The 72,089-nt window shown below is 40.1% G+C and overlaps 2 gene segments (V, D, J or C); both read right to left on the minus strand.

Annotated features, from left to right (window-relative positions):
- Positions 1 to 10,670, minus strand: part of LOC138079698 (T cell receptor gamma constant 1-like) — a 19,541-nt gene extending 8,871 nt beyond the window's left edge. The window contains 3 exon segments of the C gene segment in view: positions 1,086 to 1,135; positions 10,180 to 10,474; positions 10,631 to 10,670. Of these exon segments, the coding sequence occupies positions 1,086 to 1,135; positions 10,180 to 10,474; positions 10,631 to 10,670 (385 nt within the window).
- Positions 10,671 to 20,249: 9,579 nt separating this feature from the next.
- LOC138080101 (T cell receptor gamma constant 2-like) lies at positions 20,250 to 41,590 on the minus strand. The segment is given in 8 exon segments: positions 20,250 to 20,392; positions 22,537 to 22,587; positions 24,353 to 24,400; positions 24,683 to 24,757; positions 28,470 to 28,799; positions 34,665 to 34,720; positions 41,100 to 41,394; positions 41,551 to 41,590. Coding segments are annotated over 8 exon segments (1,038 nt in total).
- Between the last annotated feature and the right edge of the window lie 30,499 nt (positions 41,591 to 72,089).

Here is a 72,089-nt window from a genome sequence, read left to right on the forward strand (position 1 = left end):
TTTTTAATTCATGAGATTTCTATCTATGTTTAATTGACTTCACTTCTTGATCATTTTCCTTATAAATTAAAGCTTTTTTCTGATACATATGAGCATGAAGCCCAAGCTTCCTGGTTATATGTTTTAGAGCCAATAAATGTTGTTGTTAGAAATGATATCAATTAAATTAAAGGATTAAGATTTAAAGCACATAGAGCAACAGACATATAAAAAATAAACATATTTTAATCTCCTTTTTTCTTGCCATGTAAACCAAAGTCTGCTAAAGAGAGACAGATAGCTTCAAATTCATTTTTATGTGTGTGAGGGAGCCATAAGATAACTTTCCATTTGTTAATTGTATAGCTGCATCCTCTGAAGAATTTCAATTCATCAATAGTTTGGCCACCAACACTCTCCCTCTTGGATGCAATTTTCCCTTTACATTTGAATAGAGTAAACACCTATCCAACACGTATGATGTGTTAGCCAACAAAACGTACGGTGCTCAGTCGTGTCCAGCTCTTTGCAACCCCATGGACTGTAGCCTGCCTGGCTCCTCTGTGCACGGGCTTATCTAGACAGGAATACTAAATACTTCATCACACTGTCTCATTTAATTCTCGTACAACCCCTGCTGGATAATACTGTTATGCTATTTTACAGATTAGGAGACTGAGTCCAGAGAAGAACTTCCGTGTTCACATCCATAGTTAGTGGTGGATCGAAGTTCTCGGTCAGCCTGACTCCAAAGCCCAGTTTCTTTGGAAATACCCCTTCAGCATCAGGAAAGGAGACATGTTAACTCATAAAACTTACCTGTAATGACAAACTTCAACCCTGGGCCAAATACTTTCATGACGATTATGTACATTATACATGAGCCCTTTCTAGAAGTCCACACAGACACGAAGCCAAATTCTTTTATAATATTTGTACAGTGTTGTCTATGCTCTCCTTTACTATGTGAATTTGTTGTAAAATCTCTCCTAAATCTCTACATCTAATTCCCATCCACATTCCCATTTTTGGTAAATATCATTCCTATTATTATTTCTTACCTTCCCTCTATTACTTTGAAAAAAATTATATACTCGGATACCTACCTGTGACAATGAGTTTTGCTCCAACATTGAAGTTTTTTAAGTAATTATTCCTCAATGATTCAAGTCATATCAAAAACTTTAGACTAATTAGCTTCTCTGATTTCTCCAAATTCTAGTAAAGCAATAAACTAACGCCTTGGGTACCTTATTTATTTGAAAATGAGAGTGCTACTGTGAAGTCAAGTGAACATTCTTGTTAGTGTTTTGGTGAGCTCAAAATGAAATAAAATTTGAAAAGTCATTTGAATAATAATTATATAGAGGTAAGAGACTGTAAATATTACTATATGATCATTGATATTATTAGTAGTATTTTTATTTGTGATAATTGTGTGGTTCAACATGACATTTTAATATCATGGGAGCAAATCTGCCTATCTGATGGGAATTCAGGATCTGGGGTTTACAAATAGATCCATAGCAACTGATGACTTGTTTGCATTCCTCTGCATTGTGATATGTCTGGGATTCTCCAAGCCTGTATCACAGCCTTTCACACACCCAGTTAATAGGCAGTCATTTGTTCTGTCATACTTGCTGCATTTCCAGGGTGAACAAGATCAAAGGGAACAGGCTAAAAAAGCCTAATGTATGCAGCCAGTGTATGGAACTTCACTTCTGCTGTCCACAACAAATGGCCTTTTCCCCAACAACAGCACAATCTATGGGTATCTCAAGATTTTACCAGAAATTTCAGCTTCAAAAAATCTATCCAGTTCATGCCCAAAGTTCAACTTGCAGCTCCAGGTATGGGCCTTATGACAAATGACCACAAAAATGGCAGGATGCCTGGTATTCAAATTCTCCTTTGTTAAGTTGGATCGCTTCATTGCCTGCCTCATCTTATCAGCTGAGGGTCACCATTCATGAATGACATTACATTTTGGTGTCCATTGCATTGATGCATTGGGAGTATAAACATGTTTGTTTGAAGACCATTTCTTCCATTTTTTAAACTGGATATTGAAGGCAATGTCCCCTTTTTACTTCCTTTTCCTACTAAAGACTTCCACATTGAAGTTCTTTTTTCTAATTTTGTGGTGGGTAAACATTTTGCAACTTTGGTGTGCTTAGTCGGTTAATATAGGGTATCTATTCCACTACATTTTTTTTTCTTGCTTTCTTATTTCTTGTTTTTAATTCACTTCTTTTGGATTGAGATAGAACCGACACATATTCTGAATGTTTAATAAATGCACATTCATGTGACTTACATGATCTTTGTGAGGGAAAGAGACGTCATTTCAGTGCTCTGATTGAAAGCAAGAGCATTGTTTTCACATGTGAGTAGCAATACAAAGTATGAGCTATCACTAATAGTTACAGAATCCAGGTCAGGCTACAGAAGGGTACACATTCAGGATGTAAAGACATGACTTAATGTTTCAAATATCACGTAATGATCCAGTCCTCTAAGTTTGACAAGTCTCTACTGGATCCCAAACTCTGCCACAGTAGCTAGTCATGTGACTTAAGGCAAGTAACTAAACTTCTCTAAGCCTTAGTTTCTTTATCTTTAAAATGGGAATGAAAGGATTACTGGTGAGGAAAGTATAAGGCATTGAAACTACGTATCACGGTGCCTATCCTTCAGTAAATATTGACTAATATTAAAATTCTCTTAATGGCATGGTTTGAGGCCATTTCATCAAAATCTTCCATCAAACAAAAGATATGTTTTTTATAAGCAATAACTATTACACCAAGCTCAGCGATCCAAGATGCCCTCCTTCTGCAGCCATGGACCGTAGAAGACAGGTCTCAGTTAAGCCGGAGTCTAGAATGCCTTTCCTCTAGAACAGAAGCTGCTTGGTGTTGAGCCTGGCTCTGTGTCTTGCTCACCCGTCGTCTGTCTGTAGCTCCCAGCACAGAAACGGTCCTCAATAAATATTTGCTGAGAGAATGAAAGAGCAAAGGAGAACGCCCAGCCACGAAGACACTTTCGTGAACTTTGGAGCTGAAATGGCTCATTGAGCTCACAAACTGGTCCATGTCCAGACAATTTCACAAGAGATGAGATAGTTTAAGTTTCAAATAATCTCAGCCTCTTCTAAGAAGCTAGAGTAATAGGAAGTGAGATTTATCAATCTTGTATAATCATTTACTGTAAGAATTTTCTTCCACTGCTCTCAGGGATGAGATGAAAATCAGTAATATTGGTTTTGCAGGAGATTCACGAGTACAGTATTTTATCTCAAAATACAGAGAAGAGATAGTAAGAAAAGTGTTTCTCACTGAATAGACTGCCCACAAGAAAAGGAAGGTGAACTAATAACTCATACCAATGTGATGATATAATATGCTATTTATGTTAGAATATAGAAAGATAAACGAAGCAATAAGACAGACATGGTCTTCAGAATTTCACTGTCGAGCCTGAGTCTATTTTGTGTGTGTTTTCTAGAACCCAAATTTCAACTGCTTACAAGCAGGAACAAGAATAATCCATTTACAAGGTGATTTAGTTTCCATATACAGTGACCAATTGCTGTAAAACTACGGTTTAGATGCTGAGACCAAGAACGTGGCAGCCAGATCAGGGAGATCCCAAGTTGTTTCTACAAAGCATCTATCAGTATTTTATGACTACAGTAAGAATAGAAAAATGATACTTACCGGGAGGAGTTACTATGATGTTAGCTCCTTCTCCAAATATCTTCTTCCAGCCCGAGCTGTCACAATGATAAAAGCTCCTACAATAATCCAGCCTTTTTCTACCTTTATAAAGTGACTAGAAGTCAAAAAACTTCATACTGGCAGTTTGATCTGAGTTCTTTTGGAAGTCCTTGGATATAGGTTTCACAGCAGCCAATGTTTTATAAGTTTCCTCAATTTGTTGTTATTATTCAGTCACTTGGATGTGTCTGACTCCTTTGCAACCCCTTGGACTGCAGCCTGCCATGGGATTTCCCGGGGAAGAATACTGGAGTGGGTTGCCATTTCCTTCTCCAGGGAATCTTCCTGACTCAGGGATCCACTGGGGAAGCCACTTTCCTCAGATAAATGGACCCAAATATCTGCTTTCCAAGGAGTAGTAATCACTGAAAATGTTGATGAAAGATGAAAAGTATAAAAACAGCAAAAGAAGACATCACTGACACCAAGTGGTTAGCCACCTGGTTTTCTAAATTTCCAGGAATGGTATTCAAAGAATGAAGACTTTTTGTTTATTTGCAGGTGTTCAGTTCTGTTGAAACTGCTCAGAGTTTGCATCAGTTGAAAGGCAATTCTCTTTTCACAAAGACCAGGGCTGTTTAGTGATTTGGGAATGTATTGCTAAAAGGAGGAAAACCTTCAGTAACTGAAAATGCAAATACCCCATCAGCCATCACACGTGTACTTGAGAAATGTGAACAAAGCTCTCCATTCATTGGGCAGCACAATTCTTTACCAAGGGAAAGGGAAATGAGAAAATAAGTGCTATGATGACTTATTTAATATTAATTTTCCTAGGATAAAGGAAGAAATTTGCAGAATTCTCTCTCTATTGAAATAATACTGTCTTTAAATGAAAACTTGAAACAATATCCATTTCTCTGATTGTCAAAAGAAGTCTCTTGGCTATTCTGTAATTTCAAGCCACTCATCTTGGGGCAGGGGGAAAGAAATTGCTGGGAGCAGCTGAGCACTCCTCTGAGCACGGATGAGCTGTCCATCTGCCAGGACCAGACAGGACAGCCTCTTATTGTCTCCATGTCTACTCCAGAGGCACTTGTTCATGGTCTCAGTCCCGTGAGCAATCAGTTCCTCTGCCCCAAGGATGAAAGTAAGAGGGTCATGTTGGGCAACTGTCCATTCACAGGAGCTCAGCTCGCAGTCCCAACACAATGGGAGGGGATGAGAGATTCAGATGCCAATTACATTTAGATAGATTTTTTTTTAATTGAGAGTTCATGGGAATTTCCTGGCAGTACAGTGGTTAGGACTCTGCACTTTTACTGCTTTCACTGGGCTCAATCTCTGGTTGGGGAAATAAGACCTCATGATCCACAGAATGTCCACCAAAAAAACGGAGAATTCTATTTGTTAGTACTTGGGGCTGTCGTGTACCCTTTGCATCTATTGTAGTCATGAATGATGTCCCCTCAGCTCCTTTCTGAAAACTTGTCCTGTGATTTTCCTTATTCCAAGACCATGAGCAGAATTATTGGGAGCTTTAGGAATTGCTTGTTTTTCAAAATGCATGAAAGATTTAAGCAATAAAATGCAAAAGAATCACTGAAGAGTTATATAATTAATGCTTTATTAAATATAAGAACAGTAAGAAGAAAGAGTAAAAGGTTTTACTAAAGGGCATAAAGTCAAACCTGCATAAATGGAGAGACATATCATATTCATGAAGGAAAAGCTCAATGTCGTAAACATGCAAATTCTTCTTAAAATCATGTGCATAAATAGACTAATTCCAATGAGACTTAAGGTAACATTTTATTTTTTTGTTCCCTGTTGTAAAGATTGGGGCTGAGTTAGTTATATTTGTTTTAAATTGATATAAAAATGAAATATGAAATAATTTAAAAATTTTTATTAAAATAATGATTTTAAATAACTAATTTGGCATAGCAGCTCTTAACCCTTATTGTAAAGTTACTGACATAACACAATAATGGAGTAAGAATACTGAGACAGGAATAAAATGCAAATCCTCCAAGCATATGTTAATATAAAAATATAATTAAGGCATTTTTAATTATAAGGAAATTATAGATTGTCTTAAAATTAGTTAGGAACTATTAATTATCTGTTGGAAGAAAAAATAACTCTATCAAATAGCATAAAAGTTAGGTTTGTATTAAAAGGCATCTAAAAGTGTGAGTTACAAAGAACAATGAATGAAGGTCACTCAGTCGGGTCCGACTCTTGCGACCCCATGGACTGTAGCACACGAGTTTCCTCTGTCCATTGGATTCTCCAGGCAAGAATACTGGAGTGGGTTGCCATTTCCTTCTCCGGGGGATCTTCCCGACCTAGGAAGCAAACCCGAGTCTCCTGCATTGCAGGCAGATTCTTTACCGACTGAGCTATGAGCAGGGGACTAACTGAGTCCTGCGGCAGAAAATCTTGGAATGTGAAGCGGACAGGAGACACCTTTACTTAATGTTTAATTTTTAAGAAGGAGAAATTTGGAGAATGTTTTCTCTTTATTTTTAATTGAAGTGTAGTTGATTTACAATTTGTGCCAATCTCTGCTGTATAGCAAAGTGACTCGGTTTTACACAGATGTATGTTCTTTTTTTCAACATTGTTTTCCATTATGATTCACCCCAGGATATTAGATGTAGTTCCTTGTGCAATACAGTAGGCTCTTGTGGTTTATCCATTCTGAATGTAACAGTCTACACCTGCCAACTCCACATGCCTAGTCCATCCCTCTTCTCTTCCTCCCTGTTGGCAACCACAAGTCTGATCTCTATGAGTCTGTTTCTGTTTCACAGATAGATTTATCTGTGTCATAGTTTAGATTCCACATATAAGTAGTATCATATGCTATTTGTCTTCCTTTTTCTGACTTGCTTCACTGAATATGATAATCTCTAGCTGTATCCACGTGGCTGCAAACAGCAGTGTTTTGTTCTCTTTATGGCTGAGTAGTATTCCATTGTAGACACGACCCACTTCTTCCCTCTCCACTCATCCATCAGTGGATATTCAGGCTGTCCCCATGTTCTGGTTGTTGTGAACAGTGCTGCTGTGAACAGAGGGGTGCATGTACCTATCCAAATGACTGCTTTGTCCTGGCATATGCCCTGGAGCGGGGTTGCTAGGTCATAGGTAATTCTATTTTTAATTTTCTGAGAGACCTCCATGTTGTTTTCCACAGTGCTGTACTAATTTACATTCCCACTGACAGTGTATGAAGACTCCCTTTTCTTCACACCCTTTCCAGCATTTGTAATTTGTAGACATTTTAGTGATAGCCATTCTGGCTGGTGTGAAGTTGCACCTTGTGGTAGATCTGATTTGCATTTCTCTAATAATTAGTGATGTTGGGCATCTTTTCACGTGCCTACTGGCCATCTGTATGTCTTCTTTGGGGAAATGACTATTATGGTGTTCAGCTCACTTTGCCTCTGGGTTGTTTGTTTTTTGTTTTTGTTGTATGATCTGTTCACATATTTTGGAAATTAAGCCCTTGTTGGTCACATCATTTATAAATAGTTTCTCCAATTCTATTGGTTGTCTTTTTTTTCTGTTTTTTTTTTTTTTTTTGATGTGAAAAAGCTTATAAGTTTGACTAAGTCCCATTTGTTTATTTTTGTTTTTATTTCTATTGCCTTCGGAGCTTGACCTAAGAAAATATTGGTATGAGTTGTGTCAGAGAATGTTTTGCCTGTGCTTTCTTCTAGGAAAGTTATGGTCATGTTTTATGTTTAAATCTTTAAGCCATTATGAGTTTCCTTTTGTGTATGGTGTGAGGGTGTGTTCTAACTTCATTGATTTATGATCATCTGTCCAGCTTTCCCAGCACCACTTGCTGAAGAGACTTTTTCCCCCTGTTTTTATATTCTTGCTGGAGAATTTGTACTTTTTACAACATTTCTAGGAATGTATCCATTTCTTCTAGGCAGTCTATTTTCTTGCCATGTATGGAGTAATTATTTGTAGAAATGAGTTATTGCCGTTTGCATTTTGGTTGTATCAGCTGTTAACTTCTGCTAATTTCATGTCTAATTTTGTATCTTTGAGTTCTCTCTCTCTCTTTTTTTTCCTGATGAGTTTGCTAAAGGTTCACCAATTTGTTTGTCTTTTCAAATAACCAGCTCTTGGTGTGTTTATATTTTCCATGATGTTTTTAGTCTCTGTTTTGCTTTGCTCTGATTTTTATTCTCTGTCATTTACCTTTGGTTTCATTTGTTCTTTTTCCTAGTTCTTTTAGGTGTAAGATTAGGCTGTTTGTTTGAGGTTTTTCTTGTCTCTTGAGGTGGGCTTGTATCACTATAAATTTCTCTCTTAGAACACTTTTGCTGTATACCACAGATTTTTTTTATGGTGTTTCCCCATTTTCATTGTCTTGAAGTATTTTTTATTTCCTCTGATTTCTTCAATCACACCTGGGTTGTGTATGGCATACTGCTTATCCACCATGTGTTTTTGTTTCTTGAACATACACAGTGTCTCTACTTCTAGCTGTGTCCTTAGAGAAACTGACCTGTATAAACAGAGACAGAGAATGGAAACTGAAGGAGAGATCATAAGGGTTCTGTGAGTACATGGAAAAGTAGTTATTTCACAGTGCCAAGAAAAACTCTGATATAATAATGCATTAGTCAGTAATTGGGGGAGAAATTGGATCTCCACATTAAGATTCCTACCTTACACCCATACACAAACTAAAGTGGATCAAGGAATCAAATGCACAGAACAGTCTTAACGCCATTGGAAAAGTATAAATGAAAATATATTTATGCTTCAGGCTTTCCCAAAGCTGCAAATGGTTACAGTATGTGGTGGCTGATATAGCAGAGCAAGCTAAAGGCAGTGCGTTTACTATCCAGTTCCTTGCTGTTTGCAGTCACTGAACTAAGCAGGATCTGAAGCTTTGACTTGTGGTGTGAGGCTGTGTTTTGTTTTGTTTTGATTTGATTGCGATATTCTGATGGAGAAATGTGATGAGCTGGCGAGCAGCAGCACCCAGGACACAACAAGACAGATGGGGCTCTGGGTTGGGGATAAGACCATGAACACTCTCCTAGTAGGCACTCCTGTGCTAGTGCAGCAAGGCCTACAAATCAGTTTGAAGAAGAGTCAGTAGGAGCCTATCAAATAATGCACATTTCAGCCTTCATTCCATGATTCTGATTCACTGTGTTGAGTGACACCCAGAACATGCACTTTTATTCCAATTCAGGTTCTTCTGATGCAGGTGGTACATGGACCACAGTTTGAGAAACACTGTTCTAGAAGCTCAGACACTGGTACAAATTTGGAGGAACCAATACACAAGAGACTATATACACGTGAGCTGACATTTCTGTATTTGAATATTAATTTTGCTTCCTTAAACCTAGCCCAATAAGGCAGCCACAATCCTTGGCTATATGACTTTTCAATTGAAATATATACCATTCATAGATTGTTCACCTAAAGTGTTCTTTAATTTTAATGATTGAGAAAATTATGATCTGATAAGTCTCATTCTAGTTTGGCACTTGGCCTTGTTAATGATAGGGAGTGGGGGTAGAAAGAAGCTCTGGCTTTACTTGTTTAAGACAGTTCTGGCTGTGGGCTGAACTTCAACAGAGGGTATAAGTAGAATACAACAACGGGGCTTCTCTCGTAGCTCAGTTGGTAAAGAATCTACCTGCAATAATGCAGGAGACCTGGGTTTAATTCCTGGGTCTGGAAGATCCCCTGGAGAAGAAAATGGCAACCCACTCCAATATTCTTGCTTGGAGAATTCTTGCTGTGGACAGAGGAACCTAGCAAGCTACAGTCCGAGCGGTCCCAAGAGTTGGACACGACTTAGCCACTAAACCACCAACTACCACCATCTAAAACAATCACTTTCCCTACACTTTCACTAGGTCAGCCATGCCCTCGTTGATTATGTAAGATAAAGATCAGTTTTTCCAAAAGATAAATTGGATACCAGCTTGAGGTTCAAGAAGTCCGAGTTTTCATTCCATCATTTCTCATTCTTCATGCTCCTGGATAATAAAGATGCTCTATTCCCAGCCATTTTCTCTGGATAATCATCAGGTGAATGGTTCAGTATTATCTAGCCTTTCCATTTTCCTCTCCCAAATATCTCCCCTCACAGATAATCCTAGGTTCTCTGTCTGTCTTAAAGAGAAAATCATATGAGTCTACCATCTTCTGGGAGAGCTGAGAATATGCTGCCTGCCAGACTGCTTGCCTACAGACTGGAGATGGAGGCCTGTTTTTAGGAAAAACTATGACTATTGTGGGGAGGTAGAAGGTGGCGATAGAATTTAAAGCTTGATTCATAGGCATTGAGTTCAGGGTTTTTCTTTGTTTAGAGTAAAAAGAAATTGGGCAGGGGGGAGTGAAGCAGCTGCTGATATCAGGGCTGTGATTTTCAGCCACAAGCAAAATTTCCAGTGCAGTGTACAGGAAGTCTGAACCAACGTGCTTATCCCAGATAGCACAGTAGTATATGCCGGAATCACTTGCTTGCAGATTTAGGATTGCAAATGTATAGCTCCTCCCTGTGCCCTTATAGACATGGTATTTTGTTCCACTGATTCCTGATTCAAACACAGGCTTTGAGTTATAGCTGTCGTAGTATAAAAGGCGTCGGGGGGCCATCCCCTCCTCATGTTTGTACAAGTGGATATAGGTGGCCCCTTGTGTAAGATCACAAGGGAACGAAGCAGTCTCCCCAGTCTTTCTAGTGATTAACATCAAGTTGGAAGATACCTGCATGACTGCAATGGAAAAAGAAACAAAAAATGATGAGGAAGAGAAGCACTAATTTCTTAGTCTGACCCTCTTCCCCACAGTCCCCCCTTCCCCCGCTCCCCCCCACACACATTGCCACAAAATAGAGAAAAATTCCAGGAGCATCCAGGCAAGACACTTACCGGGAGCCAAGACAGCCAGAAGCAGTGCTGGGGCCCGCATCCTGCCCCAGCAGTCAGCTAGACTGGATTCTGAGCAGATGTGACAGGCAGAGAAGTCAGGGAGGATCTCTCTTAAAGACGACCAGGCTGATTCCAGAGCGGGTGGGTGCTGGGGGAGGCCTGGGGAGGAGCCCCGCCTCTCTGCACCAACCCTTTCTTGAGGGCCCCCCTGTGGCAGGCTTGGAGCTGCCATCTCCCACACAGGAGAGGAGGGGCCTGAGCACTGAGAACTCAGAACTGCAAGCAGATGGATCAAATGCGAACTGAGGGGAGGAGAGCCATGGGCCAAGCTTGCCTGTTGCCTATGGAGTGAGCAGTCCTGAGCGGGGCCAAGTTCCCTGCAGTTCAGCATTGCAGTGTTTATGCTGCTGCCACGGTCTTGTCCGGTGACATCTTTATATTCCTTCCCTGAGCTACCTTTCCTTTTACCCCTGTAAGCAACTTGGAGGCAACAGAGAACCCAATAAGAACGGAACCTGCTTTATTATAAGAAAGTAAGATTGATTATGTCGGTCTACATTTGACGGTCCTTAAAACTAAATGGATGTGTGTTCGTGTGTGTGCGTGTGTTATAAATTATTGGAGAGAGGATTCATGTTCATCCTCAAGTAAAAGGCTGCCTCATACTGAGTGTCCAGATTTCATGAAAAAAGAAGGAGCTTCACAATAGTTGGAACAGACAAACTAAAAACGTAGATTTTTCCTGAAATTCAGGGACATGCAAATCAAAACTACAATGAGATATTACCTCACCCATGTCAGAATGGCTATTATTGACAAGGCTAGAAATAATGTGTTGACGATGGGCAGAAAATAGAACCCCTGTGCACTGTTGGTGGGGATGTAATTGGTGCAGTCGCTATGAAAACCGGTATGGAGTTTCCTCAAAAAGTTAAAAATGAAACTACCACCTGACCCAGCAGTTCCACTTCTGAGGGTTTATCCATAGAAAACAAAACACTAAGAGATGCCTGCACCCCTGTGTTCACTGCTTTCAACAGCCAAGGCCCGGGAACAAGGCAAGTGCCCATCAGGAGAAGAATCAAGTACCTGTGGTGTGTGAGTGTATACTCACACATATACATGCATGTAACAGCATTATGTGGCCCCTAATTATGTCATGGGCTTAGACAGCTCTCCCAGCTGCTGCCCAGTTCTGCCTCTTGACCAGTTCTTTCTCCACCTCCCTCTGTTTCTCCACCTCCCTCTGTTTCTCCAGCTCCCTATGTTTCTCCATCTCTGTGCACAGATCTTCTCTATCTCCTATTGCTACCCCACACTCTATTTCATTCCAGCTCTGACTTTCTCCCCTCTCGTTCTCCTTATCTCCCCTCTGTTTTACAATTCCCATCCTCATCTTTATTTCTGTTACTTTCTGTCTCTCTTCTCGCTTATCTCTACCTCCTGTCTTTCCTTTTCTATTTCTCCATTTATATTTCTTATTGATTTGACTTCTCTCTCTCTCCCTCTCTTTCCATTTTCTCTCATGATCATCCTAACTATTTTATATTTTCTGCGATTCCAACATCTGCGATCTCTCAGGATAGGCATCTGGTAACTGACTATTCTATATTACCATGTTGTGATGTTCCTGGTTCTATAAGGTAAGGAATTTGGGATTATATCCTGCACATTTGGAATATCATGTTATGGACTTTAGGCAGTGTTTAATACTATGGAGTGTGCTGAGTTTTTTTGTTAGCCGGGAATTGACCCAGTTGTGGAATGCTCTCGACGGGCAGGTCCAGATCGCGCAATTTTCAAAGACTTTGCAGTGCTATTCACACCACATTGTGTGTACCACTCTGAGTAGTTTAAAATCAAAATTTAAAGAATATGGTTGTGATTATATAGCCATATTTTTATAATGTGGATTTTAAAACATTTTCCTTATAGGTATACATTGGTGAAGAATGAAAACTACATCAGAGTCCCACATTTCTGAATAAGGATGACTTAGTTCATCTTTGTTTCTTGGAGCCAGAATGTCTCCATGTCAGGCATGATTTAATGACAAATCCTGACTTCTGAGGGCAGCAAGGGCAGCAGTCGCGGGAGGTGGTACTGTCCTTGTCTCCACTGGCAGGGAAGACTGAGGGGGAGTGACTGGTCCAGGGTCCCACAGCTGGCAGGGGCAGAGCCAGGACTCAGGCGCCCCGTCTGTACCAGCATCCACTCTGGTCCGCACAGGCAGGTCGTCTCTGGAGTGTGTTGGAGCTTCTGAGATGACAGGTGTGGTCCAGTCACGGCAGTCGGGCTCCCTGTGCCTCCAGGTCAGGGCACAGTGTTCAGTCCCTTCAAATCATCAAAGGAAGCATTTCAGCCTCACAGATAGGAGCAAAAAACAGTGAATTGCAAAAGCCGTAACGCTGCTTAATTATTTAACCCCAGAAGGGAAAGAGTAGATCTTAAAACTTCATGTTATAAGAAAAAAAGATTCTGTATCTACATTCAGTGTGGGATGTTGACTTAGTGTGGTGACCATTTCGAAATATGAACAAATACTGAATCGTTGTGTTGTGTACCTGAGCCTAATGCAATATTTTATGCCAATTTTATTTTTTAAAGTACATGTAATTAAAAAAAGAAAGGAAAAGCGGTGGACTGAATGGAGTAGATGGGGGCACTGGTATAGGGACACAGAGATGGCAGAGGCAGCCATAGTCACGGCAAACCGAGGCCCTGCCTGCATCAGTTATCCAACACGCTTCGTCCTCTCTTCCCCCAGCAGTGTTCAGACATGCAGCAAAAACGTGGGTGTGTGAATAGCAGATCCTTTTCTAATATACTGTATAATAAATTCTTGAGTGACCTCAACCATGGTCTCTTCAGTGTCACAGCTCATGTTTGTCACATAAGCTCATGTTTGGTACATGAGCTTTGTTATAAAAACTCAGAGTAAAATGTAGCTTTTTGCCTTCTCATGTTCAGTTCAGTTCAGTTCAGTCGCTCAATCGTGTCCAACTCTTTGCGACCCCATGAATCGCAGCATGCCAGGCCTCCCTGTCCATCACCAACTCCCGGAGTTCACTCAGACTCACGTCCATCGTGTCCGTGATGCCATCCAGCCATCTCATCCTCTGTTGTCCCCTTCTCCTCCTGCCCCCAATCCCTCCCAGCATCAGAGTCTTTTCCAATGAGTCAACTCTTCGCATGAGGTGGCCAAAGTACTGGAGTTTCAGCTTTAGCATCATTTCTTCCAAAGAAATCCCAGGGCTGATCTCCTTCAGAATGGACTGGTTGGATCTCCTTGCAGTCCAAGGGACTCTCAAGAGTCTTCTCCAACACCACAGTTCAAAAGCATCCATTCTTCGGCACTCAGCCTTCTTCACAGTCCAACTCTCACATCCATACATGTCCACAGGAAAAACCATAGACTTGACCAGATGGCCCTTAGTCGGCAAAGTAATGTCTCTGCTTTTGAATATGCTATCTAGGTTGGTCATAACTTTTCTTCCAAGGAGTGAGCATGTTTTAATTTCATGGCTGCCGTCACCATCTGCAGTGATTTTGGAGCCCCCAAAAATTAAGTCTGACACTGTTTCTACTGTTTCCCATCTATTTCCCATGAAGTGATGGGCCCAGATGCCATGATCTTCATTTTCTGAATGTTGAGTTTTAGGCCAACTTTTTCACTCTCCTCTTTCACTTTCATCAAGAGGCTTTTGAGTTCCTCTTCACTTTCTGCCATAAGGGTGGTGTCATCTGCATATCTGAGGTTATTGATATTTCTCCTGGCAATCTTGATTCCAGCTTGTGCCCTTTCATGTTACACCTCCAATATTTGATGTCTTCTGTCTTTTTCTGCATGAAAAGACTCTTCATTGAAAGTCATCAGATGGGGTCTCCTACTTTGAAAGTTGAAATGAAGACACCCTGCTGATGTTACTGAATGGTTAATAAAGAATTTATTTATTGTGTTATCTCACAGACATGGTATCATATTCACATACATTAAAGTGTTGCCTGCCCATGGCTTGTACGATAGTGTCCTGACGTAAATGAAAGTCATTCGGTCATGTTGAACTCTTTGTGACCCCATGGACTGTAGCCTGACAGGCTTCTCTGGCCATGGAATTTTCCAGGCAAGAATATTAGAGTGGATAGCCATTCCCTTCTCCAGAGAATCTTCCCAACCCAGGGATAGAACCCAGGTCTCTCTCATTTAGGTGGATTCTTTCATTTGAGCCAGCAGGGAAACCTTGCATTCCCTATATTCAGTGAGACTGAGTCTGATCTCTTAATGCAAAGTTACAGAAAAGTCTTGTGTTGTCTTTCTAATCAAAAGACCTCTTAATACATTGGAATGGCATTACATTGTAAGCAAAATCTCTATTTTGATTTGCAGAATGGAATTCTTGTTTCATGTCTCAGATTTCTTTAGTATTTTTTCTACATCTGACATTTCTCTTCTATTTTTTACCTCATGAACATGGAATATATGTACAATTGTAGAAGGTAATAAAACTGAATATATCAAAATGATTAGCTTCATTTTTCTTGTTTTGCATTATGTATTTGCCCTAAAGTGTTAGAATTACAACAGGAAAACAAGATGAGTTGTGAATACATATAAAAAAATACCATTTTGTATTATGTATCATGAAATAATTGTTTTCTCTTGACATATCACCTAAAATTGTCTGAGTTATCTTATTTTGAACCAACTCTATGAAATCATTCTCCCTTGTGTTTAGCTAGTTTGAATTAAAATGCACTCAATTATATTATGAGTTGTTTTGTTAAACAGGAACATTCAACTCAATGCTTCATAGGAAGACAGTGTTATCTGTCAGTTTCCTTTCACTATTCATTGTCATTCAAGAAAAATCGAACTGTGTCTGATGGAAATGGTGCTGGTTTGGGTGGAAACTGGCCACCCAAATCTAATCGGCTCCATCTGTGCTTGGTCTAAGAATGGGCCACAGAATAGAGGTACAGTGGAGACTCCTGGGAGCCTGGGGCCTCACCAAGGGAGCTTCTTATAAGGAAAGAGGCGGAGAGGGAGCTCCAGAGTCCAGCCATGGACTAAAAGCTCAAGCCTTCAGTGGTGTCATCACAATGAGAATATCCTGTGTCAGGAGTGGACCTGCGTCTACACCACAACCATAGCTGGGGCCTGAGTTGGACATCAGTGTGTGACTTTAATCTGAGAAGAAGCTCTCCCCCGATGCTCGGGCTGGACGAGAAGGATGTGGCCTGTCCTCCTAGCAGGGCAAAGACCCCAGATGTTGGCTCTCAGATTTTTCTTTAAAAGGATCCATTAGAGAAAATAGAAAAATATGCAATCATTTATTTTTATCACTCATACTATGAATTGAACATTATTTTATGCCTATGCTTTTTATAGAAATGCACAGACACACATAGAAATGAGGGTCATACTTGTTAATATAGTTACCTAATAGAAAATATGGTTAAACAAGAGACAAGAGGAATAAGGATGTGACTTGAATGTGCGGTGAGGTCAGACTGCGAGCTGAAGCCTTGACCTTAGCCATGGAGCCCTGCTTCCCTGTGGGGCTGGAGGGATGGACTGCAGGGCCTGGACTCCTACTCTGGACCTGCTGGGTTGGGGAGAGCTGCTCTTCACGCTCATGTTGCTGAGCAACCCTCTGCTATTCACTCATCACACAGTTATCTGATGTTAGTGCCCCTAGTCAGCCTTGCTTGGGTTGACTCTGAAGTCATTTTGCCCTTTTGGTGGGACATAGATGTCTCAGTGTATTGAGATTCCATTGCACAGATGAGGTCAGGGCCTCCATATCTCTCTTCTTATGAGGAAGAAAGCATCTCACATGTGTCCACACAGCTTGGTTCAGGGATCGGGTCTTGTGGCACACCATCTGCACTGAGAAAATGAATCAAGATGTGGCAGCCTCAGTAAGTCACAGATGAGGGAAGACCGCGGGTGGCTGGTGGAACATCAGGGATGACCTTAGTGCTGCAAGGAGTCCTGTCTGCTCTTTCCTTCAGGGTCAAGGGCGTGGTCGAAGGTGCAGCATCTGAACATTCTGGGCATAAGTTTCCCAGCTCATCTAGGAGCTAACTGGAGGAACTCTATACTTAAATGGGCTTCCCTGGTGGCTCAGCAGTAAAGAATCTGCCTGCAATGCAGGAGACAAAGGAGACTTGGGTTTGACCCCTGGGTCAGGAAGATCCCCTGGAGGAGGGCATGGCAACCCACTCCAGTATTCTTGCCTGGAGAGTCCCCATGGACAGAGGAGCCTGGCAGGCTGCAGTCCATAGGGTCGCAGAGTCAGACACGCCTGAAGCAACTGAGTATGCTCTTGCACATACTTCCGTAATGGGGAACCATGACCCACAGCCTAGTGTGTTTGATAACAATTACATGCCTGTGTAGAGAGATCTTTTCTTCCATTAGCTGTGACCTTTTGAAAGTGAGCAAAGTTGGTTGTGGTTTAACTGTGCTTATATATTTTTGACACCTCAGCTACCCCTAATACAGTCTCAACCAGTAGGGCCTGTTTGACTTTAAACAGTTTCCACAAATCAACCAAAATGTGGTTTTGAGCATGTGAACAAAACGGAAGCCTGAGAGAATGAAACCCCATCAGCCACACCAGCGCCCTCCTGCTGCCACTCAGGCTGCCACCCCAGCCCCACTGCCCTCCCCTCTCCACCCCTCCCAGGCGAGCACAGCCCAGGGCGAGAGGGGCAGGAAGTTGGAGACCACAGGAGACGCTGTCCAGTATGGTCCTGGCTGGGAATCAGCTGCACAACCCTTTTCAGAGATTTGCAAATTTCCCCTTGTTAAAATTTTTATTGCTTCCTTTTTAAAATTTAATCTTTATTTTATAGTAGCGTATAGTTGATTTATAATGCTGTGTTAGTTTCAGGTGTACAGCAAAGTGATCCAGTCATGCATATACATATATCCCTTCTTCTTCAGGTTCTTTTCGCATATAAGTTATCACAGAACATTGAGCAGAGTTCTTGGTGCTATGCCGTAGGTCCTTGTTGATCATCTGTTTTATATTTAGCAGTTTGTATATGTTAATCCTCAACTCCTAATATATCCCTCCCCCAACTTTTCCCCTTAGGTAACCATAAAACTGTTTTCTAAGTCTGTGAATCCATTATTTTTTTAATATAAGTTTATTTGTATAATTTTTTTTTACATTCCATATATAAGTGTTGTCATACGATATTTGTCTTTCTCTGGCTGATTTACCTCTCTGGGTATGATAATCTCCAGATCCATCCAGGTTGCAATAAAACTACCGTATAATCCAGCAATCCCACTCATGGTTGTATATCTGGAGAAAACCATAATCTGAAAAGATACTTGCACCCTAAAGAGGCAGGTTTCCCCTCTTGGCTTCTGTACTTACTACATTATTCTTCCCAGTGAATAAATATTTCCAAATCTCTAAGATGAGGGCAATGTATTTTACCTAAAGAGGACTGGTCAAATTAATGGGAACGAAGGGCTCAATCTAAGGGCTTCCCTCATAGCTCAGTCGGTAAAGAATCTGCCTGCAATGCAGGAGACCAAGGTTCGATTCCTGGGGTGGGAAGATTGCCTGAAGAAGGAAATAGCAACCCACTCCAGTATTCTTGCCTGGAGAATCCCATGGACAGAGGAGCCCGGCAGGCTATGGTCCATGGCGTCGCAATAGTTGGACAAGACTTAGCAACTAAACCACCATTGTTTATCTGGTTGGTCTCTTTTTGTTTTCAAATGGGAACCTTTGTTTAATTTCCTAAGAACTTGTTTCATACACACTGAAGCCGATTATACACAAAGAAACAAACAAAAAGTTTTTCCAATTTTAAATAAGACAGTGTTTCAGTTCTAATACATAAAAAATTTCCTTTAAAAGGATTCATTAGAGAAAATAGAAAATGTACACTAACTTATTTTTTCTTCCTTCTACTGTGAATTTAACTGTTTGTTTTATGTCTATACTTACAGAAATACACAGAAAAACATAAAATGAGTGTCCTGTTTATTAATATTATTACTCAATAGGAAAAACGGTTGAAAGACATGAACAGACATTTCAGCAGAATAGAAAAAGAAGCTGTAAAACCACACACATAGAATAAGGCAGGATTTCCACCATGATGACATCCAAGGAAGTGGATATGTTGAGACCAGAGTAGGAAGCTTGTATACACCCGTGGTGGATTCATGTCAATGTATGGCAAAACCAATACAGTATTGTAAAGTAAAATAAAGTAAAAATTAAAAAAAAAAGAAAAGAAAAAACAGATGCAACCACAAATTCTTAAGAAAATTCTCTCTGAATCCTTGGAGGAAGCCTTTAGGAAAGAGCAGCGTGTGTTTTGTCCTGCTGTAGTTTGTTTTTTCCCAGCAGAAAGTGAATCAAGGGAAAGCCATGTGATACTAGATTACAAAATGTGAGCTCCAGGTTCAGAAAAAACCTGAAGGACTCGTATTTACAAAACAGCGATCGGGAACAGACACATTAACCTCTCCAGCCTATCCACTGAGAACTTTAACTGTTGCTTCTTCCAGGGGTTCTTCAGTGATTAATGGGATTACCTGATGAACAGGAGAAACGGAGTCTCTGTTCCATCTACATCGAATTTCTTTGCAGGGAAGTAAGCTTAGCAATGAATCTCAGTGCATTTGTGTACGTGTGGAATCTGTCCCGACAGTAGATACTAATGTTGTTGAGAACTTGCCTGGACCAGGCCTCATGGACTCAGGTAATCGTCACACTCCAGGAGACCGGGCTCTGTAACTTCATTAGACCAATGAGGAAATGATGACACAGAAAGCTCAAAGAGCTGTCTGAGATCACACAAGTGCTAACACAGACCCAGGGTTCAAACCCAGGCCCTCGGGGGTCAGAGTCTGCATGCTTCATCCTCCGCCCGACGCTCCCCTGGTGTTGGTGCGGGTCTCATCAGAGTTAACACGAGGACCTGGAGTCAGGCCTGTGAGACCCTAGCACAGATGTGAGCACACACAGTGCAAGGCATGCTGGGTGTTATATTGTCACTATCCGAAAGCCCCAAACCAACGATTCTGCGTCTGGTGACTCTGAAAGAGAAGGAACACGGGCACCTTTGTTTGGCTCCTCTTGGACCGGCTCCACCGGTCGTCTTGGAGCCAGTGCCCCGGAGAAAGCACCATAACTACCACCATGTCAGTGAAAGACCTAGAAACGCGGTGTTGACCACTATTACAATCAGCACTGAATTTGGTAGCTTGATTGTCATGCTGTTTCTCACCTTAGTTAGATTTCATGAAATTAAAGTACACAGACAAAAGGGGGCTTGTGATTCTTTCGTATTTATTGTGCATGTTATGAAAATCTAAGTACAGAATTCAAGTAGCAAAGCTGGCTTCTCCAGGGTGTGTGACAGGGAGGGTCAGGGTTGTGGTCTGGGTGGAGGTGCTGAGGGAGGAGACAGGGAGCTGCCCACAGTGTGTGCTCAGGAGTTGAAAGGACTTGAGGGTGGGACAATTATGACATCAGAGATAAATACACATCTGAACTGAGATAACCCAAACCAAAAAGCAAGGAGAGAATTTCTGGGACTGTAGATGGCGAGGAAAGTTGACCTCTTGGTAGCAACCCCATCACGAGATCTTCCGGTCACAGCAGACGCCTGTTCTCCTAAACACACAGGAAATGATGACAACAAAGTAGACAGTGCTCAGGAGGAGGAGTAAGAGGTAGGTGTAATAGGCAGAGGTGGTCGTGAGCTGCAGCTGCAGGGCACCTAGGAGAAGTCATTCTCGTTAGTTTCAAGGGTTCTTTTGAGAGGAGAGGACATATTCACGGAAGTGGTCACAATGATTTATTGCTGGTGATCTGCAGAGAAGTGTCACCCCTGTACCACCAAACCCGAAGAAAATGGGTGCGACTACCGTGAGCACCGCTCCCACCAGAGCAACTCAGCATCTAGCTGACAATTCAAGTCGATCAACAACCTCAACTAAATTCAACAGAACCTTCCAAAATATTAAAAAGCAAGTTTGTGTTTTGAAAGAATAAGTACAAATGGGAAAAATATTTGTGATAAATAGCATTTTGCATTTTTTGCCCCATCACATGTCTGAGTAATAATAACAGGGGATGTTTGTTAACCCCTAACCACATGTCAAACACTTATTCTGAGAGTTTTGCATGCAAAATTCTAAGCTTATTTAAGTTTTCAAATAACCTATGAGATTATCACTTTCAACCCCCTTTTACCAATAAACTGAGGACAGCGAGAAATAATTTGCTTGGTGTCACACATTTAGAAAGCACCAGAAATCACATTTCAGTCCCAGCAACCTGAGTCTGAAGAAGGTATCCTTAGCTGCTCTGGAGTCCTGCATTTCCATGTGCAGTAAATACTCCAGACATCAAAGTTAAGCATAAACAGCAAGCTGAATTGTTGATGTGGAAGCATCTGAGCCATTACATGTTGTGCACCAAAGAGATTCCTATGAAGGGGGTCAACCAGGGAGATCTGGTTGTGACCCAGGGAGGTGGGTGGAAGGTTTTAGTAAAGAGAACTTTGTACAAAATGGAAGAGAGTGGTTAGTCCAAAATCCCCGAAACCTTAGGAGCTCATGCCTCAGTCACCTGTCTTTCTTAGATATCTAACCTCGTGCGCTTGATGTTATAGGATAATTGCACTTACTCTCCTTGGAAATTTTGCAAGAAATATATGATGTCAAGAAGCAATTAACAATGATACTGGGCCTGACTTGCTACTCAATGGACTACAAGGCTGAGTTTCTTCCTGTATAAGTTCCCCTTCTCTATGCTTTACCTTCATGGAGTCAGAACTCGAGAATCACTAGTATGTGGTGTGGAAAGGATCTCAGGAGGGGACAGACATGCTCATAACTCATGGCCCTGAGTCAGGTCAGATGTTAGCTGAGTTCCAGGCCCCCTGACACTGGGAACGGAGGAGGGATCAGCAGCACCATTGCCAGTGCTTCTAAATTCACTGAGAACCTTCATGTAGGGTGAAGGGGCCCCAACTGGTACTGATCCTGTGCCAGCTAAATGGATACCCTATGGGAAACATTCCACATAGGTGACCTTATCTCTGTAATAACTGAGTTGGATGCAATTGTTCCCTATTGGCAGAAGAGGGCACTATTGCCCAGAAATAAAAGTAATGTACCCACGTTGGTGCAACTAATAATAAAAGAACTGGCGTTAAAGGCCTGTCTGTGATAGTTGGAAATTCACGCACTTATACCCTGCGCATGGGTCCACCCCGTCACAGGGCCTTGGTTTTAGGATTCTTGCTCTATATCTTAGAGATGGAATAGAGAACTGAGTGAGTGTCTGAACCATGGATTCAGATGGCCTTTGTTGAATCCTCCTATCTAGCTGTGTAGCTTGATATAAGGGATTTAAGTAATTTTGGCTCGGGGCCCTCACTGAAAAGTATGGGAAAATGTTGCACCACCTCACAGGAGTGTTATGATGAATAAACAAAATATGCACATAAGATACAGCACACTGCCTTATGTACATCCAGCTCTCAGCAAGTGTCAGTTCACGTATTAGTTATCAGCAAGGGCTAAAACTTAAAAAAAATCTAGAAGCAACTTGATATCAAGTTTCTCCAATTATTACAAACAAAATCTACACAACTGGGTGAAGCCCACTGTGGAAATAATTTAGAGCCTATCAGTGCATCCTCTCATTTAGAGTCATCTTACACCAAAACCAGCATTTAATATTTTAAGATGACTCTTTGGGAATGATGGATTTACTTAAATATGCAGTCTATTCTGCAATATCCAGACATTTTGTTTTTTTCTACCTTAAATCAAGGAAGTTCAAAAGTTAAGTTTATCCAGAGGGAAATAAGTGCTGTAACATGACACAAAGGCAAACAAAGACAAAACTTACTGCTTTCACCTTCCTGACATGCCTTTGTAGAATTAGTATCACCAGTGACTTCTAGAGGAAAGGAGAGCAGGTATTAATCAACACTCTTGTCAACCATTCATATATATTATTAGACAGTGGCACATATGTGACTAACTCTGTGTGTGTTAATATGCATGTGTATATAATAGAAGATCTGCTAACACAGATACTCTGTGTTAATACTCTGATTAAATGTAGGAACACCGCAGTTTCAGGAATAATTCACTTTTTCTTAACATTAGCCAAGGAAGTTCAAGAGATAGTTGATCAGGTAAAAATTCATGCTTTCTAAAATATATATATTATACATATTATTTATATATAAGTATACAATAACTTTTCGACTATGCTTGATAAAGGCTTGATAACATCAAAAAAAAAAAAAGAAGAGGTGGAGAAATTGGGAAAAGTAAACTAAATGAAGTGGGAGCACTGATATGAAATAGAAGAAGTAAAACAAACTAGATAAAGTAAAAGATCCTCATATAGTCCAGCTGTTTTTAAACACGGTTGCTTATTAGAAACATATCTGGAGCCCTGGCGAAAAAAAAGCAATACCTGGGCATTTGTATTTTTCAAAAAATTCCAAGTTAATTCTAATACACATCTGGATTTTAAAAGGAGTTTACAGGTTTTTCTATTAAATGGTAGTTTTGGTGATATAGAATTCTATTATTTTTCTGTTGACCAGTCATGATACAACAGTATTAAGTGAGTGATAGTTAATGTTAGTGTTTGTTAGTCACTCAGTCGTGTCTGACTCTTTGTGACCCCATGGACTATATAGCCTGCCAGGTTCCTCCGTCCATAGGATTTCCAGGCAAGAACACTGGAGTGAGTTGCCATTTCATAGCCACAATAGTGAAAGATGAGTATCAGTTTTCACAATCAATAGCCAAACAAAAACTAAAAGATAATTACAATTGCAAGCCATAATGGGAACATGATTAACCTAACAATATAAAACAATTACATACAGTCTGGGGGGTCAAGCGGAGTGACATGGTAAATGGGAGTGCATACATGCATATGTTTCATTTGCCCAGCCAGTCTGAATTATGACGTTTTGATTTCATTTGTTTAATTTAGTTTGAATAGAATGATAGATTTCTAATTAAAAAAAAATAGATATGCAACAAGAAACAAATGTTTACTATTTAGCACAAGGAACTATAGTCACTATCTTGTAATAACCTATAACAGAAAATCATTTCAAAAGTAATATGTGTGTATAAGTGATTGACAAAAAAATTCTACTTTTAGAAGTTTGGTAATGTTTATCTTTTTGTCAGTTCTTCTAAATGACCTATGGATATCTAATAACAATGTATGAGAAACAAAATGTTAAATATATTTGTATAGGATATAAGATTAATATAAATTAATATAAATAGACATCTACTATATTTAAATTATTAATGACATCATTCAAGATGCTCCCATTTTTATTTTTTCTGTGCTTGATAAAATATTCTCAGAGAAATGTTAATATGTCTCATTATGAGCATATGTTTTTTTCTTTTCCCTTATATTTCTTCTGAGTTTTGCTTTAGGTATCTTTGTTTCTTTGTTGTTAGGTGTCTAACTGTTTATGATGTCTATTTTCTTTGTGAATTGTACCTTTTTTTTGGTATCATTTTGTTTGAATTGTACTTGTTGTTTAAATTGCATCATTCAAAATATTCATCTTTGTTACATTTAAAAATACATAAATAACATTTTTCAGAAAGGTAATTGATCAGGAGGGGAAAAAGTGCTATAGGATGTCTTAAAGGCAAACATAAGCAAAACTTACCACTTTCATCTTTCAGACAAGCTTTTCTAGAACCAGTACCTGTAATTTCTAAAAGCAAAGGAAGCAAGTGTTAATCGATTGTGCACACCCATTATTTTACAGTGCGTGCATATGTATGTATAATCTGGTGTCTGTCTATATATACATACATATATGTATATAGTCTATTGACAGGTAACAATAGAGATGATCAGTATAACAATGATGAGCCCCACAGTTTCAGATAATTGGTCTTTTCCACTTTAAAACAGACAAGTTCAAAAGATAAATAGATCAGGAAGAAAGAAAGACGAAAGCATGACATAAAGACAAATCTGTACAAAAACTTACTGCTTTCATCAGTCAAACAATCATTTGGAGGCTCAGTAGTTGGAGGCTCAGTAGTAGTGACAGCTGAGGTGACAACTACGAGAAAGGAGAAAAAGTATTAATGAATTATCTGTGCCCATTACTTGATACTGTGAGTATGTTTCAGCAGTAAAGAATCCACCTGCCGTGCAGGAGTCACAGGAGACAGAGGTTTGGTGCCTGGCTCGGGAAGATCCCCTGGAGGAGGGCACAGCAACCCACTCTGATAGTCTTGCCTGGAGAATCCCATGGACAGAAAAGCCTGGTGGGCTACAGTTCATGGGGTTGCAAAGATTTGGACGTGACTGAAGCGACCTCACACGCATGCACATATATTTATACGTGTGTGTATGTTGCAATATATATGAATGTGTAATATATATGTGTATATATGTACACATATAAAACCTGCTGACAGAGAGACAGTAATTAAAAACATGAGCCCTACAATTACAAAAATAGTTGGTCTGATTCTATGTAATCCATAGTTTTAATTCGTATATGATTTTCTACACATGAAAATGTTGAAGTTCATGAAGGCTATATTTTACTTTTTACCGTAACTGGAGGCTAATACCCGAGGGCATCTTATCTTCCTTCTGTATTCATAGCTCCTAGCACTGTGTTTGCTACAAAGTAGGTGTTTGAGAAATACTTGTTGCAAAGACAAATCATCAGAATAAGTGGCTACTCTGCATGGTCAGCACCCACGGCGGAGATGAAGAGTTGCCACCCAGTCTTATTCATCCAATCCAAGAGTGCACCAAGGGAATCCCATGATTGAAAGAGTCTGGCTCAGGCAAACTTCCTGTCTAAGCAAAGGAAAGCAGCCACACCTTTCCAAATCAAGCACATCCCCTTATCTTCTGCATTTGCGGTGTTTGTGGGCATAGTGAAAATGGTATCAATTAGGCTAATAGCCAGAGAATGACTATAGCTTGCTTAAGTACTTCACATGTATTATCTTCTTTCATCCTCCAGTGACACTGAGTGGGGTGTATTTTGGAGGATTCCATGTTACAAAGAGGAAATAAGAATCAGACGGAAAGTGACTGGCAGAGAGCTGTACCAGTGGTACCAGTGATGGCAGAGCCAGCATTCAGAGGATCATCGTGGGAGATTAAATGAGACAGGGCCTGTGGGGAGTACTTTGTAAAATAAGCCCCAGAAATAAAGAGAAATTAACCTATAAACAATATAATTCCACTACTGTAGACACTAAAAGCATCTTCTTTTCCAGATACCTTCATTATTCTTATCAATGACTTTTCTTCTTTTTATTATAAGAGCTCAACATTTCAGTGAAATTCCAGATTTAGAAAGATCCAGATATAGAAAAACAGGCTAAACTACAGTTGTAGTTCGTGACTCGATAGATACTGAGACAAATAATGTAAAAAAAAAAAAATAAAAAGACAGTCATAAAAGTAGAAAATTTTTTAAAAAAGATAATGGACTATTGGGTGGAAGAAAACAATGGTTGTTGTATTTATCCTTTTTCTCCTGGATGTGTTCTTGTTCATACAGATTTGGTTCTGATATGCCATTTTATGCCCTCAATGAGGTCTTTGTTCAGTAAGCTCTGAAAAATTGATTTGAGGTATAAAGACTTTAGAGTAAATCCCAAGAGTGAAATATTAGTAGTCATGTTTAGATGTTAGTGTTAGTCACTCAGTCGTGCCTGACTATTCACAACCCCATGGACTACAGCCCACAGGGTTCCTCTGTCCATGGGACTTTCCAGGTAAGGACACTGGAGTAGGTAGCCATTTCCTTCTCCAGGGGATCTTCCCAACCCAGGAATTGAACCCGGGTCTCCTACACTGTAGGCAGATTCTTTACCAACTGAGCTACCAGGGAGCCCATGTTAAAATATCCTCAGAAACTGACTTTAATGTGCTTGAAAGCCTCCTTCTTTCCCTTACAATGACTTTATTCACTAAAGGATAAACAAACCTCTTATTAACATGCATTGGTTGAGGCAGAAACAATCAAGTAACAAAGTTTCATAATAAACTCTATGTGTTTATTATAAGTTCTCTTTCTCAGTGAAGGTTGGTTGAAAACTAGGACCAGATTAGATTTCTTTCTCTGTAAAGTCATTTCATTGATAATGTACTTCAGGTTATATTCTTAGCTTTTATCAAAAACAAAACAATTTTAAGAAACAGCATTGGAAATTTGCTATAGAATAACATTAACCGAAATGCCGTCATTAGCTTTACAGCCATTAGAAACCCTTGGAATGCATTTATTTCACAATTGTGTTCAGGTAAAACACATTATGAACTGGAATGTCTCTCTAATATGGTAACCAGCACAATGAAACTTATATACTTATTTTTTCTCATCACAAGAAAAACTAAAACCTAGTACTTTCAGTGTCCTCAAGTAGGACACTTAAAACCATGATTATATTAAACTGCAAATTTGCTTCTTTTCTATTAGAATAAAAATTAAAACTTAGAGCTATTTTTGTAATTTTATTTTTACTTAGTTTTAGGAGAGGATACAAATGGATATGATGTACATATCCATGTACAGCCATGTCATATTTTGGAAAACAAGGGTTTTCTCCGATGTTATTTCCTTTGTTCATCATTGCAGCCCCAGGATAAAACCAAGACAAGTGTTCACACCTGATTTGATCACTGGATAGACTAAGAATCAGAGAAGATAAAGACTTACTTCAGAAATGCGGACTGGTGCACAGCAAACATCTATGCACATTTTATGTGCTTGGTTCCCACTGCTTTAAAAAGGTTTCCTAACCACAGGGAAAAGCACAGAAGGATTCCTCCTGAGGGGCGCTTTGGGGCCTTTGGTCTGTTAGGTGAACATGCAGGACATTCAATCGTGAGTCCAGTTAGTTACAGGACCACTGCCAGGGCCAAGGCACCTCCCAGCTCTCTGTCCACACTGCATGAACATGTCCAGCATCTGCTCACAGGGGCCACTTTGAGACATCATGCCTGGATTACAAGTGACCCTAAGTCATCAAGGAAAGTGTATGTTCTCTTGACTGTAATGCATCCTCCGTGGACAGTAATTCACCCCAGAGTGTCATCCATACATCCCTCCAGACCTGGCATGTGCTAGGGCTGCACTAAAAATATCTTGAAAGACCTTTTCTAACAGCAAGAAATGCATTCATTATGTAGAATGGGAGTAAGTTTGTACACTTTAGCATCACCCAATCTTTGATTACAAATTTTATCTTATAGTGGTATGTAAAATAAGACCTTAAAAAACCACAGTGGTCAAATTATTCTCTTTGCTGAGCTGCAATTTGGCTCCCTTATACAAACACCATTTTGTCATTTAATAACTCATTGCTTTGGAATTGTAAAGGAGAACTGAATTGAGAATGACTTTGCCTGCTGAAGGACATTCCTGAAAGATGTGTAAATGTTGTTATTTCCTGACCAACCAAGATCACCAACAGTGAAGATCTGTTGTGTGCTAAGTTGCTCGATGCTTTCACATATGTTGTTTCACTTAATCCATACAACAACTCTAACACTTAAACTTCATATGATCTTAATATTTTGGAAGATGAAACTGAGGGTGAGAGAAGTAACATTTTTTCTTTTCTATGTTTCAAAGCCTATCCTATTTTAATCCTATGGGGAGATAGCTACCATTAAATGAAACATCATTTTATCAGGACATATTTGTTTGTTTTTCACGAACACTTGGCCGGAAAGGTGGGTATTGCCTTTGAAAAACAGTATTTTGTGAGGTTACATTTACATTTATATTCACTTACCTTCTTTTATTGAAGGAAAAATAATCTCTTGATCAACTCCTCCTATATTCTTCTGGTGTTTGACAACACACACATGTTGTTTGTCCATAGAGTTTTCGGTCACGGTCAGCCAGCTGAGCTTCATGTATGTGTCCTTGGTCTTTATGGTGTTTCCCTGCTGGGATGGCAGAGCTCTTTTATCATTTTTTACTCTGCAAGAGACTGTAATAACATCAGGGAAAAATTTCTCCAGGAGACAAAGATATGTTCCAGCATTATCATGGTTGATTTCAGCAATTGAAGGAAGAAAAACAGTGGGCTTGGGGGAAGTGTCTGCAGCAAGGTTTCTCTCTGTAGGGGAATATGGAATAGTAATTAAAAAGAATGGTTAAAGAGGGAGAGGGAGAGGGCGGGATGATTTGGGAGAATGGCATTCTATCATGTATACTATCATGTAAGAATTGAATCGCCAGTCTAAAAAAAAAAAAAAAAAAAAAAAGAATGGTTAAAGAAACACCAACATGTCGTGGCTTGGAAAAACCTAGTGAGTAGTGAAAAAACAAAAGGCTGCTGCTCACTATGGCCTTTCATCCGCAGTACGTGGTTAGGTGCTTAGTACTGTTTTATTTTTAATGGCAAGAGAAGTTCAAGACTTCATGGAACTTGCCCAAAGTCACCATTGTTAAGTAGCAGAGCTGGATTATAACTTGACCTTCCGTTTTTCTCCATATGCAGAGATGGGGTGCATCTTGCGTGCATGCCAAGTTGCTTCAGTCATGTCCGACTCTTTGTGACCTAATGACTATAGCCTGCCAGTCTCCTCTGTCCATGGGATTATGACTTTTAAATATCCCATATAAATACTCCACATCAAGACTTCCAACATTCATGAGCATGTTTATTGATTGAATCCATGCTTCCTACTGTGGAAATGGGGACTCCCAATTGCTGGACTGCCAGGGAAGTCCTCAATTAATCTTTTTAAAAATCTCTTTTGTTCTATAATACTGGAGCCTGTTTTGAAGTGGATGGGCGGGTGGTGGGAATAGGGATGGTGGGGGCAATTGGGTAACTGATGGTTTCTATATTGGTGAAAATCTTTGCTAGGTTCTAAACTTCTTCCCTTTCCTGTCCTGTGCTTTGCAGTTTATGCTGTCTTGTCCAAATGACACATTCTCATATTCTGCAACTCTGTGGAATCTCACTCTTTATTTAACTGATTCTGGAATGAACCATAAAAATAAATACCCAGAGTAAATTTATTGGTGTTACAAAACAATATATCTGCCTTTGAGAATGGGAATCAACACCCACATGTACTTGATTGAGCTCCAGATGTGGATCCCACGCCCAATTATGAAGTGATGAAATTCTCTTTATTTCTAATTTTATATGACCTCTCAATTTTATGCCTGAATCACTCCAGATTTTGGAGTAGAGCAGCATGTTATTTATAGTGCCTTGATTGTATAACAGTATTTCCAAAACTTCTATTGAAAATGTATTATTAATCCCAAACTCCTAATTTGGGATTAGCAGATACACACTACTGTATATAAAATAGATAAACAATAAGAACCTACTATGTAGAACAGAGAGGTATATTAAATATCTTGTAATAACCTTTAATGAAAAAGAATCTGAACAATAATACACACACACAAAAAAACTGAATCACTTTGCTGTACACCTGAAAATAACCCAACATTGTGAACTAACTATACTTTCGTGTAAAAAGAAAAATGTATTTTCAGAAAGGCTCTTATACTAAACTTGTCAAGTAATCTACTTAGAATTTTTCCAAATTCAGAAAACGTTCCCCAAAAGCACATTTTATTTTGGAATTTCATCTGAAGTTTTAGCTTGAGGAATAATACACAATATTCTGGCTCTCGGTGTTTTTCCTATAATTTGAATTTGCCCCCTTAGGCTGCTGACCTGCTTTACTGCCACTATTTTCTTTTTTTTCACCAGCTGCATAAAGCATATATCCTGACAAGGGACCGAACCTGTGCACCTGCATTGGAAGGTGGAGTCTTAACCACTGGACCACTGGGAAAGTCCTTCACGGGGAAATCTCTTAAGAAGGGAGAAATTGGACTTCTCATCCGAGAAGAAAAGAAAATTCTTGGGAACTTCTGCCTATGTAGCAAAGTTCCTGGTTTTTCTTCTAAATCAGTAGGCAGACAGGGTTGATTTTTCCCTCATGTTGTAAATACCGTTGGGTTGTAATGTGCTAGTTTAATTTTATACATCTTGCTTTTAGTACAAGTAGTATTTTACACATTATAAAAGCAAGACACTGTGTATTTCTGCAACCATATACTTTGTTGATAGTGATTTAGGTCTTCCCTCTTTTTTCCCCTCTCATTTTTCTTTTGTAAACTAAATAATTGAAGCTCTTTCATACTTAAGTAAGAATTTTTAATTCATGAGATTTCTATCTATGTTTAATTGACTTCACTTCTTGATCATTTTCCTTATAAATTAAAGCTTTTTTCTGATAAGTATGAGCATGAAGCCCAAATTCCTGGTTATATATTTTAGAGCCAATAAATGTTGTTGTTAGAAATGATATCAGTTAAATTAAAGGATTAAGATTTAAAGCACATAGAACAACAGGACATATAAAAATAAACATATTTTAATCTTGTTTCTTGCCATGCAAACCAAAGTCTGCTAAAGAGAGACAGAGAACTTCCAATTCAATTTATGTGTGTGAGGGAACCATAAGATAACTTTCCATTTGTTAATTGTACAGCTGCATCCTCTGAAGAATTTCAATTCATCAGTAGTTTGGCCACCAACACTCTCCCTCTTGGATGCAATTTTCCCTTTACATTTGAATAGAGTAAACACCTATCCAACACGTATGATGTGTTAGCCAACAAAACGTACGGTGCTCAGTCGTGTCCAACTCTTTGCAACCCCATGGACTGTAGCCTGCCTGGCTCCTCTGTGCACGGGCTTATCCAGACAGGAATACTGATGCATTAGACAATGTGCTAGATACTTCATCACACTGTCTCATTTAATTCTCGTACAACCCCTGCTGGATAATATTGTTATGCTATTTTACAGATTAGGAGACTGAGTCCAGAGAAGAACTTCCGTGTTCACATGCGTAGTTAGTGGTGGATCGAAGTTCTCGGTCAGCCTGACTCCAAAGCGCACTTTCTTTGGAAATACCCCTTCAGCATCAGGAAAGGAGACATGTTAACTCATAAAACTTACCTGTAATGACAAACTTCAACCCTGGGCCAAATACTTTCATGACGATTATGTACATTATACATGAGCCCTTTCTAGAAGTCCACACAGACACGAAGCCAAATTCTTTTATAATATTTGTACAGTGTTGTCTATGCTCTCCTTTACTATGTGAATTTGTTGTAAAATCTCTCCTAAATCTCTACATCTAATTCCCATCCACATTCCCATTTTTGGTAAATATCATTCCTATTTAATTATTTCTTACCTTCTATTTCCCTGAAAAGAAAAAAATTATTCTGATACCTACCTGTGACAATGAGTTTTGCTCCAACATTGAAGTTTTTTATGTAATTATTCCACAGTGATTCAAGTTGTGTCAAAAACTTTAGACTAATTAGCTTCTCTGATTTCTCCAAATTCTAGTAGAACTATGATGACTTCAAATTCAAGACACTAGGCTTCTAGTCCTGGTTCATTTTGCTCCTAACAAGCTCTGTGGTTGAGCAAATCAAATAAACTAACGCCCTGGGTACCTTATTTATTTGAAAATGACGGTGCTACTCTTAAGTCAGGTGAACATCCTTATTAGTGTTTTGGTGAGCTCAAAATGAAACAAGATCTGAAAAGTCATTTGAATAAAAGTTATATAGAGGTAAGAGACTGTAAATATTACTATATGATCATTGATATTATGATTAGTATTTTTATTTGTGATAATTGTGTGGTCCAACATGACATTTTAATATCATGGGAGCAAATCTTGCCTATCTGATGGGAATTGAGGATCTGGGGTTTACAAGTAGATCCATAGCAACTGATGACTTGTTTGCATTCCTCTGTGTTTTGATAGGTCTGGGATTCTCCAAGCCTGTATCACAGACTTTCACACACCCAGTTAATAGGCAGTCATACTTGCTGCATTTCCAGGGTGAACAAAATCAAAGGGAACATTGGCTAAAGCCTAATGTATGCAGCCAGTATATGGAACTTCACTTCTGCTGTCCGCAAAAAATGGCTTTTTCCCCAACAACAGCACAATCTATGGGTATCTCAAGATTTTACCAGAAATTTCAGCTTCAAAATATCTATCCAGTTCATGCCCAAAGTTCAGCTTGCAGCTCCAGGTATGGGCCTTATGACAAATGACCACAAAAATGGCGGGATGCCTGGTACTCAAATTCTCCTTTGTTAAGTTGGATCGCTTCATTGCCTGCCTCATCTTATCAGCTGAGGGTCACCATTCATGAATGACATTACATTTTGGTGTCCATTGCATTGATGCATTGGGAGTATAAACATATTTGTTTGAAGACCATTTCTTCCATTTTTTAAACTGGATATTGAAGGCAACGTCCCCTTTTTACTTCCTTTTCCTACTAAAGACTTCCACATTGAAGTTCTTTTTTCTAATTTTGTGGTGGGAAAACATATTTGCAACTTTGGTGTGCTTCTTTTAGCCAGTTAATATAGGGTATCTATTCCACTACATTTTTTTTTCTTGCTTTCTTATTTCTTGTTTTTAATTCACTTCTTTTGGATTGAGATAGAACCGACACATATTCTGAATGTTTAATAAATGCACATTCATGTGACTTACATGATCTTTGTGAGGGAAAGAGACATCATTTCAGTGCTCTGATTGAAAGCAAGAGCCTTGTTTTCACATGTGAGTAGCAATACAAAGTATGAGCTATTACTAATCGTTACAGAATCCAGGTCAGGCTACGGAAGGGCACATATTCAGGAAGTAAAGACATGGCTCAATGTTTCAAATATCACATAATGATCCAGTCCTCTAAGTTTCACAGGTCTCTACTGGATCCCAAACTTTGCCACAGTAGCTAGTCATGTGACTTTAGGCAAGTAACTAAACTTCTCTAAACCTCAGTTTGTTTATCTATAAAATGGGAATGAAAGGATTACTGGTGAGGAAAGTATAAGGCATTGAAACTACGTATCATGGTGTCTATCCTTCAGTAAATATTGACTAATATTAAAATTCTCTTTAATGGCATGGTTTGAGGCCATTTCATCAAAATCTTCCATCAAACAAAAGATATGTTTTTTATAAGCAATAACTATTATACCAAGCTCAACAATCCAAGACGCCCTCACTCTGCAGCCATGAACCATAGAAGACAGGTCTTAATTAAGCCAGAGTCTAGAATGCCTTTCCACTAGAACAGAAGCTGTTTGGTGTTGAGACATGCTCCGTGTCTTGTTCACCCGTCGTCTGTCTACAGCTCCCAGCACAGAAACGGTCCTCAATAAATATTTGCTGAGAGAATGAAAGAGCAAAGGAGATTGCCCAGCCACGAAGACACTTTCGTGAACTTTGGAGCTGAAATGGCTCATTGAGCTCACAAACTGGTCCATGTCCAGACAATTGCACAAGAAATGAGATAGTTTAAGTTTCAAATAATCTCAGCCTCCTTCTAAGAAGCTAGAGTAATAGGAAGTGAGGTTTATCAATCTTGTATAATCATTTACTGTAAGAATTTTCTTCCACTGCTCTCAGGGATGAGATGAAAATCAGTAATATTGGTTTTGCAGGAGATTCACGAGTACAGTATTTTATCTCAAAATACAGAGAAGAGATAGTAAGAAAAGTGTTTCTCACTGAATAGACTGCCCACAAGAAAAGGAAGGTGAACTAATAACTCATACCAATGTGATGATATAATATGCTATTTATGTTAGAATATAGAAAGATAAACGAAGCAATAAGACAGACATGGTCTTCAGAATACTTCACTGTCGAGCCTGAGTCTATTTTGTGTGTGTTTTCTAGAACACAAATTTCAACTGCTTACAAGCAGGGACAAGAATAATCCATTTACAAGGTGATTTAGTTTCCATATACAGTGACCAATTGCTGTAAAACTACGGTTTAGATGCTGAGACCAAGAATGTGGCAGCCAGATCAGGGAGATCACAAGTTGTTTCTACAAAGCATCTATCAGTATTTTATGACTACAGTAAGAATAGAAAAATGATACTTACCGGGAGGAGTTACTATGATGTTAGCTCCTTCTCCAATTATCTTCTTCCAGCCCGAGCTGTCACAATGATAAAAGCTCCTACAATAATCCAGCCTTTTCCTACCTTTATAAAGTGACTAAAAGTCAAAAAACTTCATACTGGCAGTTTGATCTGAGTTCTTTTGGAAGTCCTTGGATATAGGTTTCACAGCAGCCAATGTTTTATAAGTTTCCTCAATTTGTTGTTATTATTCAGTCAGTTGGATGTGTCTGACTCCTTTGCAACCCCTTGGACTGCAGCCTGCCATGGGATTTCCCGGGGAAGAATACTGGAGTGGGTTGCCATTTCCTTCTCCAGGGAATCTTCCTGACTCAGGGATCCACTGGGGAAGCCACTTTCCTCAGATAAATGGACCCAAATATCTGCTTTCCAAGGAGTAGTAATCACTGAAAATGTTGATGAAAGATGAAAAGTATAAAAACAGGAAAGAAGACATCACTGACACCAAGTGGTTAACCACCTGGTTTTCTAAATTTCCAGGAATGGTATTCAAAGAATGAAGACTTTTTTGTTTATTTGCAGGTGTTCAGTTCTGTTGAAACTGCTCAGAGTTTGCATCAGTTGAAAGGCAGTTCTCTTTTCACAAACACCAGGGCTGTTTAGTGATTTGGGAATGTATTGCTAAAAGGAGGAAAACCTTCAGTAACTGAAAATGCAAATACCCCATCAGCCATCACACGTGTACTTGAGAAATGTGAACAAAGCTCTCCATTCATTGGGCAGCACAATTCTTTACCAAGGGAAAGGGAAATGAGAAAATAAGTGCTATGATGACTTATTTAATATTAATTTTCCTAGGATAAAGGAAGAAATTTGCAGAATTCTCTCTCCATTGAAATAATACTGTCTTTAAGCTAAAACTTGAAACAATATCCATTTCTCTGATAGTCAAAAGAAGTCTCTTTGTGGCTATTCTGTAATTTCAAGCCACTCATCTTGGGGCAAGGGGAAAGAAATTGCCGGGAGCAGCTGAGTACTCCTCTGAGCACGGATGAGCTGTCCATCTGCCAGGACCAGACAGGACAGCCTCTTATTGTCTCCATGTCTGCTCCAGAGGCACTTGTTCGTGGTCTCAGTCCCGTGAGCAATCAGTTCCTCTGCCCCAAGGATGAAAGTAAGAGGGTCATGTTGGGCAACTGTCCATTCACAGGAGCTCAGCTCGCAGTCCCAACACAATGGGAGGGGATGAGAGATTCAGATGCCAATTACATTTAGATAGATTTTTTTTTATATTGAGAGTTCATGGGAATTTCCTGGCAGTACAGTGGTTAGGACTCTGCACTTTTACTGCTTTCACTGGGCTCAATCTCTGGTTGGGGAAATAAGACCTCATGATCCACAGAATGTCCACCAAAAAAATTTGAGAATTCCAAGTTGTTAGTACTTGGGGCTGTCGTGTACCCTTTGCATCTATTGTAGTCATGAATGATGTCCCCTCAGCTCCTTTCTGAAAACTTGTCCTGTGATTTTCCTTATTCCAAGACCATGAGCAGAATTATTGGGAGCTTTAGGAATTGTTTGTTTTTCAAAACGCATGAAAGATTTAAGCAATAAAATGCAAAAGATTAACTAAAGAGTTATGTAATTAATGCTTTATTAAATATAAGAACAGTAAGAAGAAAGAGTAAAAGGTTTTACTAAAGGGCATAAAATTAAACCTGCATAAATGGAGAGACATATCATATTCATGAAGGAAAAGCTCAATGTCGTAAACATGCAAATTCTTCTTAAAATCGTGTGTATAAATAGACTAATTCCAATGAGACTTAAGGTAACATTTTATTTTTTTGTTCCCTGTTGTAAAGATTGGGGCTGAGTTAGTTATATTTGTTTAAAATTGATATAAAAATGAAATATGAAATAATTTAAAAATTTTTATTAAAATAATGATTTTAAATAACTAATTTGGCTTAGCAGCTCTTAACCTTTATTGCAAAGTTACTGACATGACACAATAATGGAGTAAGAATACTGAGACAGGAATAAAATGCAAATCCTCCAAGCATAAGTTAATATAAAAATATAATTAGGGCATTTTTAATTATGGGGAAATTATAGATTGTCTTAAAATTAGTTAGGAACTATTAATTATCTGTTGGAAGAAAAAATAACTCTATCAAATAGCATAAAAGTTAGGTTTGTATTAAAAGGCATCTAAAACTGTGAGTTAAAAGAACAAGGAATGAAGGTCACTCAGTCGGGTCCGACTCTTGCGACCCCATGGACTGTAGCACACGAGGCTCCTCTGTCTATAGGATTCTCCAGGCAAGAATACTGGAGTGGGTTGCCATTTCCTTCTCCAGGGGATCTTCCCGACCTAGGAAGCAAACCCAAGTCTCCTGCATTGCAGGCATATTCTTTACCAACTGAACTATGAGCAGGGGACTAACTGAGTCCTGCGGCAGAAAATCTTGGAATGTGAAGCGGACAGGAGACACCTTTACTTAATGCCTCATTTTTAAGAAGGAGAAATTTGGAGAATGTTTTCTCTTTATTTTTAATTGAAGTGTAGTTGATTTACAATTTGTGCCAATCTCTGCTGTATAGCAAAGTGGCTCGTTTTTACAAATATATATGTTCTTTTTTTCAACATTGTTTTCCATTATAATTCACCCCAGGATATTAGATGTAGTTCCTTGTGCAATACAGTAGGCTCTTGTGGTTTATGCATTCTGAATGTAATAGTTTACACCTGCCAACTCCAGATTCCTAGTCCATCCCTCTTCTCCTCTTCCTCCCTGTTGGCAACCACAAGTCTGATCTCTATGAGTCTGTTTCTCTTTCACAGATAGATTTTTTGTGTCATATTTTAGATTCCACATATAAGTAATATCATATGGCATTTGTCTTCCTTTTTCCGACATACTTCACTGAATATGATAATCTCTAGCTGTATCCACGTGGCTGCAAACAGCAGTGTTTTGTTCTCTTTATGGCTGAGTAGTATTCCATTGTAGACACGACCCACATCTTCCCAACCCACTCATCCATCAGTGGATATTCAGGCTGTCCCCATGTTCTGGTTGTTGTGAACAGTGCTGCTGTGAACAGAGGGGTGCATGTACCTATCCAAATGACTGCTTTGTCCTGGCATATGCCCTGGAGCGGGGTTGCTAGGTCATAGGTAATTCTATTTTTAATTTTCTGAGAGACCTCCATGTTGTTTTCCACAGTGCTGTACTAATTTACATTCCCACTGACAGTGTATGAAGATTCCCTTTTCTTCACACCCTTTCCAGCATTTGTAATTTGTAGTCATTTTAGTGATAGCCATTCTGGCTGGTATGAAGTTGCACCTTGTGGTAGATTTGATTTGCATTTCTCTAATAATTAGTGATGTTGGGCATCTTTTCATATGCCTACTGGCCATCTGTATGTCTTCTTTGGGGAAATGTCTGTTAAGGTGTTCAGCTCACTTTGCCTCTGGGTTGTTTGTTTTTTTGTTTTTGTTGTATGATCTGTTCACATATTTTGGAAATTAAGCCCTTGTTGGTCACATCATTTATAAATAGTTTCCCCAGTTCTATTGGTTGTCTTTTTTTATGGTTTATTTCGATGTGAAAAAGCTTATAAGTTTGACTAGGTCCCATTTGTTTATTTTTGTTTTTATTTCTATTGCCTTTGGAGCCTGATGTAAGAAAATATTTGTATGAGTTGTGTCAGAGAATGTTTTGCCTGTGCTTTCTTCTAGGAAAGTTATGGTCATGTTTTATGTTTAAATCTTTAAGCCATTATGAGTTTCTTTTTGTGTATGGTGTGAGAGTGTGTTCTAACTTCATTGATTTATGATCATCTGTCCAACTTTCCCAGCACCACTTGCTGAAGAGACTTTTTTCCCCCTGTTTTTATATTCTTGCTGGAGAATTTGTACTTTTTACAACATTTCTAGGAATGTATCCATTTCTTCTAGGCAGTCTATTTTCTTGCCATGTATGGAGTAATTATTTGTAGTAATGAGTTACTACCATTTGTATTTTGGTGGTATCAGTTGTTAACTTCTGCTAATTTCATGTCTAATTTTGTATCTTTGAGTTCTCACTCTCTCTTTTTTTCTCCTGTTGAGTTTGGCTAAAGGTTTACCAATTTGTTTGTCTTTTCAAATAACCAGCTCTTGATGTGTTGATCTTTTCTACGATGTTTTTGTCTCTATTTTACTTTGCTGTGATTTTTATTCTTTTTCATTTACCTTTGGTTTCATTTGTTCTTTTTCCTAGTTCTTTTAGGTGTAAGATTAGGCTCTTTGTCTGAGGTTTTTCCTGTCTCTTGAGGTGGGCTTGTATCACTATAAACTTCTCTCTTAGAACACTTTATGTATACCACAGATTTTTTTTATGGTGTTTTCCCATTTTCATTGTCTTCAAGTATTTTTTATTTCCTCTGATTTCTTCACACACACCCGGGTTGTGTATAGCATACTTCTTATCCTACATGTGTTTTTGTTTCTTGTACATACACAGTGTCTCTACCTCTAGTTGCGTCCTTAGAGAAACTGACCTGCATAAACAGAGACAGAGAATGGAAACTGAGGGAGAGATCATAAGGGTTCTGTGAGTACATGGAAAAGTAGTTATCACACAGTACAAAGAAAAACTGTGATATAATAATGCATTAGTCAGTAATTGGGGGAGAAATTGGATCTCCACAATAAGATTGTTACTTTACACACATCCCCAAAAATTCAAACTAAAGTGGATCAAGGAATCAAATGCACAGAACAGTCTTAATACCATTGGAAAAGTATAAACGAAAATATACTTATGCTTCAGGGTTTCCCAAAGCTGCAAATAGTTACAGTATGTGGTGGCTGATACAGTAGAGCAAGCTAAAGGCAGTGTGTTTACTATCCAATTCCTTGCTGTCTGCAGTCACTGAACTAAGAAGGATCTGAAGCTTTGACTTGTGGTGTGAGGCTATTTTTTTTTCGTTGTTGTTTGTTTTTGATTGCGATATTCTGATGGAGAAATGTGATGACCTGGAGAGCAGCAGCACCCAGGACACAACAAGACAGATGGGGCTCTGGGTTGGGGATAAGACCATGAACACTCTCCTAGTAGGCACTCCTGTGCTAGTGCAGCAAGGCCTACAAATCAGTTTGAAGAAGAGTCAGTAGGAGCCTATCAAATAATGCACATTTCAGCCTTCATTCCATGATTCTGATTCACTGTGTTGAGTGACACCCAGAACATGCACTTTTATTCCAATTCAGGTTCTTCTGATGCAGGTGGTACATGGACCACAGTTTGAGAAACACTGTTCTAGAAGCTCAGACACTGGTACAAATTTGGAGGAACCAATACACAAGAGACTATATACACGTGAGCTGACATTTCTGTATTTGAATATTAATTTTGCTTCCTTAAACCTAGCCCAATAAGGCAGCCACAATCCTTGGCTATATGACTTTTCAATTGAAATATATACCATTCATAGATTGTTCACCTAAAGTGTTCTTTAATTTTAATGATTGAGAAAATTATGATCTGATAAGTCTCAATCTAGTTTGGCACATGGGCTTGTTAATGATAGGGAGTGGGGGTAGAAAGAAGCTTTGGCTTTACTTGTTTAAGACAGTTCTGGCTGTGGGCTGAACTTCAACAGAGGGTATAAGTAGAATACAACAACGGGGCTTCTCTCGTAGCTCAGTCGGTAAAGAATCTACCTGCAATTATGCAGGAGACCTGGGTTCAATTCCTGGGTCTGGAAGATCCCGTGGAGAAGGAAATGGCAACCCACTCTAATATTCTTGCCTGGAGAATTCTTGCTGTGGACAGAGGAACCTAGCAAGCTACAGTCCGAGGGGTCTCAAGAGTTGGACACGACTTAGCCACTAAACCACCAATCATCACCATCTAAAACAATCACTTTCCCTACACTTTCACTAGGTCAGCCATGCCCTCGTTGATTATGTAAGAGAAATATCAGTTTTTCCAAAAGATAAATTGGATACCAGCTTGAGGTTCAAAAAGTCCGAGTTTTCATTCCATCATTTCTCATTGTTAATACCCCTGGATAATAAAGATGCTCTATTCCCAGCCATTTTCTCTGGATAATCATTGGGTGAATGGTTCAGTATTATCTAGCCTTTCCATTTTCCTCTCCTAAATATCTCCCCTCACAGATAATCCTAGGTTCTCTGTCTGTCTTAAAGAGAAAATAATATGAACTCTACCAGCTTCTGGGAGAGCTAAGAATATGCTGCCTGCCAGACTGCTTGCCTACAGACTGTGACCATGGAATATAAAGTTTGATTCATGGGCACTGAGTTCAGGGTTTTTCTTTGTTCAGAGTAAAAAGAAATTGGGGGAGGAAGTGAAGTAGCTGCTGATATCAGGGCTGTGATTTTCAGCCACAAGCAAAATTTCCAGTGCATTGTACAGGAAGTCTGAACCAACGTGCTTATCCCAGATAGCACAGTAGTATATGCCGGAATCACTTGCTTGCAGATTTACGATTGTAAATGTATAGCTACTCCCTGTGCTCTTATAGACATGGTATTTTGTTCCACTGATTCCTGATTCAAGCACAGGCTTTGAGTTGTAGCTGTCGTAGTATAAAAGGCGTCGGGGGGCCATCCCCTCCTCATGTTTGTACAAGTGGATATAGATGGCCCCATGTGTAAGATCGCAAGGGAACGAAGCAGTCTCCCCAGTCTTTCTAGTGATTAACATCAAGTTGGAAGATACCTGCATGACTGCAAAGGGAAAAGCAACAAACAATGATGAGGAAGAGAAGCACTAATTTCTTAGTCTGACCCTCTTCCCCACAGTCCCCCCTCCCCCCGCTCCCCCCCCCACACATTGCCACAAAATACAGAAAAATTCCAGGAGCATCCAGGCAAGAAACTTACTGGGAGCCAAGACAACCAGAAGCAGTGCTGGGGCCCGCATCCTGCCCCAGCAGTCAGCTAGACTGGATTCTGAGCAGATGTGACAGGCAGAGAAGTCAGGGAGGATCTCTCTTAAAGACGACCAGGCTGATTCCAGAGCGGGTGGGTGCTGGGGGAGGCCTGGGGAGGAGCCCCGCCTCTCTGCACCAACCCTTTCTTGAGGGCCCCCCTGTGGCAGGCTTGGAGCTGCCATCTCCCACACAGGAGAGGAGGGGCCTGAGCACTGAGAACTCAGAACTGCAAGCAGATGGATCAAATGCGAACTGAGGGGAGGAGAGCCATGGGCCAAGCTTGCCTGTTGCCTATGGAGTGAGCAGTCCTGAGCGGGGCCAAGTTCCCTGCAGTTCAGCATTGCAGTGTTTATGCTGCTGCCACGGTCTTGTCCGGTGACATCTTTATATTCCTTCCCTGAGCTACCTTTCCTTTTACCCCTGTAAGCAACTTGGAGGCAACAGAGAACCCAATAAGAACGGAACCTGCTTTATTATAAGAAAGTAAGACTGATTATGTCGGTCTACATTTGACGGTCCTTAAAATTAAATGGATGTGTGTTCGTGTGTGTGCATGTGTTATAAATCAGTTGGAGAGAGGATTCATGTTCATCCTCACGTAAAACGCTGCCTCATACAGAATGTCCAGATTTCATGAAAAAAGAAGCTTCTGAATAGTTGGAACAGACAAACTAAAAACGTAGATTTTTCCTGAAATTCAGGGACATGCAAATCAAAACTACAATGAGATATTACCTCACCCATGTCAGAATGGCTATTATTGACAAGGCTAGAAATAACGTGTTGACGATGGGCAGAAAATAGAACCCCTGTGCACTGTTGGTGGGGATGTAATTGGTGCAGTCGCTATGAAAACCGGTATGGAGTTTCCTCAAAAAGTTAAAAATGAAACTACCACCTGACCCAGCAGTTCCACTTCTGAGGGTTTATCCATAGAAAACAAAACACTAAGAGATGCCTGCACCCCTGTGTTCACTGCTTTCAACAGCCAAGGCCCGGGAACAAGCCAAGTGCCCATCAGGAGAAGAATCAAGTACCTGTGGTGTGTGAGTGTATACACACACATATACATGCATGTAACAGCATTATGTGGCCCCTAATTATGTCATGGGCTTAGACAGCCCTCCCAGCTGCTGCCCAGTTCTGCCTCTTGACCAGTTCTTTCTCCACCTCCCTCTGTTTCTCCACCTCCCTCTGTTTCTCCATCTCTGTGCACAGATCTTCTCTATCTCCTATTGCTACCCCACACTCTCTTTCTTTCCAGCTCTGACTTTCTCCCCTCTCTTTCTCTCTATCTCTCCTCTGTTTTACAGTTTCCTTCCTCATCTCTACTTCTGTTACTTTCTGTCTCTCTTCTCGCTTATCTCTACCTCCTGTCTTTCCTTTTCTATTTCTCCATTTATATTTCTTATTGATTTGACTTCTCTCTCTCTCCCTCTCTTTCCATTTTCTCTCATGATCATCCTAACTACTTCAAATTTTCTGTGATTCCCACCTCTGTGATCTCTCAGGATAGGCATCTGGTAACTGACTATTCTATATTACCATGTTGTGATGTTCTGGGTTCTATAAGGTAAGGAATTTGGGATTATATCCTGCACATTTGGAATATCATATTATGGACTTCGAGTTCAATTCAGTTCAGTTGCTCAGTCGTGTCCGACTCTTTGCAACCCCATGAATCGCAGCACACCAGGCCTCCCTGTCCCTCACCATCTCCCAGAGTTAACTCAGACTCACGTCCATCGAGTCCGTGATGCCATCCAGCCATCTCATCCTTTGTCGTCCCCTTCTTCTTCTGCCCCCAATCCCTCCCAGCATCAGAATCTTTTCCAATGAGTCAACTCTTCGCATGAGGTGGACAAAGTACTGGAGTTTCAGCTTTAGCATCATTCCTTCCAAAGAAATCCCAGGGTTGATCTCCTTCAGAATGGACTGGTTGGATCTCCTTGCAGTCCACGGGACTCTCAAGAGTCTTCTCCAACACCACAGTTCAAAAGCATCAATTCTTCGGTGCTCAGCCTTCTTCACAGTCCAACTCTCACATCCATACATGACTACTGGAAAAACCATAGCCTTGGCTAGACGGACCTTTGTCGGCAAAGTAATGTCTCTGCTTTTGAATATACTATCTAGGTTGGTCATAACTTTTCTTCCAAGGAGTAAGCGTCTTTTAATTTCATGGCTGCAGTCACCATCTGCAGTGATTTTGGAGCCCAAAAAAATAAAGTCTGACACTGTTTCCACTGTTTCCCCATCTATTTGCCATGAAGAGATGGGACTGGATGCCATGATCTTCGTTTTCTGAATGTTGACTTTAGGCAGTGTTTAATACTATGGAGTGTGCTGAGTTTTTTTGTTTGCCAGGAATTGACCCAGTTGTGGAATGCTCTCGACGGGCAGGTCCAGATCGTGCAATTTTCAAAGACTTTGCAGTGCTATTCACAACACACTGTGTGTACCACTCCGAGTAGTTTCAAATCAAAATTTAAAGAATATGGTTGTGATTTATATAGCCATATTTTTATAATGTGGATTTTAAAAACATTTTCTTTATAGGTATACATTGGTGAAGAATGAAAACTGCGTCAGAGTCCCACATTTCTGAATAAGGATGACTTAGTTCATTTTTGTTTCTTGGAGCCAGAATGTCTCCATGTCAGGCATGATTTAATGACAAACCCTGACTTCTGAGGGCAGCAAGGGCAGCAGTCCTGGGAGGTGGTACTGTCCTTGTCTCCACTGGCAGGGAAGACTGAGGGGGAGTGACTGGTCCAGGGTCCCACAGCTGGCAGGGGCAGAGCCAGGACTTAGGCGCCCCGTCTGTACCAGCATCCACTCTGGTCCGCACAGGCAGGTCATCTCTGGAGTGTGTTGGAGCTTCTGAGATGACAGGTGTGGTCCAGTCACAGCAGTCGGGCTCCCTGTGCCTGCAGGTCAGGGCACAGTGTTCAGTCCCTTCAAATCATCAAAGGAAACATTTCAACCTCACAAATACGAGCAAACAAACAGTCAATTGCAAAAGCCGTAACTCTGCTTAATTATTTAACCCCAGAAGGGAAAGAGTAGATCTTAAAACTTCATGTTATAAGAAAAAAAGATTCTGTATCTACATTCAGTGTGGGATGTTGACTTAGTGTGGTGACCATTTCGAAATATGAACAAATACTGAATCGTTGTGTTGTGTACCTGAGCCTAATGCAATATTTTATGCCAATTTTATTTTTTAAAGTACATGTAATTAAAAAAAGAAAGGAAAAGTGGTGGACTGAATGGAGTAGATGGGGGCACTGGTATAGGGACAGAGAGATGGCAGAGGCAGCCATAGTCACGGCAAACCGAGGCCCTGCCTGCATCAGTTATCCAACACGCTTCGTCCTCTCTTCCCCCAGCAGTGTTCAGACATGCAGCAAAAACGTGGGTGTGTGAATAGCAGATCCTTTTCTAACATACTGTATAATAAATTCTTGAGTGACCTCAACCATGGTCTCTTCAGTGTCACAGCTCATGTTTGTCACATAAGCTCATGTTTGGTACATGAGCTTTGTTATAAAAACTCAGAGTAAAATGTAGCTTTTTGCCCTTTCATGTTACACCTCCAGTATTTGATGTCTTCTGTCTTTTTCTGCATGAAAAGACCCTTCATTGAAAGTCATCAGATGGGGTCTCCTTTTTTGAAAGTTGAAATGAAGACACCCACTGCTGATGTTACTGAATGGCTAATAAAGAATTTATTTACTGTGTTATCTCACAGACATGGTATGATATTCACATACATTAAAGAGTTGCCTGCCCATGGCTCATACGACAGTGTCATGAAGTGAAGTAAAAGTCATTCGGTCATGTTGAACTCTTTGTGACCCCATGGACTGTAGCCTGACAGGCTCCTCTGGCCATGGAATTTTCCAGGCAAGAATATTGGGGTGGATAACCATTCCCTTCTCCAGAGAATCTTCCCAACTCAGGGACAGGGCCCAGGTCTCTCTCATTGCAGGTGGCTTCTTCCATTTGAGCCACCAGGGAAAACTTGGACCCCTTATATTCAGTGAGACTGAGTCTTATCTCTTAATGCAAAGTTGCAGAAAAGTCTTGTGCTGTCTTTCTAATCCAAAGCCCTCTTAATATATTGAAATGGCATTACATTGTAAGCAAAATCTCTATTTTGATTTGCAGAATGGAATTTTTGTTTCATGTCTCAGATTTCTTTAGTATTTTTCTACATCCTACATTTCTCTTCTATTTTTTAGCTCATGAACATGGAATATATGTACAATTGTAAAAAGTAATAAAAGTGAATATATCAAAATGATTAGCTTCATTTTTCTTATTTTGCATTATGTATTTGGCCTAAAGTGTTAGAATTACAACAGGAAGACAAGATGGATTGTGAATACATATTGAAAAATACCATTTTGTATTATGTATCATGAAATAATCACTTTCTCTTGACATGTTGCCTAAAAATAGTCTCAGTAATCTTATTTTGAACCAACTCTATAAAATCATTCTCCCTTGTGTTCAATTAAAATGAACTCAATTATATTATGAGTTGTTTTGTTAAACAGGAACATTCAACTCAATGCTTCATAGGAAGACAGTGTTATCTGTCAGTTTCCTTTCATTATTCATTGTCATTCAAGAAAAATCGAACTGTGTCTGATGGAAATGGTGCTGGTTTGGGTGGAAACTGGCCACTTAAATCTAATCAGCTCCATCTGTGCTTGGTCTAAGAATGGGCCACAGAATAGAGGTACAGCTAGAGACTCCCTGGGAGCCTGGGGCCTCACCAAGGGAGCTTCTTATATGGAAAGAAGCAGAGAGGGAGCTCCAGAGTCCAGCCATGGACCAAAACCTCAAGCCTTCAGTGGTGTCATCACAATGAGAATATCCTGTGTCAGGAGTGGACCTGCGTCTACACCACGACCATAGCTGGGGCCTGAGTTGGACATCAGTGTGTGACTTTAATCTGAGAAGAAGCTCTCCCCCGATGCTCAGGCTGGACGAGAAGGATGTGGCCTGTCCTCCTAGGAGGACAAAGACCCCAGATGTTGGCTCTCAGATTTTCCTTTAAAAGGATCCATTAGAGAAAATAGAAAAAATATACAATCATTTTTTTTTAATCACTCGTACTATGAATTGAACATTATTTTATGCCTATGCCTTTTATAGAAACACACAGACACACATAGAAATGAGGGTCATACTTGTTAATATAGTTACCTAATAGAAAATATGGTTAAACAAGAGACAAGAGGAATAAGGATGTGACTTGAATGTGTGGTGAGGTCAGACTGCGAGCTGAAGCCTTGACCTTAGCCATGGAGCCCTGCTTCCCTGTGGGGCTGGAGGGATGGACTGCAGGGCCTGGACTCCTACTCTGGACCTGCTGGGTTGGGGAGAGCTGCTCTTCACGCTCATGTTGCTGAGCAACCCTCTGCTATTCACTCATCACACTGTTACTTGATGTTAGTGCCCCTAGTCAGCCTTGCTTGGGTTGACTCTGAAGTCATTTTGTCCTTTTGCGGGGACGTAGATGTCTCACTATATGAGATTCCATTGCACAGATGAGGTCAGGGCCTCCATATCTCTCTTCTTATGAGGAAGAAAGCATCTCACATGTGTCCACACAGCTTGGTTCAGGGATCGGGTCTTGTGGCACCCCAACTGCACTGAGAAAATGAATCAAGATGTGGCAGCCTCAGTAAGTCACAGATCAGGAAAGACCGCGGGTGGCTGGTGGAACATCAGGGATGACCTTAGTGCTGCAAGGAGTCCTGTCTGCTCTTTCCTTCAGGGTCAAGGGCGTGGTCGAAGGTGCAGCATCTGAACATCCTGGGTGTAAGTTTCCCAACTCATCTAGGAGCTCATTGGAGGAACTGTATACAGAAACAATGGGGATTCTGGACCACAAAGCCTAGAGTATGTGTGATAATAATCGCATGCCTGTGCAGAAGGACCTTTTCTTCCGTTAGCTGTGACCCTTTGAAAGTGAACAAAGTAAGTTGTGGTTTCATTGTGCTTATTTTCTTGTGACATCCCAGCTACCCCTTGCACAAACCCAAACAGTAGGGGCTAGTTTGACTATGAGCATTTTCCACGAATCAACCACATTTGACAGAGCAGGTGAACAAAGAAGCCTGAAAGAGTGAAACCCCTCCAGCCGCACCAGCGCCCTCCTGCTGCCACTCAGGCTGTCTCCCCACCCCCACTCCCCTCCCCTCTCTGCACCTAGCAGGCCAGGACAGCCCAGGGCGAGAGGGGCAGGAAGTTGCTGAGAAGCTGGAAACCGCAGCAGACACTGCCCTTGGGGCCCTGGTGGGGAAATCAGCTGCACCAAATTTTCTGCGATTTGCAAGTTTACCTTCTTGCCTTCTATGCTTAACACACTGTTTCATCCCAATGAAGAAACAGTTCCAAATCTCTAAGACGAGGGTGGTGTGTTTTGTCTAGAGAAGTCTGATGAAATTCATGAGAACCTAGGAGCTGACCTAGATTAGATTTCATCTATCTTGTGGCTGGTTGTTTATTTATTTTCAAATGGAGACCTCCTTTTGGTTTCACATGAATTTGTTTCACACACACTGAAGCTGAGTGTAAACAGACAAGCAAAAAGCTTTCCCAGTTGTGAATGAGACATTGTTGTAATTCTAGTACATAAAAGATTTTCTGTTAAAAAGATCTATTAGAGAAAATTGGAAAAATATACCATCACTTATTTTTTCCTCCTTGTCCTATAAATTGAACATTTTTTTAATGCCTTTGCCTTTTCTAGAAATACACAGACACACCTAGAAATGTACACATAGACACACATAGTGTTGTATTTGTTAGGATCGTTACCTAGGAGAAAATATAGTTAAAGGGCATGCCCATTATTTCATAGAAAAGGAAATTTAATAGACTTAAATATGTGAAAAATGCTTATCTCACTCATAATAAAAGAAAAGCAAATTAAAATAGCAAACACATACTACTGTTTACTCATCCAATTAGCAAAATCCTGACATTTCACAGCACTCTCCTGGCATTCACATATCTCTGGTACAAATGCAAGATAGTGATATCTCCACTGGCCATATCTATTAAAATGACCAATACACACAATCTTAATGACATAAAACACTATTGGAATTTTAGCATTTAAAAATGCAGCAAAATGTGTAAATAAAACAGTAGTGTATTATGAGGAGATGATTTTATAAGCTATTGTACATTCGCCAGCAAAATATGATCTAGCTGTCTTAAGCATCTCTCTACATTTACAGTAAAGGAGCTCTAAGTTTGTGTCAGTGGAGAGAAGTGCAAAACAATATATTCTGTATGCTACCTTTGAGCATAAAGAGGGAAATTGGAATATATACACATGCATGTATTTATTTATATGTACACTCATATTTACTACCAAGGATGCAGAGAAAACAAAATCATGACTTGAAAGAGGAGGAGAGGTAGAGACTAATGCATTTTTTTTTTTATTTAATTTTTACTTTATTTTGCTTTACAATACTGTATTGGTTTTGCCATACATTGACATGAATCAGCCACAGGTGTACATGAGTTCCCAATCCTGAACCCCTCTTCCACCTCCCACCCCATATCATCTCTCTGGATCATCCCCATGCACCAGCCCCAAGCATCCTGTATTCTGTATCGAACATAGACTGGTGATTCATTTCTTACTGATAATATACATGTTTCAATGCCATTCTCCCAAATCATCCCACCCTCTCCCTCTCCCACAAAGTCTAAAAGTCCGTTCTATACATCTGTGTCTCTTTTGCTGTCTCGCATACAGAGTTATCATTACCATCTTTCTAAATTCCATATATATGTGTTAATATATTGTATTGGTGTTTTTCTTTCTGGCTTACTTCACTCTGTTTAATAGGCTCCAGTTTCGTCCACCTCACTAGAACTAATTCAAATGTATTCTTTTTAATGGCTGAGTAATACTCCATTGTGTATATGTACCACAGCTTTCTTATCCATTCATCTGCTGATGGACATCTAGGTTGTTTCCAAGTCCTGGGGTACACGTGTCTCTTGAATTCTGGTTTCCTCAGTGTGTATGCCCAGCAGTGGGATTGCTGGGTCATATGGCAGTTCTATTTGCAATTTTTTAAGGAATCTCCATACTGTTTTCCATAGTGGCTGTACTAGTTTGCATTTCCACCAACAGTGTAAGAGGGTTCCCTTTTCTCCACACCCTCTCCAGCATTTAGTGCTTGTAGACTTTTGGATCGCAGCCATTCTGACTGGTGTGAAATGATACCTCATTGTGGTTTTGATTTGCATTTCTCTGATAATGAGTGATGTTGAGCATCTTTTCATGGGTTTGTTAACCATCTGTATGTCTTCTTTGGAGAAATGTCTATTTAGTTCTTTGGCCCATTTTTTGATTGGGTCGTTTATTTTTCTGGAATTGAGCTGCAGGAGCTGCTTGCATATTTTTGTGATTAGTTGTTTGTCAGTTGCTTCATTTGCTACTATTTTCTCCCATTCTGAAGGCTGTCTTTTCACCTTCCTTATAGTTTCCTTTGTTGTGCAGAAGCTTTTAATTTTAATTAGATCCCATTTGTTTATTTTTGCTTTTATTTCCAGTATTCTGGAGGTGGATCATAGAGGATCCTGCTGTGATTTATGTCGGAGAGTGTTTTGCCTATGTTCTCCTCTAGGAGTTTTATAGTTTCTGGTCTTACATTTAGATCTTTAATCCATTTTGAGTTTATTTTTGTGTATGGCGTTAGAAAGTGATCTAGTTTCATTCTTTTACAAGTGGTTGACCAGTTTTCCCAGCACCACTTGTTAAAGAGATTGTCTTTAATCCATTGTATATTCTTGCCTCCTTTGTCAAAGATAAGGTGTCCATAGGTGTGTGAATTTATCTCTGGGCTTTCTATTTTGTTCCATTGATCTATATGTCTGTCTTTGTGCCAGTACCATACTGTCTTGATGACGGTGGCTTTGTAGTAGAGCCTGAAGTCAAGCAGGTTGATTCCTCCAGTTGCATTCTTCTTTCTCAGGAATGCTTTGGCTATTTGAGGTTTTTTGTATTTCCATACAAATTGCGAAATTATTTGTTCTAGCTCTGTGAAAAATACCGCTGGTAGCTTGATAGGGATTGCATTGAATCTGTAGATTGCTTTGGGTAGTACACTCATTTTCACTATATTGATTCTTCTGATCCATGAACATGGTATATTTCTCCATCTATTAGTGTCCTCTTTGATTTCTTTCATCAGTGTTTTATAATTTTCTATATATAGGTCTTTAGTTTCTTTAGGTAGGTATATTCCTAAGTATTTTATTCTTTTCATTGCAATGGTGAATGGAATTGTTTCCTTAATTTCTTTTTCTACTTTCTCATTATTAGTGTATAGGAATGCAAGGGATTTCTGTGTGTTGATTTTATATCCTGCAACTTTACTATATTCATTGATGAGCTCTAGTAATTTTCTGGTGGAGTCTTTAGGGTTTTCTATGTAGAGGATCATGTCATCTGCAAACAGTGAGAGTTTTACTTCTTCTTTTCCAATTTGGATTCCTTTTATTTCTTTTTCTGCTCTGATTGCTGTGGCCAAAACTTCCAGAACTATGTTGAATAGTAGTGGTGAAAGTGGGCACCCTTGTCTTGTTCCTGACTTTAGGGGAAATGCTTTCAATTTTTCACCATTGAGGATAATGTTTGCTGTGGGTTTGTCATATATAGCTTTTATTATGTTGAGGTATGTTCCTTCTATTCCTGCTTTCTGGAGAGTTTTTTTTTTTTATCATAAATTGATGTTGAATTTTGTCAAAGGCCTTCTCTGCATCTATTGAGAGAATCATATGGCTTTTATTTTTCAATTTGTTAATGTGGTGAATTACATTGATTGATTTGCAGATATTGAAGAATCCTTGCATCCCTGGGATAAAGCCCACTTGGTTATGGTGTATGATCTTTTTAATGTGTTGTTAGATTCTGATTGCTAGAATTTTGTTAAGCATTTTTGCATCTATGTTCATCAGTTCATCTCTACATTTACAGTAAAGGAGCTCTAAGATTGTGTCAGTGGAGAGAAGTACAAAACAATATATTCTGTATGCTACCTTTGAGCATAAAGAGGGAAATTAGAATATATACACATGCATATATTTATTTATATGTACACTCGTATTTACTACCAAGGATGCAGAGAAAACAAAATCATGACTTGAAAGAGGAGGAGAGGTAGAGACTAATGCATTTTTTAAGAGGGTTTTGATTGATTTTCGATTCATGCAAAGATATATCTGACAATTGTAGAAGGTCCCTGAAATGCAGATTACTTTTCAGTGGCCCTTCCTGACTAAGGTTCCACTTCTTTGAATAACTATCTTTTTGAAGATGCATAGCAGTCAGTCATAGGACACTGTCTGCTTTTCAGTTTCTTATTGGTGATCATGGAACATTGGGGGCTGCAGTAAATGGTACCACAGTGAATGAACCTCTGGGCATGTAAGTCTTAGTACATACATTTTGTTTCCTTAGGAAACTGATGAGTGAATGGTAAGATAACTTTCCACATAAAGCATGTGGTAGCTTGTGTAATGAACTCTGTGATGGTTCCTTGATGCCTGAGATCTGAGCTGGCAGTGCTGAAACTGTTTCAGTCACCTGATGCCTCAACCCCTGGCTGCATGTTATAATTACTGAAGGAGAATTTTTAGAGTCTAATGCCTGGGCTATGATGAAGGCTGGAACTTTTTTCTTATACAGTTATGTATTTATCTGTTTACTATTTCTATGTATTATTTATTTATATTATTTATTTATTTATCACTGTAATCATTTATTTACAGCTCTAATAAGAGAGCCACCGGTATAATGAAACAGCAGCAGGATTTCCATCAGGTGGACTTGGCCCATGAAGACTCTGGCACTACTCTGTGTTGAACTTTGGGCATATTTCATAGACTCTCTGGAACCTCCTCTTCTTATCAGCAAACTGGAGATACTAGGTGATAAAATACAGGCTTGGCGATCAGAGAGACCCAGCTCTAAAATGGCTGTGACAAGCACATACCTCCACATCTCCAACTGTAAACTGTGAACTATAACTATAGATTCCTGCAAAGGGCTCTTAGAGGATTAAAAAAAACTACCTAGTGAAGAGTAGAAACTGAGTTCCTGCTCTATCCATATCTAACTTGTCTGCAGTGGAAATGAGATTAGAGATGGCTTTCAGGGCTTATGGGGATGTGTGGAATCTACTGTTTCTACAGCAGAGGTACCAACAGTAGAAGCTATAACGTTGTTGAGGACTTGCCCAGACGGAGCATCGTTAACTCATCTATTCCACATGCTCCAGGAGATAGGGTGTTGCAACTTTATTACACGGATGAGGAAATGATAGCACAGAGAGTTCCAATAGTTGCCTGAGGCCACACAGATGCTAATATAGACCCAGAGTTTAAATCTAAGCCCATGAGGGTCAGAGTCTGCATGCTTTACCCTCCACTCTCTACCCCTCTGGCGTTGGTGCAGGTCTCATGGGATTCATGTCAAGAGCAGGAGGCAGTGCCTGTGAGACACTAGTACAGAGCTGATGCCTGTTCTCCTAAACACCCAGTGCAAGTCATGCTGGGTGTCACACTGTCACCTCAGGAGCATCCCAAACCAATGGGTCTGAGTCTGGTGACTCTGAAAGAAAAGGAACTTGGGCACCTTTGTTTGGTGGTAGTTTCACTTGGAGCCAGTGCTCCAAAGAAGCACCATAACTACGATCTCAGGGAAAGACTTAGAAATATGGTGTTGACTATTATTACAATCAGTGCTGAATTTGACAGCTCGGTTGCCATGCTGCTTCTTACCTTGGTTAGATTTCATGAAATTAAAGTACAGAGACAAAGGGGACTTCTGAATATTTTTAAGTTTTTTGCACCTATTATGAAAATCAATGATTTGAAAAACTGTTATGCAATAATGACATCATAGATAAACACACATATGAACTGAGATATATTAAACCCATCAGGAAAGTAGAGTTTCTGGGACAATAGATGATGAAGGAAAGCTGACCTCTTTGTAGCACCCTCTGTCATGAGATCTTCCCATCACAGCAGATGCCTGTTCTCCTAAACACATAGGAGGTGATGACAACAAAGTGGCCTGTGCTCATAAGGAAGAGTAGGAGGTAGGTGTAAGAGGCAGAGGTGTTCATGAGCTGCAGCCGCAGAGTACCTAGAAGTCATTTTGGTTAGTTTCAAGTGTTCTTTTGAGAAGATAGGACATATTATCGAAAGCAGTGATCACAACTATTTATTTCTGGTGACCTACAATGAAATAGTACTTTTCATACCCCAAACCTCAAACAAAACATGTACAACCACCATGACCACGTCCACCAGGAAAAATCAGAATCCAGTTGACAATTCAAGTCCACCAACAACCTCAGTTAAATTCACTAGAACCTTCCAAAATATTAAAAAGCAAGATTATGTTTTTATTGAATGAGTCCAAAGGAAAAATATTTGTGATAAATAGCATTTAGCATCTGCTTAGTCTCTGAGTAATAATAACAGGCAATATTCATTAACAAAGTGAAAGTATCAGTCACTCAGTTGTATCTGACTCATTGTGACCCCATAGACTATAACCCACCAGGCTCCTCTGTCCATGGGATTTCCCAGGCAAGAATACTGGAGTGGGTTGCCATTTCCTTCTCCAGCGGATCCTCCCAACCCAAGGATTGAACCTGGGTTGCCTGCATTGCAGGCAGATTCTTGACCATCTAAACCACCAGGGAAGCCCACTAACCAAATATTAAACACTTATTCTGAGAGCTCTGCATGCAAATCCTAATCTTAGTTAAGTTTTCAAATAACCTATGAGATTATTATTTTCAACTCCATTTTACCAGTAAACTGAGGGCAGTTGTCTGGTGTCAGACATTTAGAAAGTACCAGAAACTACATTTCAATCCCAGCAACTTGATTCTGAAGAACACATTCTTAGCTGCTCTGTAGTCCTGCATCTCATGTGCAATAAATACCCAGACATCAAAGTTAAGCATAAATAGCAAGTTGAATTGCTGATATGGAAGTATCTGAGCCATTACATGTTGTGCAGCAGTGAAATTCCTATGAAGGGTACAAACCAGGGAAATCTGGCTGTGACACATTGGGGTGGGTGAGAGGTTTTGGTAAAGAGGACATTTCACAAAATGGAAGAAAGCCTTTAGTCCCAAACTCCTGAAACATCAGGAGCTCATGCCTCACTTACCTATCTTTCTTGGATGTCTCACATCGTGACTATGATGTCATAGGATAACTGCTCTTATATTCCTTTGAAGTTTTGCAACAAATATATGATGTCAAAAAATAATTAACAGCAACACTGATGATGAGCCTGACTTGGCTATTCGATGGACCACAAGGCTGACTTTCTTCCTATATAAGTTTTGCTTTTCTGTATTTTATCTTTATGGAGTCAGAACTCCAGAATCACTAGCACTTGGTGTGGAAAGGATCTCAAAAGGTGACATGCTCATAACTCACTGCCCAGGGTCAGGTCAGGTGTTAGCTGAGTTCCAGGCCCCCTGACACTGGGGATGGAGGAGGGATCAGCAGGACCAGAGCCAGTGCTTCTAAATTCACTGAGAACTTTCATACAGGGAGAAGGGCCACCAACTAGTATTGTAATAGCCATCTAAATGGATACCCTAAGGAGACATGCCACGTAGGCAATCTTTGTAGTAATAGAGTTGGGTGCAATTGTTCCCAGTTGGCAGAAGAGGGCAGTATTGCTCAGGAGTAGAAGTAATATACCCACATTCGTGCAACTAATAATCAAAGAACTGGGGTTAAGTCCAGGCTTCGATAATTCAGAAGCCCATGTACTTACACCCCTGCCCGTGGATCCATCCTGTCTCAGGGCCTTAGCTTTGGGATTCTTGTTCTATCTTTATATCTTATAGGAGGAACAGAGAACTAAGTGTGTGAACCGGCCTGGGTTGAATCCCCAGATCTGGCTACATGGCTTTGTCCAAGGGCCTGAGACAACTTGTATTGACCTGTATATAAACAGGTTAAAAGTTCTGAGATATCTTTACCAAACAGCGATTTTCACATTTAAAAAGTTGTCTGTAACTGTTTCCTGGCAATAATGAGCTTGCAGTGCCTGTTCAGGCCCCTCATGATTTGAGATAATGATATAACCACATCATTAGTCTACCAAACAGTGTTCATCTTTCTCCTCTCTGTGGGATTGTGTCCAACTCATTGGAAGTGGTGTCTTATCATTAAGAATAAAGTTAGCAAGAATGGTGGGGGTGATCGCTTCACTTCGCCTTTGTGGAAAATTTTAGCTCTTCTATCAGAAGTCCACTTTTGATAAATTTAAGAATTGTTCTAGAGCAGAGACTGCCACCATGTCCTACCTGCTGTCTGCTGCACACAGTGGAGGTGTTGCTCCAGGACCTTACCCAGACGTTTAAGCTCCCTCATCCATTAAATCACTGATGTCTCTTAAAAAAAGAAAAAAAGAAAGAAAAGAAAAAATAATTATTCTATGCTGCTATTCTAGTTAAGAATAGTTGTTATGTACTTTAAAAATTAATATGTTTATGACCCAGCTATCCCACTACTGGGCATACACACTGAGGAAACCAGAATTGAAAGAGACATGTGTACCTCAATGTTCATTACAGCACTGTTTACAATAGCCAGGACATGGAAGCAACCTAGATGTCCATTGGCAGATGAAAGGATAAGAAAGATGTACATATACACAATGGAATATTACTCAGCTATCAAAAAGAATGCATTTGAATCAGTTTTAATGAGGTGGATGAAACTGGAGGCTATTTTACAGAGTGGTAAGCCAGAAAGAAAAAACACCAACACGGTAAAATTAACGCATATATATGGAATTTAGAAGATGGTAATGATGATTCTATATACGAGACAACAAAAGAGACACAAATATAAAGAACAGACTTTTGGACTCTGGGAGAAGGTGAGGGTGGGATGCTTTGAAAGAATAAAATTGAAACATGTATATTACCATTTTTGAAATAGATCACCAGTCCAAGTTTGATGCCTGAAACAGGGTGCTCAAAGCCAGCACACTGGAACAACCCTGAGAGATGGGATGGGAAGGGAGGTGGGAGGGGGTTCAGGAGGGGGGACTCATGTACACCCATGGCTGGTTCATGTCAATGTATGGCAAAAACCACTACAATATTGGAAAGTAATTAACCTCTAATTAAAATAAATAAATAAAAATTTAAAAATACATAAAAATGAAAAAAAAAATAGTATGTTTAATCAGCTATCAATGATTTGGGCATCCCCAGGATAATGTTTGCAAACCCATTACTCCAGTTTATCAAGATTGATCCTATAGGTTCCCTTTGTCACCAGCTCAAGAAGTTTGGTGTTAGCTCTTTTTTTTCCTTTTTATCTCAACTCCCCTTCCCCAACACGGTTATTTCAGCTCTAGAACTTTGCTCTCTCAGCAGGCTGTGCCTTTGTAATAGCAGTGGCCTTAGCCAAACTACGTAACCTGTCCATGTCTCAGATTCCTCAGGTGAAAACGCCTGAGGAATTAGGGTTGTGGTAATTAAATAAGTTAACTTAATACAAACATACTGTATAGAAGGGAAATGTTTTCTCCTCCTATCCTCTTAAGTTTTCTGGCTGAGGCCTTATAAATTGGACTAACAAAAGACAGATTAATTGGAGGGAAAAAGAGGGTTATTCACGTGTACATTGCATAGACATATGGGAGACATACTCAGAAACGGGTAACTCAAAGGAGTCCTTAGAGCTGAGGTATATTTACCTAACTCGGAGTTGGGGAAGACCTTTATGGAAAAGCAAATGACTCTTTGGTCAGATAAATGGGCCCTGGAGGGGATATACGGGAGAGGTGATGGTGGCTTTGTGTGTCTGGGTGTCTGTGTGTCTGGGTGTGGCGTTGGTTTCTCCTCTCCCAAAAGAGATTATAGTTGCTTCCTACCAGGGACTTATGACAGTTGAGATCTTTGGGGAGGCTCTGCTCTTAAGCAGATAAGGAATTTCAGAAACTAAAATGCCTTCAGCTTGAAATAATCCTTATGTTAAGTGGCATATTTGGGGATGGCGTATGCTGATCCCCTTCAATATATAAGACCATGTAATAGTGCTAGAACATTCCTGACAAGCAGCAAGCACTCTCTGAGTGTGAGTAGCTATGACTGCTGTGACTGTCATGTAGGATCCTCTGTGAGCATCTATAATGGAGGTTTGGGTCCAGCTTGCTGTTCCACAGTTTGTGTCCTTAGTGTTAAAGGTGAGGGAGAATCTTATGCCTCACTTCTCCTTCCTTCAAGATTCTGAACCACTAGAGAGAACAGACATAAGAGGGCAGTAGAACCAGATGGAGCAGAGACATGTGGGTGGATGTGGTCCCCTGAGCCCCTGGTTCTCCCTGGAAGGTGAGCACTTGAGGACAACCTGACTTGAGCCAAGAAAAGTACAATGTCAGAGGTCTCTGTCTCAGAGAGCAGATGTTTGCTTCAAAAGCTGTGGTACATATACACAATGGAGTATTACTCGGCCGTTAAAAAGAATTCATTTGAATCAGTTCTGATGAGATGGATGAAACTGGAGCCGATTATACAGAGTGAAGTAAGCCAGAAAGAAAAACACCAATACAGTATACTAACACATATATATGGAATTTAGAAAGATGGCAATGACGACCCTATATGCAAGACAGGAAAAAAGACTCAGCTGTGTATAACGGACTTTTGGACTCAGAGGGAGAGGGAGAGGGTGGGATGATTTGGGAGAATGGCATTCTATCATGTATACTATCATGTAAGAATTGAATTGCCAGTCTATGTCTGACGCAGGATACAGCATGCTTGGGGTTGGTGCATGGGGATGACCCACTGAGATGTTATGGGGAGGGAGGTGGGAGGGGGGTTCATGTTTGGGAACACATGTAAGAATTAAAGATATTAAAATTAAAAAAAAAATTAGAGCTGCAGTGTTCCTGCTGCCACTGTAAAACCTGAGTTCTTTCTTTCCTGCAGAAGATTATAATTCCTCTGCTCTCCTTTGGCTAAGGAAAAATTGAGCATGAACTGACTTGCTTTCTGTGTTAACCTGATTAAAACTCGCCTATTTACCAATTATGTGTGAGCTAAATCACGTTACAGAGTTATACGCAGCAGCCTGTTCCATGACGGTGGGACTCATGTGTGCTCTTTCATTTTAAGGTTAAATCTGAATGTCAGCTATTATTTGCACCAGCTCCTGCTGGTGCAAGGCAAGTGGAAGCAGGCCTCAGCAATTGCAGGTGGGGTCCTGCAAGCTTACCAACAACGGAAGGGTATAGACACCCACAGATGATCAGTTCTGCCAGGGACTCGTGGAATGAAATTAATGCACACATATGCACACAGAGTAAACCATGTGTCCCAAAGTTGACTCTCCTGGGGATTTTGGGTTTGTTTTGCTTGTACTTTTTTAATATCCTCTGTGGCATCCTCCAGCCATGCTGAATTGCATTCCTAGGCATTCCAAGTTTTCTCTGAGATTATTATTCTTTTGTTTTTATTTGTTTGTTTTTTACTGTTTGGTCACCAAGTTACACAGACTTAGAGTCATCCACTCATACTCTGATAATTCTATTATTAAGCTCTAGTAATTTCACTGAACAACACATATGCTTCCTTCTGTAGTCAGTTCAGTTCAGTTCAGTCTCTCAGTAGTGTTCGACTCTTTGTGACCCCATGAATTGCAGCATGCCAGGCCTCCCTGTCCATCACCAACCCACAGAGTTCACTCAAACTCACGTCCATTGAGTCAGTGATGCCCTCCAGCCATCTCATACCTCTGTCATCCCTTTCTTCTCCTGCCCCCAATCCCTCCCAGCATCATAGTCTTTTCCAATGAGTCAACTCTTCGCATGAGGTGGCCAAAGTACTGGAGTTTCAGCTTTAGCATCACTCCTTCCAAAGAACACCCAAGACTAATCTCCTTTAGAAATGGACTGGTTGGATCTCCTTGCAATCCAAGGGACTCTCTAGAGTCTTCTCTAACACCACTGTTGAAAAGCATCACTTTTTCGGCACTCAGCTTTCTTCACAGTCCAGCTCTCACATCCGTACATGACTACTGGAAAAACCATAGCCTTGACTAGACAGACCTTTGTTGGCAAAGTAATGTCTCTGCTTTTGAATATGGTACCTAGGTTGGTCATAACTTTCCTTCCAAGGAGTAAGTGTCTTTTAATTTAATGGCGGCAATCATCATCTGCAGTGATTTTGGAGCCCCCAAAAATAAAGTCTGACACTGTTTCCACTGTTTCCCCATCTATTTCCCATTAAGTGTAGAAACATCTATATCTTGATTGATTAAAATTACAGCATATTCCAAGAGAATGCAGAGAATGGGGCTTCCCTGCTCGGTCTAATCTATTTGTTCTGTAGGTAGGACTTGTATCTTTGGTCTGTACTTGGTCTGTTTATGACATGGAATCCAGAAGTAACAGAGAACTCTGGCCTTTTAAAAATTTATGTGGAAAGAAGTATAAGAGAGTGAGAAATCTACAAGAAAGGCTATTCATGAACTCTGACCTATGACATCATGGTTAAGGATGTGGAACCTATAGTCTAGCTCCCTTGGTTCAAATCCTGGCTCCTCCACTGATTAGCTCTGGGACCTAGGAAAGTGTGCACCGTTTCTCCCCTGGAACAATACAGATGACATTACTAGTATCCATTGTCTAGACTTATGTTTGAAGAATTTAGAGAAATAATACATATGTAGCGTTGAAGTATGGTCCTCCAAAAGATATGTCCAGGTTCTAATCCCCAGAATGTATGAATGTTACCTTATTTGGAAAAAAAAGGGGGGCTTTGCTGATTTAATACAGTTAAAGACTGTGAGACGAGGAGGCTGTCTTAGATTATCTGGAGAGGTCCTAAACCAAAAGACAAGTATCCTTACAAGAGTGAGGCTGAGAAAGATGAGATCAACAGATGAGGAAGCGGCTATGTGGCCAGGGAGGCAGAGATCAGACTGACTCAGCCATAAGTGAAGCGAAGCTAACAGCCACCGGAAGTGGGAATAGGCAAGGAATTGATTCTCTGGTATATTACCTATGGAGGAAGCACAATCTATCAACACCTTGATTTCAAACTTTGGCCTCCAGAACTATGAGAGAATACATTGCTATTGTTTTAAACCAAGTTTGTAGTAGTTTAACAGCCAAAGGAAATAGTACCAAACACAAACTATGTATAGTTCCTGGTGTACAGCAACTAACAAATATTACGCATTACTATAATTTCCCCTGAACTATAGAAAAATGTGGCCTAATGGATCCTGGTTTCTTTGTGGTCTATGGGATCACTTAAGTTACTCCTCCTTTCATGAGGAGTCGCTAGTACCGAGATGCCAAGAATAGATTTTTCTTTGGCACTTTGGAGAGGGCAGAAGTGTTTGTCAAAGTCTCCAACACTTTCCTTAGAGAAAGGAAATGTTGATGGCAGTTCCTACATTTTGAGCCAAGGCAGAAACACAGAGTGCACAGATAATGAAGTTTCTATTTATAACATGGACTTGTACAGTTTCCTCCACCAGTAGAACTCTGGCAGTTGGACTACAGATCCCACATGTGTCCAAATATATTTTGTGTGACTTAGACAATCTCAAGGCTTCCTGGAGCTGCAAACACAAGCAGATGGTCCTGGCAGGGGTGACGCCACAGCATGTTTGCTGAAAGCATCCTCTGGAGGCTTCTTATAGGAGAGGGATTTTGCATGTTAAGTAGGGTGACCGTGACAATAAGCCTGGTTTGTCTGACTGCCTGGTGTTCTCTTGTTGTACTAGAACCCCAAATGGTTTAGCAGTTGTCACTCTCAAAAATGTCCCAGTTTAGGTGATAAATTCTGTGCTTACTTCAATGTGAGGACACGTCATAGGCAGCTTGCCTAGGAGCAAGATCTAAACTCACAGGAAAAGCGTCCTCTCCGAATGAGTTAGACAATTTTGTAACAGCAGCTCTAACACTGACAGGGGTAAGGATGACAGATCCACGCGTGCTCTGTAAGATATTTTTTTCCCTCATGGCTGGAAAATTAAAAGTCCCCAGAGACCAAATAGAGAGAAATGGATAATGAAAAATCCAGAATTCTAGCACATAATTAATATTAAAAGTCCTTAACATTTTGGAGAACTTACTGCCAGAGTCCCAACCAGTCACAGTGGATGAAGGGATTCTTGGAGAATGGAATTCATACTCCAGATCTATCAAGGTTAAAAAAGATATGTTCATTGCTGGTGCTGTGTGACTCATGGTCTGCAGGGGTAGGCTGTTTCCTGTGGAGCAGTGCATCCCACGTCCAGCTGCCCATGCCAACCTGGGCCAACATGGTCAATGAGTCTACAGGATTTCTAACTGACCATTATCCCTACCGCATTGGGAGATGGCTGGAATCAAGCTGTGGGGCAGATCCCTCCAACTGGAGGGAGTGAAATGACATCCCATTTTCTGAAACTTTGTGGTGTGTTTGAGATGTCACAGTGGAGAGGTAGGAAGAAGGCAGAAAGATAACAATTTGGGGAAGAATCATTTCAGTGGGAAAATCCTTCTCTCAGTGGAGGACACAAAGCCAACAAGAGATTTAGTTGAAAGAGGGAACTATTTTCAGAATTATTGGTATGGCTTAGATCCAAATTTGATAAAGTGTCCTTTGAGGGAGTCTAGTTTTCTCAGGATACCATCCTAAACTCTCCAGAGATGAAGGAAAAAGATTGGAAAAGCCCAGCCCAGCCATATTCCTGTGATTTCAGAATTTGGGGGAAAGAGGGAGGTTGTAGACGGGGTAATAGAGGTAAAGGGGGGACCTGGACATGACTGAAATGTAGGAAAGAAGGTACAAACTATTGTAAGTATCATATAACATGCAATAATGCTATATATTGTTGGCAGGCACACAGATAAAGCTTCCCAGGCGACACAGTGGTAAATAATCTATGTGCCAATGCAGGAGACACAGGAGACCTGGGTTTGATCCCTGGGTCGGGAAGATCCCCTGGAGGAGGAAATGGCCATCCACTCCAGTATTCTTGCCTGGAATATTCCATGGACGGAGGAGCCTGAAGGGCTACAGTCTATGGGGTCACAAAGAGTTGGACACGACTGAAGCAACTGAACACAGCCCGCCCCCCCCAACCCCGCCCCAACACACACACACATATAGATAATAAAATTATGCCAACATGCCTGGGAAGAGTACACATTCACTGGAAGGAACAAGTTATACCTGGGGAGAAGAAAAGGAGACCAAGATGGGCCATGGCGGGGGTTGCCTCTGTCATTATTCTCCCCAAATTATATTAGAAGCAGTAATTTTGAAAGCAGAGATGGGAACCTGACTTCCATGTCCCTGAGCTCCTGTCCCTCTCGAGTGCCATTATATCTGGCTCCTCACAAGGTTCAGGCCAGAACTGTGTCTTCTTCGGTATGATATTCACTATGCTCTTCCCGCCTAGCAGGCAACGGCCAAACTTTGCCTAAAACCCAATTATTATGTATTCTGGATCCGTGGATTCAAAGTTACATATTTCCTCATGGGCAGAATAACATGAGATTTTAGCAAGTAACTTTTTCAGCCAGTCAGCGACCCATATACACACGAAGTTAATTGCTCCAGGAGAAGCTCAGACTAATCAGGGAGTGGAATGTGTTGGGAAGAATCTAATAAACCTCTGGGTACCTGGAAAGAAATGAGTTAGGCTGCATGGAAAGGGTTTTCCCAGGTTTATAATAAGGACTCTCTCCCCTTTATATACTGCTCCAGACAACTGTTTCCCAAAATGTGGTCACCAATTGACACTCCAATACACTTACTGAGCCCAACCTAGACCCGCTGAATCAGAAACTCTGGGAGTGGTGCTGTCTATCTTTGTTTTAACAAGCCCTTTAGGTGATCCTGAGGGACACTGAAGTGTGGTAACCACTTCTCCAGACTCACACCTTTGCCCATGATGATTAAAAGTTATCCTGACTATGATTGCTTTATAGAGGATCAGTTCAGTTCAGTTCAGTCACTCAGTTGTGTCCAACTCTTTGCGACCCCATGAATCGCAGCACGCCACGCCTCCCTGTGCATCACCAACTCCCAGAGTTCACTCAGACTCGTGTTCATTGAGTCAGTGATGCCATCCAGCCATCTCATCCTCTGTCGTCCCCTTCTCCTCCTGCCCTCAATCCCTCCCAGCATCAGAGTCTTTTCCAATGAGTCAACTCTTTGCATGAGGTGGACAAAGTACTGAAGTTTCAGCTTTAGCATCAGATGTCAAATCAAAATGTTGTATTCTTGAAAACTCACATAATTTCATACAGCAATTTTATCTTAAAGTCAGAAAACTGGAAGTAAATGACCACTACCATCCTAATAGGCCCCATTCACATCACCCTATCCAAGTCAACCAAAAAGAAAACACAGTAGAACAAAGAGCTCAGCAAAACCCAAGTGAAGGACAGACCTAAACTAGTCATCGGTGTAAATTATTGGAGAATTGTTAATGGTAAAGAAAATTAATTAATCACAATGATTTTAAATGATAGTGAAAACTAAAAATAAAAAAGAACTAATATAATGCTAAAATTAAAATCCAATAAAATAAGCTAAAAGTTAGAATCAGAGGAGTATCAGTGAAATTTTTATAAAAATAATAACATCTGGCCTCCTTCATATCAGACAGAAGGGGAAAACAGAAGAAACAAAAAGAACTGTGCCTTCCCAGGGCCTGGGGCCAAACCGACCTACTGTTCCTGGTGAAGAAGTGATGGGGGAGAGAGAGGTGGGCACATCCTCATCACCTTCCCTTCTACTCAGCCCCTCTCAAGACCTTTCAAATCTCCATAGAAGCCAAAGCAGATCTTAGACCCATAAAAATCCCTGTAACATAAATATCATGTCTGTTACAGTGACAGTGCATCCATTTGGTTCTTTTATTTATTTATTTTACCAAAGGTACAAAACATTTGGTCTGTGCTGGTTAATTAGGAGTTAATTTGCTTTGAATTGGTTCAAGTTCTTTGCTTTTGTTTTGTTTCCTTGGAATCTTGGCTCTAATGGTTTCAAAGACATACATTTTCCACTAACCATCCAGCAGAGATAAGAACCTAAGCCCACTGAAATAGCTATTACTATCAGTTGGGTTTAACGACAATTAAAAGGCTCTTCTAAGTTTTGTTAAGTGTTTTTTCCCCCTCCTTGTCTTACTCTTTCTTTTAAATGAGGAGGCACTATTATAAATATCCAGGAACACAGACAATACCCAAGCAGCCCACATCATTGCCCGGATCTTGGAGGCTGAGGGGAAAACAAGGGCTTTAGTTTGTTCATCCAACAGAGTCCGCGAGTCCCTGTGCAACTGAGGGTGGACTGCCTACAGCTGTGGCTAATGAGCAGTGATGGCCTGAAAGCTGGTGGGGAGTTTTTTCCTTCTTCCAGAAGAGGCCGGCAAAGAGGTGACCACCTTCCAGACTACAGATGAGCAGGGTGAAGTGCTAGATCAAACTGGAGGTAAGATTGCCACTGGGGGTGGCTCCCAGCCTCTGGGATCTAATGCCTAATAATCTGAGGTGGCGCTGACATCATAATAATAGAAATAATATGCACAGTAAATGTAATATTCTTGAATCCTCCCAAAACCATTCCCCACTACCCACATCACCCCTCTATCCCTCCCCCTTTTGTGGGAAAATTGTGTTCCATGAAACCAGTCCCTGGTACCAAGAATGTTGGGAACCTCTGTTTTATGGGATAAAAAACTGATATGTGTATAACTTCTGGAAAAAAAAAACAACTTTTAGAATTCATGTTCTCGTCTACTAAAAGAGAAAAAACAAATGTTGGGAATAATAAAACTGAAGGGGAAATTGTACAGCAATAAATAGGGTTCAGAGTGGGTATGTTTTCATTAGTCACATTTTGCTTTGCTAATATCTGCATACAGTACAAAATTTTAGACTAGTAGCAAAAATGCCATTAAGATGAATTCTCCCTTCTATTCCTGTACCCTGAATCTCCAGATTTTCCCCCTCAGGAGGCAACCAAATATATATTGTTAAAAGTAGTTCAAAGATTTTTAAATGTTTTAAGTTGTTGGTGAATTATTCTATATTTCATTTTATTTTATTTTAGGGGAGAGGGCAGACTATGAGTTGCCTGTGGTCAGCTTGCTGTGCTTTTTCTTGGCAAATGTCTGTAAACAACCTTTCCATAATCCCTGAGCCAATACTTCCATGTTGTAAATATACCTGTACTCTGAAATAGGATTTTATAGATTCTGGGATCAGCATGTGGGTAGAACCTAGTATGTCTTTTGCTATTAAAAACAGCTTGACAAAGGGAATTCTAATAAAATATGTTGGAGATGCTGTAAGATTGGCCTTAAGAAAAAACATGAGAGGAGGAATGATAATGATGATGATTATAGATGGTTCCCAGCTGATGATGGTTCAACTTGATTTTTTGACTTTACAGTGGGCACCCCAGGTGGTGCTAGTGGTAAAGAATCTGCCTGCCAAGGCAGGAAACTTAAGGCAGACAGATTCTATCCATGGGTCAGGAAGATTCCCTGGAGGAGAGCATGGCAACCCACTCCAGCATTCTTGCCTGGAGAATCCCATGGAGAGAGGAGCCTGGCAGGCTACAGGCCATAGGGTTGCAAAGAGTCACACACGACTTAGCACACACACTTAGCACGTGGTGTGAAAGTGAGACACATTCAGTAGAAACCATACTTCAGGCTGAGTTTTGATATTTTCCTAACCTGCTAGTGACACAGCAATAGATACCCTCCTGTGATGCCAGCAGAGTCAGCGAGCCACAGCCCCTGGTCAGCCACACAGTGGCAAGGAGAAACAACCCACACTCTTAAAACCATTTTGTTTTTCACTTTCAGCACAGTATTCAGTGATTTACATGAGATATTCAACACTTTATTATAAAATAGACTTTGTGTTAAGTGATTTTGCCTAACTGTATTCTAATGTAAGTATTCTGAGGATGTTTAAGGTAGGCTCGGCTGAGCTATGGTGTTCGGTAGATGAAGCACTTATGTGTGTGTGTGTGTAATTTATTTGGCTGCACTGGATCTTAGCTGCGGCATGCAGGATCTAGTTCAGAACCTGAAGCCCCTGCGTTGGGAGCTTGGAGTCTTAATCACTGGACCACCAGGGAAGTCCCAGATGAAGTGTTTTAAATGCTGTTTTGGCTTAAGATATTTTCAGTTTGCAATGGATTTATTGGGATGTAAATGTCAAAGTGGAGAAAGATCTGTATTTACATAGACTTACTGTGTGCTGAGTCCTTCAATGCATTACTTCAAAATCTGAAGTTTAAATACAGCAACTCATAAAGGTATTAGCATGCTTGGTTAAAGGTTCAGAGATCTACCCAAGGCTCTACAATTGCTGACAGCCAGAATTCAAACCCAGGCATTTCTTGTTTCAAAATCTGTGGGCTTTCTCTTTTGCCTATTGTTTTTCAAGCTGGCCCAGGTTACCTCTTACAAAAGCATGACATAGGAAACTGCTGAAATCACAAAAAAGAAAACAAAACAGGACTAGTGTTGGAAACAATAAGAGAAGAAACCATGGGGGCTCAAGTGGAGGCTGGGTTATTTTTTAAAAATCTTGTTAAAAAGAGCTATTCCATGATTAATATACCATCACAAACTGATACTTCCCTTTTGCTACTGTAACATCTGTAGTAGTGGTAAGAATTCTCTTGTCACATTAGATCCCCTCTGGGAGAAGAATGGTTTGCCTTTCTGAATGTTTGCACTGTGGTGTTTGCAGTTTCCAGTTTGGTTCACTTGGACCTGGATACTCTGATTCCTGGACAATTGACCTAAGCTTTGTGATTACTGGTGGGGTAGCTGTGATAGAATATTTTAATGGTTTTCCAAGAAAAAGAGTATAATAGTTACCTATTGTTGCATAACTCATTACTCTAAAACTTAATGGCTCAAAACAACAACATAAAGTATTTTACGTGCGTGTGTGCATGCTCAGTTGTGTCCGACTCTTCGTGACCCCATGGACTGTAGACCACCAGGCTCCTCTGTCCATAGAATTTTTCAGGCAAGAATACTGGAGAGGTTGTCATTTCTGACTCCAGGGGATCTTCCTAACCCAGGGATCAAACCTGTCTCTTGCATCTCCTGCATTGGCAGGTGGATTTTTTTTTAAAAACACTGCACCACCTGGGAAGCCCATCCATAGTTACTATGGGTAATAATTACCCATGCCTCTCCAGTTCAGTCTCTCACAAGTGTGCAATTACGGGCTTGATTAGCTCTGTAGTCATCTCAAGGATTGACCTAGCGAGGATGCAATTCTAAATTCATTTGTGTGGCTGTTGGCAGGACACAGCAGTTCCTCTCCATAGGAAGCTCTGCTCGGGGCAGATCACAGCATGGTAGCTGGCTTTCAGCACAGTGCCAGCAAGCAAGAAACAAGGGTGCCCAATACTGGATTTATAATTTTCTATAACGTAATCTTAGAAGTAACATTCCTCCTCTCCTCTCCTTCTCTTCTCTCCCGTCCTCTGCTTTCTGACAAGTCAATAGATCCAACCCATATGAAAGGGGGGGATGATGCTGGAGCATGAATGGTGTGTTGGGGCTCTTAGGCCATTTTAAGGACTCCTGCCACAGAGACAACATTCTGCAATTGCCTGCTTACTTAGAACCCGGTGACTTTTTTTCTCCCTTTTGACTGTACACTCTGTAAAAACAAGGACTGTATCTGTTTTGCTTACTATTGTAACAAATGCAGTACCCAGTGCATAGTCAGTAAATGTTTAATAAATGAACAGAGTGAATAAGAAATTTCAAAAGTGGATATGATCATGACCCTCATTTAAGTGAACACCTGCTAAATCTTTTATTTAACTCATCAATTAATCAGAGTACAAAGTAAGATTAAAAACCATTTGAATAAAAACCTAAAGGACCAAATATTTATTATCAGATAAGTAATGTTGACATGATTTTAATAAATGAGTTCAAACTGGCAAAACTGGTCAATATTCACAGGGAAATAATCAATGGCCACACTAAACACACAGGATACAATTTGCATTTCTGTGGACAAAAAGTATTCTGCCAACCACAGTTTTCTACAATTAGCTTCCCCCTCTAGGTGCTGTAAAGTAATATAGTCAAAGACAAAGACTCAGATAACCTTTTGGGGAACTAGATGGTGTGCTCACTAAATTTCAAAATCTTGCCAAATTTTTTCTTGCAAATGAATTGTACAGACTGGGAGAAAATGCATCCCAGGACAAGGCCAGCTAGAGAATAGTCATAGCTTTTTTCAAATTCATGTAAGCCGTTGGGATGGTTAATAGGAGACTCAAGTTTCTTGATGATTAGAAAATAGAGCTTCTTAAATATGTTAATTTCTTAGATGTATCTCCATACTAACCCTTACACATGGTTCTTGACCTTGTGGAATAGAGAATATCTCTGGCAATGGAGAGTAAAACCAAACCATCCCAATGCTATGGGGGTGATAATCTTGTAAGTAGAGGCCAAGGTTATAACACTGTATAACACATAAGGTCCCAAGGCTTATGAGATCCAGGGTTCTATCAGCAATTTCCAAACACAGGCAGACCAGCTTGTGTTTATCTTCCTAGGTGGGGTAGGAATGTCCTTTTAATGTCCTTGTCAACATTTTGACTCTTAGCTTCTGTCTAAAATCAAAATATGCTGCAATGAGGCCAGAATAATCTTATTTTGAAGGTACTTCTCAGATAATTCTAGGTGGCCAAAGTTTCTTATCCACTGGCCTAGATTATTTTTATTGAACACATTCATGGTTATGAGGTTATGACCAAGATGCATCAGAAAAACTTATTGAGGCCTCTCTATCCACCATAGAGATGCTTCATGTAGCTTTTCCTTTGAGTTTCTCCAAGCAAGTATGGAGACAAATGTGTCTTCTCTAGGTCATTAATCAAAAAATCTAAAACTCTGAGAAAACACATACTATGCTTTGACCTTAGTTATAAAATCATTACAGAAAGACAGAAACAAAATAAGAAGTGCAAATACAAATCTCTTCCTTTATCCTCAGACCATAGATGATGGTGTTATTGCCCTGATTGATGTAGCCTCAATAAAAATAATTTGTTTTTAGCATCAATCAATGGACATTTCAGCAGATATTTGCAGTGTCCTGCTGGATCCTACTCGAATAAGAGAAAGACAATTATGTACATTTTCATACCATACAAATTTTGCTAAATCATTTCACTGCACTTAAAAAAGCTATAACTGTTTGAAATTCAGATGAATATTTGCCATCTGTGGTCTTCATTAACATTGTAATGGCATTTCAGACATTTCTGTTGATGAATAATAGTTTTCTTGAGACTTTTACCAGCTAGTTTTAATTTTGTAGTCCATAAACTGTAACAGGTAATCTGATTTATTATAAATAAATCATAGAGAAGAGACATTAGAAATCATCAATTTTGATATCCTTCCTTTATGAGACAGGAAACCAAGACTCTGAAAAGGGGAACTGATAAGGGCTGCATTGTGTCCCCTCAAATTCCACATGTTGAAGTTGTAATTCCCAGTATCTCAGAAAGTGACTGTGTTTGGAGATAGCACCTTTAAAGAGGTAATTAAAATGAAGTCATTAAGGTAATCCTATTTAATTTGTGTTCTTATCAGAGGAAATTTGGACATAGCAGTTTTTATTCTCTTTGACTTGCTGTAACAAAATATTAGAGCTTGGGTGTCTTATTAATAACAGAAATTTATTTCTCATAGTTCTTGAGATGGGGAGGTCTGAGATCAAGGTGCAGGCAGGTTTGGTGTATAGTTAGGGCCTGGTTCACAGATGGCTATCTTTTTGCCGTCTTCAATGGTGGAAGGGGCAAAGGATCTCTCTGGGGTCTCTTATGAGGACACTAATTCCGTTCACGAGGATTCCACCCTCGAGATGTATTCACCTCCAAAAGGTCTCACTCTCTAAAACTATCTTCACATCGAGGATTAGGATTTTATCATGTAAATTTTGAGGAAATACATTCAGGCTTTTACAGGTGTGTACAGAGGGAAAGTGATGTGAACACGCAGGGAGAGAATGGCCACGGAAGAGACCAATCTGATGGCACTTTGTTCTTGGACTTTCTGCCTCCAGAACTGTGAGAAAATAAATTTCTGTTGTTTAAGCCACCTACCCTCTGATACTTTGTTATGGCAGCCACAGAAAACTAACACAGGAAACAAACTGCCTGAGTTTAAAGAGCTAACGAGCTATAGAACTGGGGCTGGAATCCAAGGCTTCTACCTCTCAGTTTGGTATAATTTGCTCTATGTCATATGCTAATAAAAGATTAGTTCTCAAAAAGGTTTAGTTATGCAAAATCATAGTATTATTAGTATACCAGAACAGTTTGCAGATTGTTCTTATTCTTCATTCACCTTAAACATTAGATGATCTCAGCAAGTGTTGGATATCAGCATGTGGTTGAACGTTAGGTTTAACACATTATCACCCTGAAATCCAGACAAAAAAATCTTACTGTTTCAGTATACGAGCCCTATAAGCTATGAAAAACTTTGACACTTGTTATTGTATTATCTTGCCTGGCAAATCCCATGGACGGAGGAGCCTGGTGGGCTGCCGTCCATGGGATCGCGAAGAGTCGGACATGACTGAATGACTTCACTTTCACGTTTCACTTTCATGCATTGGAGAAGGAAATGGCAACCCACTCCAGTGTTCTTGCCTGGAGAATCCCAGGGGCTGGGGAGCCTGGTGGGCTGCTGTCTATGGGGTTGCACAGAGTTGGACATGACTGAAGCGACTCAGCAGCAGCAGCAGCAGTCTCATCTTCTCATTACCTCTGCATCCCAATATCTGAACTTAGTCTCTTATATACCAAGTATAATGTCGGCCATTCCATGGCACTACACTACACTATTCCATGACTTTCTCTCTACATAGTTGGAATCCATGACAGCCTACCATTATAGCTGACACCTTAAAATTTGGGGCACAATAATTTAAACCAAAAGGGAATTTCAGGATTCTTTGAGAGTGAGTTTTCTTTTGTCTCCTTTGGATTTTGCTCTTTTCATACTTTCTCTGAAATTGGCTTACTTACCTAAAGTAAGGAACCCACAGCAAGCTAATAACTGTAATCAATTATATAGAGTGATTAGGAACTTTCATGATCAAGAATAATAAGCAAATGTGTAATGTTTGTTATAAAACTGGCAGCACAGATTTTATGTAGGATTAACAGATAAAACACAGACTTCCCTGCTGACTCAGATAGTAAAGAATCTGCCTGAAGTACAAGGGACCTGGATTTGATCCCTGGGTCAGGAAGGTCCCCTGGAGAATAGAATGGCAACCCACTCCAGTATTCTTGCCTGGAGAATCCCATGGAGATAGGAGCCTGGTGGTCTACAGTCTGCAAA

The sequence above is a fragment of the Capricornis sumatraensis genome, chromosome 5 (genome assembly GCF_032405125.1).
Source record: "Capricornis sumatraensis isolate serow.1 chromosome 5, serow.2, whole genome shotgun sequence".
In the NCBI taxonomy this organism is placed as follows: domain Eukaryota; kingdom Metazoa; phylum Chordata; class Mammalia; order Artiodactyla; family Bovidae; genus Capricornis; species Capricornis sumatraensis.